This window comes from Schistocerca gregaria, chromosome 2 (genome assembly GCF_023897955.1).
Source record: "Schistocerca gregaria isolate iqSchGreg1 chromosome 2, iqSchGreg1.2, whole genome shotgun sequence".
In the NCBI taxonomy this organism is placed as follows: Eukaryota; Metazoa; Arthropoda; class Insecta; order Orthoptera; family Acrididae; genus Schistocerca; species Schistocerca gregaria.
Genome location: NC_064921.1, coordinates 793423106 through 793495194, shown reverse-complemented (window position 1 = coordinate 793495194; position 72089 = coordinate 793423106). Strand labels below are relative to the sequence as shown.

At 41.1% G+C, this 72089-nt stretch overlaps 1 protein-coding gene and 1 pseudogene across 1 annotated transcript; both read right to left on the bottom strand.

The window, feature by feature from the left end:
- Positions 1-26710: 26710 nt before the first annotated feature.
- On the bottom strand, positions 26711-27349 carry LOC126335982 (protein DEK-like; annotated as a pseudogene).
- A 10579-nt stretch (positions 27350-37928) lies between these two features.
- LOC126335061 (uncharacterized) lies at positions 37929-66367 on the bottom strand. Its single transcript, XM_049997945.1, has 3 exons — positions 65678-66367; positions 65432-65567; positions 37929-38728 (listed from the first exon to the last, which is right to left on the bottom strand). The coding sequence occupies exons 1-3, from the start codon at positions 65698-65700 to the stop codon at positions 38420-38422; spliced, it is 468 nt and encodes a 155-aa protein (XP_049853902.1). The 5' UTR covers positions 65701-66367; the 3' UTR covers positions 37929-38419.
- Positions 66368-72089: the final 5722 nt, after the last annotated feature.

Sequence of the window (72089 nt, the reverse complement as noted above, 5' to 3'; positions counted from 1 at the left end):
TGGGAACCGGAGTGTTGTAAAACTTTTTTGATGTGCGTATTATAAAGTGTTAACACAACTTAAATCATATACTACAGAAGTTACTGTATCTAAATTATAAGTGTAATAACTGAATATTCAAATCTGTATGAAGACCAAATCTAATATAGTCCAAATTTTCCAGATATGCAAATCATTAATTTAAGCTTAATGATGTAGAGATTTAACACTGTAGTTTCACAACATTCATTATTGCAATTGTACATAATGAGTGTGGTCGAAGCCACGTCTTTGAGTCAGTGCTGATCAGCTAAGAGTCAGTAAGTCTGTATATTATATCTTTTCTTCATAATGTAATAAAAGATTTTAGCAAAAGTGACTTGGGGGGGGGGGGGGGCATGATCATATCGTAGTTAGTGTGCTAACAAATTGTTTCGAGAACATCAGGCATAACAAAATGTATGAGTCACCATTTTACAGAAAAGCAGCACTCCTTTGTGAAACTGAAGATTTAAAAGATGAATATTGAAATTGTGCTGACAGTGACAGAAGGCACATAACAGAATAATAAATTTTGTGTTTATGAAGTGCATAGTTTTACGTTTATGAATATTGAATAGAAGTTGACAATCTTTGCACCATTTTGAAATCTTTTTAGTATTTGACTGGACATTTTTTAAATAGGTTACTTCATTATTGATATCTGCATCATTTGCAAAATGTCTTTGGTTGCTATTAGTACTGTTTGCCATGTCATTAATATACAACATGAACAACAATGGTTCCAATACATTTCTCTGGCTGATGCCCAAAGTTTCTACTTCTGTACATGACTCTCCATCCAAAAGAAACATGCTGTATAATTGCTATCAAGAAAGTCTCAATCCAGCCACAATGTTTGTTTGATACACCACTATGTTGTTGTCATTGTTGTTGTGGTCTTCAGTCCAAATATTGGTTCAATGCAGCTCTCCATGATAGTCTACCCTGTATGAGCCTCTTCATCTCTGAATAACTACTGCAACTTGCACCCATTAGAACCAGCTTACTGTGTTCGTACCTTGGTCTCCCTCTGCTACAATTTTTAGCCCCCACACTTCTCTCCAATACAAAGTTGTCAGTCATACTTTTTTTGATAAATGTTGGTGTGGTACCAAGTCAAATACTGTTCAGAAGTAAACAAATACTATATCCATCTGAGTGCCTTAATCCATGGCTGTAAGGATGACATGAGAGAAAACCGTTAGTTGGGTATAGCATGATTTATGTTTTTGGTCATTGTGTTCAAGATACCTCATTATGTTTGATGTCAGAATATGTTCTAGGATTCCACAACAGATGGACTTCAAAGTGATTGGACAGTAGTTTTGTGCTCACTTCTGCTACCCTTCTTAGAGTTGGGTGCAGCCTGTGCTTTCTTCCAATCACATGGCACAGTTTCTTGTTTAAGGGATGTACAGTATATTATGACTAAAATGGGGATGACTCGGCACCAAATTCAGTATGGAATCTGACAGGGATTCCATCATCAGGTCCTGGAGTCTTGTTTAATTTTAGGGATTTTAGTTATTGCTTAATGCCACTGACACCAATAACTACATCAATCATTTCTGCAGTGGTGTGAGAAATAAACTGGGGCAGTACTTCAGTGTCTTCCTCAGTAAAGGAACATTTGAAAATGCAGTTCAGCATTTCTGCTTTCTCTTTGCTGCCCGCAATTTCAGTTCTAGTGTCTCATATGAGTGTCTCTTATGGTGCCACTGACAGCCTTTACATAAGACCTAGACCAATGACCACAGAAGTCTGGCCCCTTAAAATTGAATAATCCATCCATCCATATGACCAGAATTCCATTTGGTTTAATGGGAGATCTTTTGATAAGATTTTGCTAGAGTACTCACACACATTCCAATCTTTACAGTCAAATGTTTCTTTAGCATGTCTCTATCTACAGTGCTGAGCTTTGTTTTTCACATATAATGTATATCTTTACAAGTTTCTTTAAACTGATTGTGTACCAAGAAGGGTTCCTTGCATCATAAACTGTTATATTAGGAACATGGTTAACTATTTCTTTGCAGCTGAGCCACAGTTGTTCTATGTGATCTTGCCCAGAGATAAATGTTTGGATTTTTCATTAAGATGTGTGCTTGCGCATGCCCCCCCCCTTCCCCCATACATATACTCTTCATAGAGGTATGTGGTGAGTAACTGGATTAAGGAGAGGAAAGACCTGCTGCAGTTTAATAACAAAAATCAGAAAATGCTGGGGAAACAGTGATTGTTGCACTCTTTATTCAAAGAAGAACATGGAAATGATGACAAACAAAAACATAGTACCAATTTGTGCATGTGTAAAAAGATCAATGCATGAGGTATACAGCAATTTCCACTGTACGTCGTTTGAGAAAGATCTTTTTGAGAACTGAAAAATTCTGGTTGTATGTAAAATCACTAAGCTTATCAAAGATTTCTATTCAGTCTGGTATGACAAAAGAACACAGCAAAAGGAAAACTGAGGTTCTAAATTTTGCATTTAAAACATCATTCATGCAGGAGAATTGTACAACCCTTATGGAGGACATAGAAACAGGCATCCCTGGCACTGAGAAGCAACTCAAGACTTCAAAACAAGTAAGCCAACGGGTGCGAATGGAGTCCTGATTCTGTTTCACAGAGAGTACTCTTCGGTATTGGGCCCTTATTGTGAATCTCTCAACCAGAGCAAAGTCCCAAGCAACTGTAAAAAGCACAGGTGGCTCCTGTATATAATAAAGACAAAAGAGTGGACCTGCAAAATTACAGATCCCTATCCTTAACATCGGCATACTGTAGAATTGTTGAACATATTCTAAGTCTGAATATCAAACAAAGGAAAATCCTGAATGGAATGTAACAATATTAGACCTTTTTGGCCGAAAGCTTATATTGTAACAGTCTTTTTGTTGTGCTTATCTGCGACTCAGCATCTCTGCTAAGTCTGAATATAATAGATTTCCTTCAGACAGATAATCTTCTGTCCATAAAACAGCATGTCATGTGGAACTCAGCTTGCACTTACTGCACAATATCCTGCAAATAATGGATGGAGGGCAACAGGCCGACTCCATATTCCTAGGTTTCCAGAAAGCATTTGACATGGTACGCAGTGCAGACTGTTAACAAAGCACCAAGATAAAGAATCTATCCACGGGTGAAGGAAAAGAACTGGTGAGGTTTAGGAAAAGTACCCCCGAACCCCAGGTCAGGGGAGACTTATCGGATGGGTAAGTCCCTTTTTCCTAAACCTCGCCAGTCCTTTTCCTTCATCCTTCTTCCTTTTCCTTCAACCCTTCTGCTAGAAGAAGGAGCCACTGGCTCCAAAAGTTTGCAAACTTTAATACCTTTTATATAAGTGTTCTCCTGTCACTTCTTGATGAATAGATTTTTTATCTATCCACTTACATTATATTTTCAAAAATTTATTGTTTTCATTGATAGAATAGGTTCTCAGACATGTGAGAGGCTTGAAGACTTGTTAAGTAATATAACCTAATATGTTGTCCCAGATGGCAAATGTTAATCAGAGAAAAGGGTATACATAAATGATCCAATGGATAAGTGCTGTTTGCCAATGCCACTGTAGTTTATTGGAAAGAGTTGTCATTGAGTGACTATAGGAGGATATAGGATGACTTAGACAGAATTTCTGTTTGGTGGGAAGAACAGCAGCTTGCCTCTAAATGTAGAAAAAATGCAAGTTAATGCAGATTAACTAGCCAAAACCTGTATTATTGGTATGCTAGTTGACAGTCACACCAACTAAATATCTAGGAGCTACACAGCAAAACAATATGAAATGGAATGGGCATTTAAGGTTGGTAGTAGGATAGATGAAAGGTTGACTTTGGTGTACTGGGAGAATTCTAGGAAAGTGTAGCTCATCTATAAAGGAGATCATGTGTAGAAAACTTAGTGACCCATCCATGGTACTGCTCAAGTGTTTGGCACCCCTACCAGGTCATATTAAATGAAGACATTGAAGCAATTCAGAGCTATGCTGCTAGATTTGTTAATAGTAGATTTGACCAATGTGTGAGTAAGATGGGAATGCTCCGTGAACTCAAATGGGAATCCCGAGGGAAGAAAATATTCTTTTTACGAAGCGCTATTGAGAAACTATAAGTGTGTCAGCATATGCAGCTGATTACAAAACAGTTTTGTAAACTCTCTTTGTCCCTCACCCCATGAGTGTAACAGGAAAGGAAATGACTAGTAGTGGGACAAGGTACCACATACCACACACTCTAGGGTGTCTTACAGTGTATATACATAGATGTAGATGTGTTCTGCAATTTAACTGTATATTTATCTTAAGTTAGAGCCCAAACAGCTTTACTCTGTTTTCTACATTATGATGACTTTGTTTGTGGCACACAACAATCTTATCATTACTGTCCATGTTCTTCGTAATAAGAGGTACTTTCTAAAATTACTATCAGTGCCTCCAACACAAACAAAGTCACATGCTTTAATGAAAGGCATGAGGTGGGTATCAGACACTGAGCACAGTTCCCACTAACTCAACCTTCACACAGTATCAAGTAAGCAAATGGCTAGAATGCTTCTGGGGAAATATTGAGCTCATATACACTCCTGGAAATGGAAAAAAGAACACATTGACACCGGTGTGTCAGACCCACCATACTTGCTCCGGACACTGCGAGAGGGCTGTACAAGCAATGGTCACACGCACGGCACAGCGGACACACCAGGAACCGCGGTGTTGGCCGTCGAATGGCGCTAGCTGCGCAGCATTTGTGCACCGCCGCCGTCAGTGTCAGCCAGTTTGCCGTGGCATGCCGAGCTCCATCGCAGTCTTTAACACTGGTAGCATGCCGCGACAGCGTGGACGTGAACCGTATGTGCAGTTGACGGACTTTGAGCGAGGGTGTGTAGTGGGCATGCGGGAGGCCGGGTGGACGTACCGCCGAATTGCTCAACACGTGGGGCGTGAGGTCTCCACAGTACATCGATGTTGTCGCCAGTGGTCGGCGGAAGGTGCACGTGCCCGTCGACCTGGGACCGGACCGCAGCGACGCACGGATGCACGCCAAAACCGTAGGATCCTACGCAGTGCCGTATGGGACCGCTTCGCCACTTCCCAGCAAATTAGGGACACTGTTGCTCCTGGGGTATCGGCGAGGACCATTCGCAACCGTCTCCATGAAGCTGGGCTACGGTCCCACACACCGTTAGGCCGTCTTCCGTTCACGCCCCAACATCGTGCAGCCCGCATCCAGTGGTGTCGCGACAGGCGTGAATGGAGGGACGAATGGAGACATGTCGTCTTCAGCGATGAGAGTCGCTTCTGCCTTGGTGCCAATGATGGTCTTATGCGTGTTTGGCGCTGTGCTGGTGAGCGCCACAATCAGGACTGCATACGACCGAGGCACACAGGGCCAACACCCGGCATCATGGTGTGGGGAGTGATCTCCTACACTGGCCTACACCTCTGATGATCGTCGAGGGGACACTGAATAGTGCACGGTACATCCAAACCGTCATCGAACCCATCGTTCTACCATTCCTAGACCGGCAAGGGAACTTGCTGTTCCAAAAGGACAATGCACGTCCGCATGTATCTCGTACCACCCAACGTGCTCTAGAAGGTGTAAGTCAACTACCCTGGCCAGCAAGATCTCCGGATCTGTCCCCCATTGAGCATGTTTGGGACTGGATGAAGCGTCGTCTCACGCGGTCTGCACGTCCAGCACGAACGCTGGTCCAACTGACGCGCCAGGTGGAAATGGCATGGCAAGCCGTTCCACAGGACTACATCCAGCATCTCTACGATCGTCTCCATGGGAGAATGGCAGCCTGCATTGCTGCAAAATGTGGATATACACTGTACTAGTGCCGACATTGTGCATGCTCTGTTGTCTGTGTCTATGTGCCTGTGGTTCTGTCAGTGTGATCATGTGATGTATCTGACCCCAGGAATGTGTCAATAAAGTTTCCCCTTCCTGGGACAATGAATTCACGGTGTTCTTATTTCAATTTCCAGGAGTGTATTTTGGTAGTTGCCACATATTTTCAAGCAAGGGCCCAGATGTGAAAGTGGTGTTCTTTCACGCTTAGCCAAGTGTATGCTATGCTGATCATTTGTGATAAGTCAAAACTGTGCGCCATACCAACACTCTGACAAGAGATCTGCCTTGCCTGAGCAGTGCCTCTTTAACTGAACCACATGAACACACCTTTTACAGACCAGCTCAAGAGTTGCAACTTGTCACTTGTTCCTTTCTATTTTCTGCCAACTCTGTAGATTCCCACATGATACCACTGGATCAGCATCCCAAGGAGAGTGAATTAACACAGAAAGACTCCACCACAGACTCTTAATGAGAGTGAAATTATTTTACTCTTCACAGATTATGTTCTAGCCTAGTCTGGCAGCTTTGTGCTGAATAAGAATCAAACTTCATCCATATTCCATCTGAAGAATGAAATAGACCAACTGATAATACTTCTGAAAGGTGGAAATGAAGTTGATACACTATATTTCTCTGAATATCATATTAGAAATAGATTTCACATTTTAAATATTAGCTGCTTATTATTGTCAAGCAACTTGGACAAGGTGGAATTGCAATTTTTGTTAGAAATAATGTAACATATAAAGTTCTTGGTTTAAGAAAATACTGTGCTGAACAGCACTTTGTGGTTTGTAGCATTGTGATAACATCAGATAGTATAACAGTTATTGCACTATAATTTTAAAGGGCACCTACAGGGAATTTTAAAGTTTTTCTGAGTCACACTGAATCACTCTTGTCACACAGGTCTATAAAAACTAACTCATTCATTGAATGGGTGACTTTAATCTGAGTTTCTTAACATATAAGAACTGGTGTGAGTCTTACAGCTTAGTACCAATGTTAGACTCCCCCACTAGATATTATTAAGGTCAGTCCCAGCAACTGGAGATGACACTGGCCACGAGTGTGTGAGCTGTGCATATAGATTAGATTAGATTATTTTTCGTTCCATAGATCCGTGTTGAGGAGATCCTCATGGATGTGGAACATGTCACCATTTTTGGAACCACAACACCCCAATTCAGTAGTTAACCTTTCCTCCAAACCCATCTCCCAATCCGAAACCTCTGTCCTATCCAAAGGCCTCACCTTCAGCCCCACTCCCAGGTTCAACCAAACTGCCCTTGTCAAGGATTTACTGTCCTACACTCGTAGTCTCTGCTGGAAATATCACTTTGCCACGAAGAAAAACAATCCTGATCCCACTCCTAATGATCCAACTCCCCAAGACACTATCCAAATTGAACCCTGCCTGCAACAGTTCCGTCCTCCATCACAGCGGGACCCACGTCCTCTTCCTCAAAATCACCCTCTCCAAACCTTCCAGGAATTTCTCACTTCCAGCCTTGCCTCTCAATCTTTCTTGAAAAACCTTAATCCTACTCCCAACATCACCACAGCCGAATCCCAGGCTATCCGTGATCTGAAGGCTGACCGATCCATCATCATTCTTCCGGCTGACAAGGGTTCCACGACCGTGGTACTTGATCGTCGGGAGTATGTGGCTGAGGGACTGCGTCAGCTTTCAGACAACTCTACATACAAAGTTTCCCGAGGTAATCCCATTCCTGATGTCCAGGCGGAGCTTCAAGGAATCCTCAGAACCTTAGGCCCCCTACAAAACCTTTCACCTGACTCCATCAAACTCCTCACCCCACCGACACCTCGCACTCCTACCTTCTACCTACTTCCTAAAATTCACAAATCCAAACATCCTGGCCGCCCCATTGTAGCTGGTTACCAAGCCCCCACAGAACGTATCTCTGCCTACGTAGATCAACACCTTCAACCCATTACATGCAGTCTCCCATCCTTCATCAAAGACACCAACCACTTTCTCGAACGCCTGGAATCCGTACCCAGTCTGTTACCCCCGGAAACCATCCTTTTAACCATTGATGCCACTTCCCTATACACAAATATCCCGCACGTCCAGGGCCTCGCTGCAAGGGAGCACTTCCTTTCACGCCGATCACCTGCCACCCTACCTAAAACCTCTTTCCTCGTCACCTTAGCCAGCTTCATCCTGACCCACAACTTCTTCACTTTTGAAGGCCAGACATACCAACAATTAAAGGGAACAGCCATGGGTACCAGGATGGCCCCCTCGTATGCCAACCTATTTATGGGTCGCTTAGAGGAAGCCTTCTTGGTTACCCAAGCCTACCAACCCAAAGTTTGGTACAGATTTATTGATGACATCTTCATGATCTGGACTCACAGTGAAGAACAACTCCAGAATTTCCTCTCCAACCTCAACTCCTTTGGTTCCATCAGATTCACCTGGTCCTACTCCAAATCCCATGCCACTTTCCTAGACGTTGACCTCCATCTGTCCAATGGCCAGCTGCACACATCCGTCCACATCAAACCCACCAACAAGCAACAGTACCTCCATTATGACAGCTGCCACCCATTCCATATCAAACGGTCCCTTCCCTACAACCTAGGCCTTCGTGGCAAACGAATCTGCTCCAGTCCTGAATCCCTCGACCATTACACCAACAACCTGAAAACAGCTTTCGCATCCCGCAACTACCCTCCCAAACTGGTACAGAAGCAGATAACCAGAGCCACTTCCTCATCCCCTCAAACCCAGAACCTCTCACAGAAGAACCCCAAAAGTGCCCCACTTGTAACAGAATACTTCCCGGGACTGGATCAGACCTTGAATGTGGCTCTCCAGCAGGGATACGACTTCCTAAAATCCTGCCCCGAAATGAGATCCATCCTTCATGAAATCCTCCCCACTCCACCAAGAGTGTCTTTCAGCCGTCCACCTAACCTTCGTAACCTCTTGGTTCATTCCTATGAAATCCCCAAACCACCTCCCCTACCCTCTGGCTCCTACCCTTGCAACCGCCCCCGGTGTAAAACCTGTCCTATGCACCCTCCCACCACCACCTACTCCAGTCCTGTAACCCGGAAGGTGTACACGATCAAAGGGAGAGCCACATGTGAAAGCACCCACGTGATTTACCAACTGACCTGCCTGCACTGTGATGCTTTCTATGTGGGAATGACCAGCAACAAACTGTCCATTCGCATGAATGGACACAGGCAGACAGTGTTTGTTGGTAATGAGGATCACCCTGTGGCTAAACATGCCTTGATGCACGGCCAGCACATCTTGGCACAGTGTTACACCGTCAGAGTTATCTGGATACTTCCCACCAACACCAACCTATCCGAACTCCGGAGATGGGAACTCGCCCTTCAGTATATACTCTCTTCTCGATATCCGCCATGCCTCAACCTCCGCTAATTTCAAGTTGCCGCCACTCATACCTCACCTGTCTTTCAACAACTTCTTTGCCTCTGTACTTCCGCCTCGACTGACATCTCTGCCCTTACTCTTTGCCTTTAAATATGTCTGCTTGTGTCTGTGTATGTGCGGATGGATATGTGTGTGTGTGTGCGAGTGTACACCTGTCCTTTTTTTCCCCTAAGGGAAGTCTTTCCGCTCCCGGGATTGGAATGACTCCTTACCCTCTCCCTTAAAACCCACATCCTTTCATTTTTCCCTCTCCTTCCTTCCTTCCTGACGAAGCAACTGCCAGTTGCGAAAGCTCGTAATTCTGTGTGTGTGTTTGTGTGTTTTGTTCATGTGCCTGTCTGCCGGCGCTTTCCCGCTTGGTAAGTCTTGGAATCTTTGTTTTTAATATATTTTTCCCATGTGGAAGTTTCTTTCAGTTTTATTTACATCATTATATATATATATATATATATATATATATATATATATATATATATATATATATATATAAGCTGAAATAACAATACTAATAGTATAAATATATACAACACATCATTTGTTTCTATTAAAAATTCGTCAATGGAGTAGAAGGAGTTGGCCACTAGTAAGTCTTTCAGGCTCCTTTTAAAGTGATCTCTATTTGTAGCAAAATTTTTTATGTTTGCTGGCAAATTATTGAAGATGAGTGTTCCTGAGTAGTGGACCCCTTTTTGAACTAAAGTAAGTGCTTTTAAGTCCTTGTGCAGATCATTTTTGTTCATGGTATTGTATGTATGAACTGAGCTGTTTGTTGGAAAAAGAGATATATTACACTCCTGGAAATTGAAATAAGAACACCGTGAATTCATTGTCCCAGGAAGGGGAAACTTTATTGACACATTCCTGGGGTCTGATACATCACATGATCACACTGACAGAACCACAGGCACGTAGACACAGGCAACAGAGCATGCACAATGTCGGCACTAGTACAGTGTATATCCACCTTTCTCACCAATGCAGGCTGCTATTCTCCCATGGAGACGATCGTACAGATGCTGGATGTAGTCCTGTGGAACGGCTTGCCATGCCATTTCCACCTGGCGCCTCAGTTGGACCAGCGTTCGTGCTGGACGTGCAGACCGCGTGAGACGGCGCTTCATCCAGTCCCAAACATGCTCAATGGGGGACAGATCCGGAGATCTTGCTGGCCAGGGTAGTTGACTTACACCTTCTAGAGCACGTTGGGTGGCACGGGATACATGCGGACGTGCATTGTCCTGTTGGAACAGCAAGTTCCCTTGCCGGTCTAGGAATGGTAGAACGATGGGTTTGATGACGGTTTGGATGTACCGTGCACTATTCAGTGTCCCCTCGACGATCACCAGAGGTGTACGGCCAGTGTAGGAGATCGCTCCCCACACCATGATGCCGGGTGTTGGCCCTGTGTGCCTCGGTCGTATGCAGTCCTGATTGTGGTGCTCACCTGCACGGCGCCAAACACGCATACGACCATCATTGGCACCAAGGCAGAAGCGACTCTCATCGCTGAAGACGACACGTCTCCATTCGTCCCTCCATTCACGCCTGTCGCGACACCACTGGAGGCGGGCTGCACGATGTTGCGGCGTGAGCGGAAGACGGCCTAACGGTGTGCGGGACCGTAGCCCAGCTTCATGGAAACGGTTGCGAATGGTCCTCGCCGATACCCCAGGAGCAACAGTGTCCCTAATTTGCTGGGAAGTGGCGGTGCGGTCCCCTACGGCACTGTGTAGGATCCTACGGTCTTGGCGTGCATCCGTGCGTCGCTGCGGTCCGGTCCCAGGTCGACGGGATTCGTTCACCTTCCGCCGACCACTGGCGACAACATCGATGTACTGTGCAGACCTCACGCCCCACGTGTTGAGCAATTCGGCGGTACGTCCACCCGGCCTCCCGCATGCCCACTATACGCCCTCGCTCAAAGTCCGTCAACTGCACACACGGTTCACGTCCACGCTGTCGCGGCATGCTACCAGTGTTAAAGACTGCGATGGAGCTCCGTATGCCACGGCAAACTGGCTGACACTGACGGCGGCGGTGCACAAATGCTGCGCAGCTAGCGCCATTCGACGGCCAACACCGCGGTTTCTGGTGTGTCCGCTGTGCCGTGCGTGTGATCATTGCTTGTACAGCCCTCTCGCAGTGTCCGGAGCAAGTATGGTGGGTCTGACACACCGGTATCAATGTGTTCTTTTTTCCATTTCCAGGAGTGTATTTAGGACAAATTTCATTAAGGAGTAAATATACTGAGAGGCAGTAGTTAGTATACCCAGTTCTTTGAAGAGGTTTCTACAAGACATCCGTGAGTTTACTCCACAAATAATATGTATTACACGCTTTTGGACTCTGAAAACTTTTGTTTGACTTGAAGAGTTACCCCAAAATATTATACCATATGACATTATGGAATGAAAGTATGCAAGCTTTTTCACTTTTATGTCGCCTATGTCTGCTAACACTCGAATTGCAAATACAGATTTGTTAAGGCGTTTCTGCAGTTCTGTGGTATGCTCCTCCCAACTGAATTTATTATCAAGTTGTAATCCCAGGAATTTAAGACTGTCAACCTCTTCTATCTGCTCTTCTTCATACTTTATGCATATGCTGGGTGGAAACCTCTTACAGGTTCTGAATTGCACATAGTTAGTCTTTTCGAAGTTTAATGTCAGTGAGTTGGCTTTAAACCATTTATTAATATCCATGAAAATATCATTAGCAGATCTTTCTAGAACTACATTCGATATGCTATTTATTGCAATACTTGTGTCATCTGCAAACAAAACGAACTCTGCTTCTGGCAGTGTAACTGATGAGAGATCATTAATGTACACAAGAAAAAGCAATGGCCCTAAGATGGATCCTTGTGGGACACCACATGTAATTTCTTCCCATTCTGATGATGACTGATGACTTAATTCACTAGTCCCTTGCACTGACACCCTTTGTTTCCTGTTAGCGAGGTATAACTTGAACCATTTTGCAGCACTGCCCTTGACACCATAGAATTCTAATTTATTTAAAAGGATGTTGTGGTTTACACAATCGAATGTCTTTGACAACTCACAGAAAATACCTGCTGCTTGTAACTTGTTATTTAATGAATTAAGTACATTTTCACTGTAGGTGTAAATAGCCTTTTCGATATCAGAACCCTTCAGAAATCCAAACTGTGTTCTTGATAATATGTTATTTGTGCTCAGATGGTTGAGAAGCTACCTGTAGATTACTTTTTCTAAAATTTTTGAGAATGCTGACAAAAGTGAAATCGGTCTGTAGTTTGATGGCATCTCTTTATCCCCTTTCTTGAATAGAGGCTTAACATTTGCATATTTCAGCCAGTCAGGAAATGTTCCAGTTATAATTGACTGGTTAGACACGTAACTTAGAATTGTACTAAACTTACAAGAACACGCCTTAATTAACTTTGTTGATATTTCATCGTAACCACTAGAATGCTTTCTACATCTACACATCTACATCTACATGACTACTCTGCAATTCACATTTAAGTGCTTGGCAGAGGGTTCATCGAACCACAATCATACTATCTCTCTACTATTCCACTCCCGAACAGCGAGCAGGAAAAACGAACACCTAAACCTTTCTGTTCGAGCTCTGATTTCTCTTATTTTATTTTGATGATCATTCCTACCTATGTAGGTTGGGCTCAACAAAATATTTTCGCATTCGGAAGAGAAAGTTGGTGACTGAAATTTCGTAAAAAGGTCTCGCCGCAACGAAAAACTTCTATGCTGTAATGACTTCCATCCCAACTCGTGTATCATATCTGCCACAGTCTCTCCCCTATAACGTGATAATACAAAACGAGCTGCCCTTTTTTGCACCCTTTCGATGTCCTCCGTCAATCCCACCTGGTAAGGATCCCACACCGCACAGCAATATTCTAACAGAGGACGAACGAGTGTAGTGTAAGCTGTCTCTTTAGTGGACTTGTTGCATCTTCTAAGTGTCCTGCCAATGAAACGCAACCTTTGGCTCACCTTCCCGACAATATTATCTATGTGGTCCTTCCAACAGAAGTTTTTCGTAATTTTAACACCCAGGTACTTAGTTGAATTGACAGCCTTGAGAATTGTACTATTTATCTAGTAATCGAATTCCAATGGATTTCTTTTGGAACTCATGTGGATCATCTCACACTTTTCGTTATTTAGCGTCAACTGCCACCTGACACACCATACAGCAATCTTTTCTAAATCGCTTTGCAACTGATACTGGTCTTCGGATGACCTTACTAGATGGTAAAATACAGCATCATCTGCGGACAACCTAAGAGAACTGCTCAGATTGTCACCCAGGTCATTTATATAGATCAGGAACAGTAGAGGTCCCAGGACGCTTCCCTGGGGAACACCTGATATCACTTCAGTTTTACTCGATGATTTGCCGTCTATTACTACGAACTGCGACCTTCCTGACAGGAAATCACGAATCCAGTCGCACAACTGAGACGATACCCCATAGCTCCGCAGCTTGATTAGAAGTCGCTTGTGAGGAACGGTGTCAAAAGCTTTCCGGAAATCTAGAAATACGGAATCAACTTGAGATCCCCTGTCGATAGCGGCCATTACTTCGTGCGAATAAAGAGCTAGCTGCGTTGCACAAGAGCGATGTTTTCTGAAGCCATGCTGATTACGTGTCAATAGATCGTTCCCTTCGAGGTGATTCATAATGTTTGAATACAGTATATGCTCCAAAACCCTACTGCAAACCGACGTCAATGATATAGGTCTGTAGTTAAATGGATTACTCCTACTACCCTTCTTGAACACTGGTGCGACCTGCGCAATTTTCCAATCTGTAGGTACAGATCTATCGGTGAGCGAGCGGTTGTATATGAGTGCTAAGTAGGGAGCTATAGTATCAGCGTAATCTGAAAGGAACCTAATCGGTATACAATCTGGACCTGAAGACTTGCCCGTATCAAGCGATTTGAGTTGCTTCGCAACCCCTAAGGTATCTACTTCTAAGAAACTCATGCTAGCAGATGTTCGTGTTTCAAATTCTGGAATATTCCATTTGTCTTCCCTGGTGAAGGAATTTCGGAAAACTGCGTTCAATAACTCTGCTTTAGCGGCACAGTCATCGATAACAGTACCATCGGCACTGCGCAGCGAAGGTATTGACTGCGTCTTGCCGCTTGTGTACTTTACATACGACCAGAATTTCTTCGGATTTTCTACCAAATTTCGAGACTATGTTTCGTTGTGGAACCTATTAAAGGCATTGTTTTTAAAGATTTTATTATGGAAGTTATTTCTTTTGGTGATGTGAGTGACATATTCATGTACCTGAAGCTACTTGTAAAGGCTAGTTTCAGATATTCAAGGGCATTATTTACTGATCCTGACAATCCCATTCTATCAGTAATTGATATAAAGTACTTGTTAAATAGATTTGCTACACTATGCCCATCGGTTACTAATGTGTCATCTACCCTTAGTGGTATTTGATCCTGTTCCTTTGTGGTTATACCAGTCTCCTCTTTCACTATATCCCATATTGTTTTTATTTTGTTCCCTGACATTCCTATCTTCTTCTCGTAGTGTATTTGTTTAGATGTCTGAATTACTTTTTTTAATATTTTACAGTGTTCCTTGTATTTAGCTAAATCATCAGCATTGGAGCTATTCTTGGTCGACAGATACATTTTCCTTTTTGTCTTACAGGAAATCTTTATTCCTTGTGTGATCCATGGTTTTATTATAGACTTCTGTTTAATTTGAGTAACTTTTAGAGGAAAACAGTTTTCAAACATGGTACTGGCATTGTTCATGAATGTGTTACATTTTTCATCCATGTCATGAGCACTATAAACATCTTTCCAGTTCATATCTTTGAGCAGTTTTCTAAAACACTCAATTTTTGGTTGATTGAATACTCTCCTGTACTCAGATTTAGCAGTCTTGATAATCTGCTTAGACTTAACATCTAAAACAAGGAGCTGCATGTCATGATCTGATAGTCCATTTATTACAGGTTTTATAACATGATTTTGTTCCTTTGATTTGTCTATAAAAATGTTATCAATGGCTGCCCTTGAGGATTTAGTGATCCTAGTTGGAAAGTTTACAGTGTGAGTTAGATTAAAAGACAACATTACTAACTGCAGTAAATGTTTACTGGAAGATTGTGACAGGACTGGAATAGGAAGTGCTCAGTGTGCGGATTGGGCATGTCTTGCTGCTGGCTCTTTCACAGGGATATTATCCCTGTGCAAGGGGGATTCGCGTGGGACAACCCAGCATGGCAGTGGGAGGTGGCGTAGAAGCTATGTTACTGAAAGGCCCTCAATTTTATGGATTTTGGTGAGGCACCATTAAAAGACACCCACACAAAGCTTTCAGCCACAGCCTTCATCAGAAAAAGAGAAACGCATGTCATTTATTCACACAAGCAAGCACACCTCACACACACATACATGATCACCAACTGTGGCAGCTCAGCCAGAATCCCATACATTCTGGCTGGAGTTGGTGGTCATGAGTGTGTGAGGTGTGCTTGCTTGTGTGAATGAATGGTGCGTTGTTTCTCTTTTGTGATGAAGGCTATGGCTGACAGCTTTGTGTAAGTGCAACTTAATGTGTCATCTTTATAGTAAGTAGCAATTAGTAAGTAGCAATCTGTAATTTCCTACATTGATAAAGTTTGTAAAAATGTCTAAATGTTATTTAACAGAGAAGATAAAACTCTTTCACTTTTAATTTATGTCAGTGTGTTCTTTTTAGTAGCTAGTCTTTTCACTTTTTAGTGTTGGTGATTTTGTGTTGTCATTTCTTTTTCAGTGCCCATTGTAACCTTTGTGTGTGAAAGTGGAATTTTATTTACAGTTGTCATTCTTCCGGCATTGATTTCCCTACGCTTCACTAATCCTATACATGTGTGCTTGGTCTCTGAAAAGTGAAAAGACTAGCTACTAAAAAGAACACACTGACATAAATTAAAAGTGAAAGAGTTTTATCTTCTCTGTTAAATAACATTTAGACATTTTTACAAACTTTATCAATGTAAGAAATTACAGATTGCTACTTACTAATTGCTACTTACATCTGGGCCCTTGCTTGAAAATATGTGGCAACTACCAAAATATATTAGCTCAATATTTCCCCAGAAGCATTCTAGCCATTTGCTTACTTGATACTGTGTGAAGGTTGAGTTAGTAGGAACTGTGCTCAGTGTCTGATACCCACCTCATGCCTTTCATTAAAGCATGTGACTTTGTTTGTGTTGGAGGCACTGATAGTAATTTTAGAAAGTACCTCTTATTACTAAGAACATGGACAGTAATGATAAGATTGTTGTGTGCCACAAACAAAGTCATCATAATGTAGAAAACAGAGTAAAGCTGTTTGGGCTCTAACTTAAGATAAATATACAGTTAAATTGCAGAACACATCTACATCTATGTATATACACTGTAAGACACCCTAGAGTGTGTGGTATGTGGTACCTTGTACCACTACTAGTCATTTCCTTTCCTGTTGTGTTGTGGCAATGTGTAAGGGCACCAAGATGCACCGACTCAGTAAATGGATCATAATGTGGTTCACTGTGATGTGTACCGAACAAGAGGAGTTTGCCTTCCATCTGCAGTTTTGGGGTTTGAAAGGCAGGGGGGGGGGGGGGATGCAGAAGCCCGAGCATAGTTCTCAGCAAAGTGCTCGGCAATTGCATTTGTGTTGCTAGATAACACTCCATTGATGGAAATGCCAGGGACACCTGTTGGGGTCTGGTACCCAAAGACATGCCTCATCTTTGTCCAGACTTGCGAAGGCAATGTATGTCACCCAATGGTTAGATGTACCTCTCTCAACACTCCTGTTTCTGACTTTTTGTGAGTGGGTGAAACAGGCCCAGAGCTGTTTAAAAGCTACAGGTGCTTCACTTATGTCACTTACATTTTTTAATGGCCTCGCTGATTTCCAGTGACCACCAAGGCACTGCCTATCATTGGGGGGGGGGGGGGGGGGGAGGAAGGGGGAGGGGGGGGGGGACAAGGGATCGCATTTTCTGCAGCAGAAACGATTGTTCTGGTTACTCTCTCGACCACCACATCAGTGTTACTGTGTGAGGGGGATTGAACAGTGATGGAAGAGGTGAAAGCTTCCAAGTCTGCCTTGTTTAAGGCCCATCTGGTAGTGATAAATCAATGGCCAGTACGTATCATGAGCCACACTGACATGTATGGAGACTCCAGCATTTAAAAGGCAGAGACTGAGCTCAGACAGGAAATTCCAGATATCTCTACCTAAGTCAGTAATCATGGTGCCACTCCACAAGGGGTTAAGCCCGGTCCACACGCAACGATCTGTCTGCACAGACATCGGCGCAGATGTCTGTACATGCAAAAGATCGCTGCAAATGTGGTGTGTTCACACGACACAAACCCCAATCTACCACTCGCCCGCCATCTGTCGGTGTGGAAAAGAAATCAGTAGCAAGTGACTACGCTCCCCGTAAACGTCAAAAATTTAATTCAGTTATTTTGAAATATAGAAATGGAGGAGATTCTGTTGTGGTCTGTGTTCGCAACTTGTGTTACAACGCTCCCCGTAAACGTCAAAAATTTAATTCAGTTATTTTGAAATATAGAAATGGAGGAAGTTCTGTTGTGGTCTGTGTTCGCAACTTGTGTTGCAAAAAACATTCAGACCAACCACAGGAAACAGAGAAAGCGGTCAAAATGATGTAGACAGTGGCTGCTAAAGCGAAAGCAGTTTTCTCACGTAAATTTACTGCGAGAGTTGCAGGGCGAACCTAACGACTGGCGAAATTATTTGCGGATGGATGTCGATACATTATTATCTCTTAAAGCTTGTAACCCCTCATATTATGAGAAAAAATACTTGTATAGAGAAGGGCAATTTCTCCTCATGAACGGCTGGCGGTGACATTAAGATTTCTAGCAACAGGAAGGAGCTACAAGGATTTGGAATTTTCAACTGCAATATCGAAACAAGAGTTGAGTGAAATAATACCCGCAATTTTTCAATTAGAGCATTGTATGCTGCTGTCTCTTTGTCTCAGTCACTATATTCTTTACTTTAATCTGCCACAAACATGGGTGGTTTCTATATAGTTCAATGAATTCACTTACAGACTCTCGAGAACACTGACGAGTATCAGCCATTTTAATGCCTGTGCGCACAAATACAAACACTAGACTGAACAAACAGCTGTTTCGCGCCAGATTTGCAGCGATCTCCTGTTCACACGCTCCAAATTGTCTGCGCAGATGTGGTTTGAACCCACAGATTTAAGAGGTTTCGCTCAAACCTCCAACTCCCAGGTTTGCGCATACCTCAGGTTGGTGCAAATCTTCTGTCCACACACAACGATCTGTCTGCGCAGATGTGATGTGCGCAGACATTTGCACAGACAGAACGTTGCGTGTGGATGGGCCATTATGGGCATTAAAATCACCCAAAAGATGGAAAGGTTTGTGAGTTGATTAAGCAGTGCAACCAATATGTTCAGGGGTACTGCATCATCTGGAGGAAGATATACATTGCAGACAGTTATTTCCTGTGTTGTCCTTAGCCTGACAGCCAGAAGTAGGAAAGGTTCAGAGAGCTGATCAATCAGAACAGCTACTTCATTCAGGGGAACTGCACTATCTGGAGGAAGATATACATTGCAGACAGTTATTTCCTGCGTTGTCCTTATTCTGACAGCCACAGCTTCAAGAGAGGTTTGAAGGGGCACGTGTTCACTACAGACCGAGTTTAGGACATAAACACAAACTCCACCTGACACTCAATTATACTTGCTGTGGTTCCTGTAATATCCCTTATAGCCGCGGAGGGCAGGGGTCCACATTGCTGGGAACCAGGTTTCCTGGAGGGCAATGCAGATAGCAGGTGTAAAGCTTAACAGTTGCTATACCTCATCCAGGTGGTGGAAAAAACCGCCGCAATTCCACTGGAGGATGACATCGTGAGACTGGGTAGGCATGGAACATTCAATTAGGCAGTTTACACCTCAGAGTCACCTACTGCCACTGATTTATTGCCTGAGCAATCTATATCCATTGTCTCTGAGGGCCTGGCGAGACCTAGATCCTCAGCGGATGCCAAAATCTCTACCCCATCCTCAGCCGCAGAGCTTGTAGGTAGCGGTGGTGTGGATGCTACTGCAATTTCCTTGGTCTTTGGGGTTTTCTTTTTGGATTTCTCTGGCTGGGAGGACTTCACTGGCTCAGTCTCCGAGACTGAGGATGAGTGTGAAGCCCTACAACCAGCTGCTGTTGGGCTCTTCAGCCACTGGTGGGTGTCATCTTTCCCACTAGAAGAAACATGGGAAGGGAGTGATACAAGGGACCCCTTCCTAGTGAGAGAAGTCAAAGAAGACTTGCGCTTCTCCGGCTTAAAAGTGGGGATGGACGTCCCTGATGGTTGAGGCGGGGGAGAGGGGGGGGGGGGGGAGGGGCTGCTCCTGATGTGGATGGTGCAGGGGCAACAGGGAGGGAAATGCCCCCACCATCAAGGGGGCAGTGTAGTTATGCAGCTCTGAGAGGTGACCTGGGTTGGCAGTGCTGATGGTACCAGGACTGTTGTAGCGGCAGTGTAAGATGATGTCATCTGCACAGGATACAGGCGTTCAAATTTTCTCTTAGCCTCAGTGTAGGACAGTCAGTCCAGGGTCTTGTACTCCATGATTTTCATTTCTTTCTGGAGAATCCTGCAGTCAGGTGAGCAAGGCGAATGGTGTTCTCCACAGTTGATACAGATGGGAGGCGGGGCACATAGAGTGTTGGGATGTGATGGGCGTCTGCAATCTCGGCATGTGACGCTGGAAGTACAGTGGGAAGACATATGGCTGAACTTCCAGCACTTAAAGCACCGCATTGGGGGAGGGATATAGGGCTTTACATCACACTGATAGACCATCACCTTGACCTTCTTGGTCAATGTATCTCCCTCAAAGGCCAAGATGAAGGCACTGGTGGCAACCTGATTATCATTCGGACCCCGGTGGACACGCTGGACGAAATGTACACGTCACCACTCTAAACTGGTGCACAGCTCGTCGTTGACTGCAAAAGAAGGTCTCTGTGAAATATGATACCCTGCACCATATTTAAGCTCTTATGGGTCGTGATGGTTACAGAAACATCCCCCAGCTCGTCACAAGTGAGTAACTCCCGTGACTGGGTGGAGGACGCTGTTTTAATCAAGACTGACCCAGATCTCATTTTGGACAAGCACTCCACCTCCGCAAACTTGTCCTCTAAATGCTCAACAAAATACTGAGGTTTCGTTGTCATGAAAGATTTCCCACCAGCTCTCGAACATACAAGACACCGGGGCGAATAAGATCTGCTGCCATCCTTAGCCTGATGTTCCTCCAACGGTGTGGCCAAGGAGGGGAACGATTTGGGGTCCTACTTCTGTGCGTTGAATTGAGCTCGTGATTGCTTAGAGACTGCTGATGTTTCACCACCAGCAAGAGATGATGGACTATGCTTCATTGCACGTCATCCGCCATGATGCCACCCACTCTGACCAGGGGCCCTCCCCATGGGCGCCATCCAGCCGCAGCAAAGGCCGCCTGGCAAGATGGCCATTGCTGGGAGTCCCGATGCCCCAGGGGTATGGGCATCTACCCCTTGGCATACATGGTGAGTTAACGGCACAGGCATCAACAGAGCGATCCCTGTGTGGTCAGCGGGCCACAACCAACAGGGTACATGGTGACCCCACCACAATGGACTGGCTACCGTGCTGGATATCAGTTGCAAAGAAATCCATGGTCATCGTCAATGCGGAAATTGACACTGCATGGTGCATGGTGGAAAATTCACCCAGGAAGGTGTCCCCACCTAAGAGATGGAGAATGGGCAGGACTGCAATGCGATAATGAGAAAATGGGCTAAAGATCTCAACACACAATGGACACGATGCAGCTTGTAAGGGGCCCTTCCCCAATTGGCTTGCTCTTTGGGAATATTTTGAAGAATGTAGGTCAAACCGTACAGGGAACCATCACATGAAGGCTGAAACATGTGAAACTCCTTTTAGTCACCCTGTACGACAGGCAGGAATACCTCGGGCCTAATCTAGCTCCTGGACCTGCAGAGGGTGAAGGACAGGTATGTGGTCCAGTGATTGAAATGTACCATTCCCAGCATTCTTGCTTCCATTGTTTTATTAGGTAGCAGACCCAGGCAGGGGGCTGCTAAAAGGCAATGAGGTGCTCCATCGACAGGTGCCGCTTATGGCATTGGAGAGCCCGCCTATGATATGTAATGGCCTGTGCGATTTCTGATGACCACCAAGGTACTGTCTTCTGTCGGGGCTGTCCCGACAACAGGAGATCGCTAAATCAGCTGCCAAAAGAATAGCTGTAATTGTGTTCTGAACTGCCTAATCAATATCTCCATGTGGCAGGAAGCCAATGGCGACAGCAGAGGTGAAAGGACTCCAGTCAACACTGTTGGGAGCCATTTGGGCAGGCATCCAGGGAGTGATGCTCAGGGAGTGACAGGAAGTGGTCACTACCACAAAGGTCATTGCGGCATCTCCAGTGTATGGATGGGAGAAGACAAGGGCTGCAGATGGAAAGGTCAATGATCAAGAAAGTTCTGTGCAACACGCTGAAGCGTGTGGGGGCATCAGCATTCAAGAGACAGAGGTCAAGTTGTGCCAGAAAGTTTTTGAGGTCTTTACCATGGCCAGTGATTATTGTTCCACTCCACAGACAATTGTGGGCATTGAAATCACCCAAGATTAGGAAAGGTGGGGGAAGCTGTAAACCGCTGTACTCAATATGTTCGGAGACACTTCACCATTGGGAGGGAGGAAAACATTGCAGATTGTAATATCCTGAAGTGCCCTTACCCAAATAGCCACAGCCTCTAAAGCAGTATTAAGAGGCACAAGTTCGTTATGTAGTGTGTCCAGAACATATGGGCAAACACTGCTCGACATCCATCATAGGTAGAACAGTTCTTACAATATCCCCAGTATCCACGAATGGCCATGGTCCAGGGTGCCGTAAACCAAGTCTCCTGAAGGGCAATACAGAAGGCAAGGGAAGCTCAGCCGGGTTGTGGAAAACACTACAACAATACCACTGAAGAATAATGTTGTCAGTGCACTGTGAGACCATGAAAGGATCCAGGAGGCAGGCATGCCCTAGGGTCACTTGCTGACACTGATTGAGATGTTAGTGCACAACACATAGAGGTTCTGGGTTTTGTTGTGTGGTGCAACCTGGGGCCTCCGAGGCCATTGGACTCTCCGCCTCGGCCACAGGAATGGAACAGGCAGGATATGGTGGTATGGGGACCACTGGGCTCTCCTCCTTATTTTTCCTCTCCTTAGATGATTTGGATGTTTATGGTGGCTTCTCTGAATCAGCTTCAGGTAATGATGATGATTGTGAAGCCCTGCGACCAGCAGCCTGTGGCTCCTTCAGCCACTGGTTGGTGTACAGTTGGAGACTGGGTGATATCTTGCAAGGAAATGTCCCAAGAGACCCTTTCCTGGACAGAGAAGCCAGAGGAAGGTGATTTGTCTCTGGCTGGGAAACTGGGAATAATGTCCCCAATGGGTGGGAAACCAACGAACCTAAAGTAGATGTGGGGGAAGCAGCAAGAGGAGAGTCTGCAACCATCAGGGGGCAGCCATGGTTGAGCAGCCCTCGGAGCCCACTGTAAGAGGTATAACAGGTATGGGTACAATTGACAAAGGGGGCGATGTCTCATAGCTGTAGCAAATGACACTGTTATACATGATGTGTGCAACTTCTTGACCACTTAGTAAGATTTTTTTTTTTCTTTTTTAATCTAATTTTGTTCACTTTTGTTCATTGCATCTGCTCGGAGCGGACGTCGTAAGACGTCCTTTTAAGTTCGTTGTGGATCGATTAACTCAGTTTTTTTATTACAGAGGGCAGCTAACCCTCTGACCGAACATGCTGAACTACCAAGCCGGCTGTAAGTTAGTTTGTCCAGAGTCCTATATTCTTCTCTCTCTGGAAAATGGTGTAATCTGGCAAACAGGGGGGAATGGTTCTTTCCACAATTGATACAGACAGGGGGAAGGGGCATATGGAGCATTCACATGCAGCTGTTGTGCACAATACCAACAGATGGGGCTAGCAATGTAACATGTAGACATGTGCATGAATTTCAAACACTTGAAGCACCACGTGTTGGGGGGAAGGGAGGGTGATGTAGTTTCACACTGCATCGGTATACCATCACAGCTGCATTTTCAGGGATTGAATCACCCTGAAAGACCAAGATAAAGGTGCCGGTAGCAACCTTTTTTTTTTTTTTTTTTTTTTTTTTTTTTTTTTTTTTTTTTTTTTTTTTTTTGCCCCCCTGTGGACACAACAGACAAAGTGTACATCCCATTGCTTCAAGTTTGCAGTAGCTCGTCACCAGCTTGCAAGAGCAAGTTTCAGAATACTATGGGAAATGACAGTCACCAGTATGTTGCCCAGCTTGTTACAAGTGAGTGGCACCCATGACTGGGCGGGGAATGCTGTTACGATCAAGAATGACCCACTTTTCATTTTAGAGATGGCTGCCACTTCCCCAAACTTGTCTTCATGTTCTCCACAAAGAATAAGGACTTTGTGGCTGAGAAAGGATCCCCATCAGTCTTTGTGTAATCCAAGAACTGGGTGGGCGGGGGGGGGGGGGGGGGGGAGTATTTCTCTGCTTATTGCTTACCCCTATGTTCCTCCCACAGTGTACCCAGTAAAGAGAACATTTTAGGGTCGTATCTCTTTGCATTAAATGAGGACTTTCCATCCATAGAGATAACTTCATCTGCTTCATTGGTGGCTCATATGCCATGGTGCCACTCACTCCAAATAGGGGCTCTCTCCATGGGCTCCACCCAGTCTCAGCAATGGCAAATCAGCCAGTAATCCGTTGCTCAGAGTCCCCATGCCCCAGTCATGATGGGCACATATTCCCTGGCATACATGGAGAGCTATCAGCTCAGGCACCAACAGTGTGATTCCTTTGTGATCAGGGGCCTATGACCATGCCGGTACATGTGCGGCGTATGTCCATATAATGGATAACACCAAAGATAAAAAAAAAAAAAAAAAAAAAAAAAAAAAAAAAAAAAAAAAAAAAAAAAAAAAGGGGGAGGGGGGAGTGAAATTCTGCATTGTGCAGCAACTCATGTTTTATGACTGTAGGCAGCCACAAAATGCGGGGTAAATTCTGTGCTGCATCACTCCTTCTACAGTCCAAATGAATGCATATCACTCGTTGCAAAGGAAGGGTGGTAAAAATTAAGTACATACATGATTGGTAAAAGTGGACTGTATTTGTACACTACATCAAGAAATGCAATTACAGAAGTGTGCTTGCTGCTTGGCGGTCATGGCCCATCTCCCCTTGTCCTGGCCAGTTCGGCAATGCATTGTGTGGACAGGTGGGCAGAAAAAATCCTTACCTGGAGCGAGCATCCGGTCGCTGCTGCACCCTTGTGGCACGTTGCACCAAAAGAGAGCATTCCGCATATAAATTACACTAAATACAAATAGCCACATGCAGCAAAAACAAGGAAATAAAATGAAGAAATTGTCCACTGTAAACAAAAGAAACACTTCAGTTAGTAATTTGATATTGATGTGCACTAGAGTCTATGTTTCTTGTGGAACAACACAGATCTGCGACAGTGGTCGTTTATAGGTTCCCGTTGCTGTGTGCACTGAAACAACTCGTACCGTAAAATCAGGACCAGGGTGCACACCAACAATGACCCCAGACTGCCACACGAGGGGTGGCAAATTGTCTTCCTTCAGTAGAACCAATGTACCTGGCTGTAGATTGTCCTTTGTTGATCACGAGTCAGTTCTCTATTGAAGTTGTGATAGGTAATCCCTTGACCACCATTTCCAGATGTGCTGCTTGCACTGTTGGATGAGCTGCCACCTTGACAACCTGGATGATTTGACAACCTGGATGATGGCTCTGAAAGCAAGCCTGGCTCTGGGATAGTTGTTTAGGGTTCACCAATAAGAAAATGGCATGGAGTAAGGTACGAGAATTCATCTAGGTTGTCAGGAGGCTTGCTAACAGCAGCTGAGATTCTGTGTGCAACAAACGAAGATGCTCGCTCATGACTATTAGTTTAGTGACATGACGCTTGTGAAGAAGAATCATGGTGTGCTTCTGACTGTAAGAAACTTTTGATTGTTCCAATCTGTCTCCCACCCTTAACAACTGTTCCTCGTCCAGAAATGGATGAAGTGAGTTGCCTTTCTTGGGGATTGGTCGGCCATGTTGTAATTCTTCAGTTATCTTGTAATAATCTTGCTGTTGCACCATGCGAATGACTGCCTTCAATGCTGTGTGAAGTTCTCCTGCTGTTACGTTTCCACTATGCCTCTCAGTGGGTTGCCAACTGAGACTGTTTATACATCTCACATTAAGTATGGAATGTCAAGGTCTGAAGAAACTGATGAGATATAGCTTTTCTGGAATATTACATTAATAATAAGCTTCTAAAATTTGCCAGTAAAATGAAAAAGCTTCCACTAATAAAAGTAATTTAAAATTGTTCTTAAAAGTATACAGTTCTATTAATGTAGAATGTTGAAGCATTGAAACAAACATGCACACTTCAGTAGGCATCTGGACTCATTCCCATGGTATTTCCATTAAAGTTTTTTCATTTTATAACTGCAAGTCAAATAAAATTTTCTCAATGTGGTCATTTTTATTTAAAATTGCATAATATTCTGCAAGATATATATGAATTGCAAGTACAATAATCACTAGAACTTGCAGCAGCATATTCTTCATGTAGATATCAATGATTTTACTGTCACTTTAATGAATCCTTCTTGTGTGCCAAGTCAAAACATGGATAATGAGCATATACTTAGTTACAAACAGTCTTCATTGTTATTTCTTTGAGCTTAGCTCACTCCAAAAATTCTTTGACATACAACTTTATTTCTTCATCTGTAGGTGGTGCCTTTGTCTTTTTTGAGAGGGGTTCGTCTTCAGATGAACCCGACATCACTCTTAAGAGAGGATTTCTGTTTTTTAGCTGAATATTTCTTCTCTGATTTTTGTTTGGAGTCTTTTTAGCATTGGTCTTCTTGGATGACTTTTTTTAGATTGGCTTCTGCGACCTTCCTTTATTTTGACTTGGATTCTGAATTATCACTGCTAGATTCATCAGGTTCATCTTTCACATCTCCCTTTCCTTTTATTTGTCTGATGCTTTATTTTCTGATTTAGGAAGGTCCTTTTTTCTCAATCCATGTTGTCTTCGTCATCCGTTGAATCTCCCCTTAAGCTATTTCTATGCATTTTAGCCCTGAATATCCCCTTAAGCAATTTCTATGCACTTTAGCCCTCTTTAACGTGGTTTCATTTCTCTGTTTCATTTTCCGATTCTGAATATCTCTTGTTGTTGGCCTTTTGGACTGTAGAGCGCTTTGGTCTGCTGTCAGGAACAGGTGCTCCAGGACCTTTGGGCTCTAACAAAAATGTTAAAATTCTCTGTACAAGTTCATCACACTTTCCTTTTCTCTCAATGTCTAAACTACAACAAATTCTTTTCAAGACACTCACATCCATTTTGCTCAGAATGTGTTTCTTCTTTTCATACTGGTCTGACCATTTGTCAAAGTCAAACCAATAGAATTTCTGTATGTTGTTTCCCACAAGAGTGACCTTCCCAACTCTGTTGAACAGAATTCTGTGAAGCTGCTTTAGAGCATCAGCCTTGAATTTCTTGAAAAATGCACCAATTCTTGGTATTTCACCCAGGGGAGTTCCTTTGCCTTTTGGTATTTCAATTGCCTCCGTTTCTTTAAGCACATTGAATTCTTCTGTAAATCTTTCCGCTTTTTCTCTCTCTCTTGCACCTGATATTTCCACAGTTTGTTACAGCAATGGAACTGTTTCATCCCCCGACTTGCGGTTTTCTCCGTCAAAATCCTCGTCATCCTCACCACCGTCCTCTTCTTCACTTTCTTCTTTGTTGTGCACAGAAATAGACTTCATTTTTTCTTGCTGCCACAACCTTTCAACCTGAATGTTAAGGCTGGTATCACGTACAAGGCACGACAGTACTCTTCAAGCATTGGACTTAACTGAATGAGGAGGTATCTTTCGTGACACAATCCAACCAAATGATGTTTCCTGTAAGGTTGGGCGGTTATCTCTTTTCTGTTGACCAGGCTGCAGTGCATCAAAAAAGATCAATGCTCTAAGCAGAAGAGCAATCTCAACAGGTTTGTTAAATGATGGGTCTGCTAACCTTACATGCTTAGGAAGCTGCCAGGAGATGGTTTCAAGAGATGTTGTTGGTAGTGGCCCTGTTATATGCGGCAGTAATGTACAGACAGCATGTGTGCCATAGTCAGCAACTCTTGAGAAAATGTACACACTGAAAATGTGCGACGATTCTGCCATTTGAACGTCGCTGATGCCACTTATTGGTATCGAATGCCGACTGAGCTTTAGTCCCATCCAATCTGCTAAGCTCCTAGACATAAAGTTCATTAGTGAGGCACTGTCAAGAAGTGCCCTGCATTTGTACAACTTCCCATTTTTGTCGACAATGTTTACATGTGCAGTAGATAATAATACTTCTGCATGTTGTTGGTCTCCTATCACTGTGCAGTACGTCTGCTGCTGTTGCACATCCGTTTCTTGGTTTCTACTGTCACTACTACTGGCTTGTTTCTTGTGCAATAATGTGTTGTAGTGCTTGTTACAAATCCGGCAGTTGCCAGCACAGCATTCCTTCAGCCTATGCTTCATGGCCAGACAGTTGAAACACAGTTTTTGTCTGTTCACAAACTCTATTCTGCTAGCAGTGTTACTCTCTTTGAACTTAGGACACCTACTTAGCTTATGTGTTGAGTTGTAGAACGTACAGTTGGGAGCAGTCGCGAGAAATGGGATGTCAAGAACTGTTCCCTTTTGCCTTAGTATGCTTCGCTGCTAGCTGCTGGGACTGGAGCAGCATTTTGTCTGGATGAATGAGCTATAACGTCTGACAGCTGGTATCTAGAAACGCCACCAGATCTTTCAGACACGGAAACGTGGTGTCAGCTGTTTTACATTCCCACTGTTTCCTCAGAGTCACACTAATATGATCCAACAAAATGTGCGAGCGCAGTATTTCATGCAATGGAATGCCGACCTGCATTATGTCAATCGCGTTCAGATTTCTCATTATCTGATTAATTAACGTCCGTAAGTCCTTAGCAAATTCAACTTTGATGGTAGGCAGATTCATAAGTTCTTTTACTTGTAAATCAACAATTAACTTGAGATTGTTATACCTTTGAATGATCAAATCCCATGCAATCTTAAAGTTACCTTTTGTAACTGGCAAGTTTTCAACCAGCTTACAAGGTTCACCAGACATACATGACAATAAATAATAATATCGTTGGAAATCAGTTAACGCTTCGATGCTAATAATTAATGCCTTAAAAGTATCGAAGAAGTGCATAAATTCTGCTATGTTACCATTGAATTATGCTAATGAAACTGCTGGGAGCTTTATTTCACGTTCACTGCATAAACTTGCAGACTTAGGTGGTAACACAACATTTGACTGGAGCAGTGTTGCTATCCTTGATTCTATATCTAAGCACAAGTCTTCAAACGACTGTCTGTCTGCATCATGAGATTCTTCTACATCGTTAATCTCTAGCTGAGTTTGGATGTTGTTGCATTCATCCTTGCTTGTATTTAGCAGTGACTGCCTTACTCTGATGTTGTTGAGATTGGATCCTTCTTGAAAACTATTAATAAATGTGGAGAGTCTAGTTACTCGTGACTTGATAATTGCTCTTTTCTTAACTAAATTTCGTTTCTCGACAGGATCCATGCTTCAGGAAATTAGCACAAAGGATAATAGATTAAGGAAATAGAGCCAGGCTGCTCACAGGGCAGGACAACTGTACCTGTAGGGTGCTTACTGGTCTGCAGCTGCTGGCGGAGATAGCGACGGACAGCGCTTACTGATGCACTGGTGTTGTGTTGTCGGAACTGCTTTACTGTTTTACGACGTCTGATGGCTTGAGGTGCACTTCACAACACGATTCTCATGGAATTTGTACCGTGGAGAGCTCTAGCACACATGTTTATCATTGCTGATGCTTGAGACACATGCGGAGCGTATGGTAATCTCGAAGAATCACACAAAAAGCCACGATAACTGGATACTTGTAATTCGTGGGATGTGCAAATCAAAACACGTAGCTTTTGTACTGGAAAATGTTCAACTAGTTATATCCGGCCCAGAGGACCAAAATGTAGGCACCTGTAAAACGCGCGGTAAATTCTGTGCTGCCTTGCTCCTTCCACTGTCCAAATGAATGTATATCACTCGTTGCAAAGGAAAGGTGGTAAAAATCAAGTACATACATGATTGGTAAAAGTGAACTGTATTTGTAGACTACATTGAGAAACACAGTTACAGAAGCGTGCGCACTGCTTGGCGGTCATGTCCTGTCTCCCCTTGTCCCAGCCAGTTTGGCCGTGCATTGTGTGGATGGGCGAGCAGAAAAAATCCTTAGCTGCAGCGAGTGTCTGGTTGCTACTGCACCCTTGTGGCACGTTGCACCAATAAGAACAATGACACACTCATATCCTCCTGTCAGAATGTACCACAGCTTAGTGGTACCTACCAGTTCCGGCAATCAGTTTCCATGCTCAGCTCATTCCAATGGCGGTGTTTTTGTTCCCATGCTAACAGCTGTGTCCTGTGATATGTGGTAGCAAAGTACACACATGGGCCAGTGGCTTCTATAATATTTGGTGAGGTGGTGATTCTTAGTGGCATGTTTGCTCACCAGTTCTTGTTACCCAGCATTGAACAGACATGTAAATGTGACACAATGCAAACTGGCAGGTGCCTATGACAACTGATACAACCTCTATCATCAGCATGTGGCCACGGCAGCTGATTCTCAAAGGAAGCTTTTCTTCTCAGTCATTCTAATCACAGTACACCCTTACTTAGATGCACATGGAAAGGCCAGTGCCTAAAGGACCTTGGAGATGGCATCGCCAATGCATTGGGCACCAGCAGCCTGTCTATAATCAAATGTGTTACTATTATGAATATGAAACTTCCTGGCAGATTAAAACTGTGTTCCACATTGGAAAGAAAACATGTAACCTTTCCCCGGCAAACATCTGCCAGGAAGTTTCAAAGCTCTCTCTCTCTAGTTCCATAGCTATCTCTAATTCAGTTGTTCAGGAGTGTATAGTCAAACAGGTATCACATCATCAGATAGTGTGACATTTCCTCTACTGAGCAGTTTCGTTGATTTTAAATACCACATTTATTTAACTCTTTCCATAATTTCAGCATGTGTGTGACAATTCAAAGGAAGAACTATAGTGAAACTGCAGTGCTCATATACATATGGCTCTACTTCCAATGAGAATTGGACTAGGAGGTTTTGACATCAAGGGAACAAGGCATAAGTAGTTATAAGCTGGTAGAGACTTGGAGATATTTGTGAAGAATGAAATATTGGGCTCGAAGTCAGCAAAAAATTGGGAACAGTTGAGTTTGATGGTAGCCTTGCCATCTTTGTGTGTAATACAGGCGTCAAGAAAATTGGCAGAGATCTGAAGGCGGTAATCAACACCTAAGTTATTTGTGTATTTTTTTGCATTGTTTCCACGCCTTGAATCCTTGCTCCTCCCATGTGCGTCAACACAGAAAAGTTTCCTTATCCCAAGCCAGAACCCAGTCTCCCGTACTGTTCCTGCAATGTTGTTTGGCTCATGGAGTCCCCCCAAATGGCCTTATGATCAAATTACCCATCTTTGGCTGCCATCCTTCCTTCCACAATGACCTCCATCTGTTCCTTTTGCCCCACTCCCAAATCCAATCATGCAGGACTTGTTAAAGATCTTCTATTCTTCTCCAGGCCCCTACAACTGGAACAATTTTTCATCACCAAAGCTACCAATCAGACTCAACCAAAGACCAATATTGAACCCTGTCTGATTCAGTTCACTCCTCCATCTAACAGTGATCAACCCCCCACCACCCCCAAATCACACCGTTAACTTTGCAAAATTTCTTAATCTTGAACCTTGCCTCCTCATCATTCCCTAATTCCCTAGACATGCAAACTAATGTTACATTTGCAGAAAGAACCACAATCCATCACCTAAAAACTGCTCCTGACCTTATAATTCTACCTGTTGACAAAGGCTCCACCTCTGTTGTATTGAATCACAAAGATTATCTGGCAGAAGGACTCCACCAGCTATCAGATTCATCCACCTACAAACCCTACCATGATGACCCCATTCCAGAAATCTAGCGGGACCTTCTGTCTCTCCTCAAATCCTTAGGCCCATCCCAGAACCTCTCCCTAGAGACCATCTCTCTCCTCATCCCTACCACTCCCCACACTTTACTTTCTACATGCTTCCTAAAGTCCACACACCCAACCACCCAGGATGCCCCATAGTGGCTGGTTACTGTGCCCCAGAGAGAGAATCTCTGCTCTCATATAGCAACACTTTTAGCCTATTACCCGAAATCTATCCTTCTATATAATAGATACCGACCATTTCCTCCACTGACCCTCCACAGTTCCTGTTCCCTTACCAAACGGTGCCCTGCTCGATACTATTGATGCCACTGCCCTTTACACAAACATCCGTAATACCTATGGCCTTACTGCAATTGAACAATACCTTTCCCAACACCCAATGGATTCCAAACCTAGAACCTCTTCCTAGCCACCATGACCAACTATACCTTTGAAGGCATTACCTACAAACAAATCTGAGGTGTTGCTATGGGCACCCACATGGCACCATCCTATGTCAACCTACTCATGGGCAATCTAGGGGAATCTTTCTTAAACACACTGAATTCCAAACCCCTCACCTGGTTCAGATTAATTGACAACATCTTTGTGATCTGGATCAAGGGTGAGGACACACTATCCACATTTCTCCAGAACCTCAACACCTCCTCCCGCATTTGCTTCACCCGCTCTTACTCAATCCAGCAACCCCCCCCCCCCCCCCCAGATGTTGATTTCCATCTCATCAGTACCTCCATCCATATCAAACCTACCGACATCAGCAATACCTCCACTTCGATGGCTGCTATCCATTCCATGCCAAGAAGGTCCTCCCATACAGTCTAGACACCCAGTGACAAGAAGTCCCTCTTGAAATATACCAAGGGTCTCACTGAGGTCTTTACATACTGTAATTACTAACTCAACCTTGTACAAAAATAAATCTCCAGTGCCTTATCTTTCCCTCACTCACCACCTCCCAAAGCCCCACTGTCCGGCCACAGAGGAGCGTTTTCCTCGTTATTCACTACCATCAAGGATTGGAGCAACTGAATTACATTCTCCGCCAGTGTTCTGACTACCTCTCGTCGTGCCCTAAAATGAGAAATGCCCTACCCACTATCCTCCCCACCTCTCCCGCAGGAGTAGTCCGCCACCCACCAAAACTACAAAATATCCTCATCCATCCTACACAACTCCTGCTCCCAACCCCTTGCCTCATGGTTCATATCCCCATCATAGACCTGTCCCATACATCTTCCCATCACCACCTCCTCCAGTCCGGTCCAACCATCACCTCTCCCATCAAAAGCAGGGCTACATGTGAAACCAGTCATGTGTTTTACAAGCTAAGCTGCAACCACTGCGCTGCTATTTATGTGAGCACAACAACCAACAAGCTGTCTGGCCATATGAATGGCCAACAAACTATGGCCTAGAGCTAATTGAACTACCCTGCCCTGTTGCTGAGGATGCCACCCACCATGGTGTTCTTAATTTCAATGAATGCTTCACAGCCTGTGCCATTTGGATCCTTCCTACCAACACCAGTTATTCTGAACTGCACAGGTGGAAACTCTCCCTGCAATACATCCTACGTTCCCATAAGACTCCCAGTTCCAACATTTGTTACTCATTCACCTTACCCACCTAGCCCCTTCCCTGTTCTCATTCTAGCACTACACAGCCCTGTACCCCACCAATACACCCAATCTTTTTACTTCTATCCTTTTCTGCTACCCGTCTCTCTTCCACCCTTCATCTAACCTACCGACTGCACCTACTGCCTTACCCTCTCTCCACATCACCCCAAAACACTCCCAGTATCAGCACTTTACCGTCCCCTACCACTATGCAGCTATCCCTCCCCCTCCCCGCCCCAGCCTCCTTGTTACACCCCACTTGGTTGCCTCTCCCATCATGTGCTGTTGCTGATAGTCTGGCTTCAGTTACCACAGACTGTAGTGTGTGTGTGTGTGTGTGTGTGTGTGTGTGTGTGTGTGTGTGTGTTCAACAAAAGCATTGTTTCTAGAATGAAATTTTCACTCTACAGCAAAGTGTGCACTGATATGAAACTTCCTGGCAGATTAGAACCATGTGCCGGACCGAGACTCAAACTCAGTCTCAGTCCGGCACACAGTTTTAATCTGCCAGGAAATTTCAAAAGTGTTGTTGGCCAAAAACTCATTTTGTGACAGTATTTTGTTTTGCCTATTTGTGATGCAGAATCTCCACTATATGGTGAGTAGGAACTATCCTTTTCATAATATTGTTACATTCCATTCAGAATTTTCCATTGTGATTGCACCTTATTTATGTTCATATAGCTACCCACCGTTGCTTCTAGTATTTTTACCATTTGCACTTAATTCCGCTTCCTGGGAATGCTTGTCTTTTTTACTCCTTTGTTGGATTTTGGATGTGACATGCCTCTGTCACATTTTCTTTGATCAGTGGTTGACACTCAGCAGTAAAAGGGAACTATGTTGCATCTATGTGCAAACTGGTTAACTATGTGAATGCACTGACAAAAAAGGCGACAAGCCATTTTTACAGTTAACAGGAGACAAGAACATTAATACCATCATCAGTAAAGTCAATTAGTAGTGGTCTGTATGTTGTTCCAAGAACACAAAAATATTTCTTCTTTTTATGACAGTCAAGTATTTTAATTTGTCTGATAAGACGAAAATTTACACTGACATATTACATACAAAAAATAACAACTATTTTGTAACTTATTACTGACTACTTCAACATCTCATATGAAATGCCAACACTCACAATTAAAAAATATAATTGCTAGAATTATTATTATTCTTAGAGTTATGGTTATGGCTATTAAGGTTATGGCTTTTTAACTCTTTTCAAAATATTAACTTCCTGTTGTTGCACTTGATGAACTTTTGCCTATTTGTTACTTTTTTGGTATATTTTTATTGTGCCATGTAAAAACCTCCCACTACCAATATAATTTCATTTATGTGGTACACAACAATAGCACAACACATTTGTTTGGAGCAGTGCTTCCTTAGTTATCATTTCTGACAGCATTTCTTTGCTTTTCTGGTTTACATCTGCCAATTAAAATCAGCAGTAAAGTTGCTTGGAAAGATATGGATGAGAAATTTGACAACAGCTACAAAATGCCCATCCCAACATACCAGAAGCGATATAGGACATGAATGAGATTCTGTGCAAATCACCTTTGAAAAGAGATACTGTTGGTAGATTTCTGGCTTGTAAGACAACCTCAAGGAGTGAGCCGACCATGTAAAGAAGACATCACATCACAAGAATTAGTGGAACTCTGGGAAAAGCTGAGCTTCCCTTTTATTTCAATAAAGAAAATTTATACAAAGGTTCACAAATTCACAAAAGTGTTAAAAATTATAGAAAGTGGAGGAATGAAGTGTTTGAAAAAATCTTACTCATATTTTTGATATTACAAAAATTGAGTGGAAACTGGCTTTGCAGTGAAAACAGAGAACTTTACAGAAAACAAATTGAAACAGGAGGCCTAGTAGGATACACTACTGACAAAGTCGCTACGACAATCCATCCTTCAAAATGCTAAAGAAATTCTTCAGATCAGTCAACATGAGAACTATAGGAGTTCAATAATAATAGTAGTGAAGCAGACAAGGGTAGTGGCAGCAGAACTGATAGTGACATTATGAAAACTCTCCTACTATGAAATGAAAGTAACAACCTACAAAATCTGCAGCCAAGTTTGTGTCAGAAGCAACCCTGTCAACAAGAAAAGCATCAAAAGTTCTTCAAAACCTGGCTGAAAATGAAGTAGATGAACTTACACCTTTGCAATCCGGGCTTTGGTGTCAAATGATCCACAATGCAGAAAAAGTCAAGAACTGCCTCAGAGAACTTACGGGTGAAGAGGAATTCCCCTTACATTTTGATGGGAAGAGAATTAACAACAGGGAATACCAGATGGTCTGTCTGAGGAATTCTGCAAGAGCTCTGCATTTCAGATCAGCTGATGATATCTTTATCAGGTTGCAGGCTCTCTTGAATGATAACAATGCATGGAGGATTATCAAAACGATTGTTTCAGATGCCACAGCAGTCAAAAGGGGCAAAAAAGTGATGTAGTTACTAGAATCCACAATCAGTTTGGACTAAAACATTTAGAAGAGCCTCAGTTTACAGGTTGTCGACATCATAGTCCCGATCTGGTTCTGTGGCACTTGAGTGGAAACTGGCTTTGCAGTGAAGACAGAGAACTTTACAGAAAACAAACTGAAACAGGAGGCCTAGTGGGATATACTACTGACATCATAGTCCTTGTTGTCCACAAAATCTAGTTCACCACCGTCAAGTAACTATTCAATGAAGACGTTTTGGCAGGATATGAAGACTTACAAAAATGCTATTCTGGTTCAGAAAAGGCACCAACACATGAAAGCCTAGAATGGAGATATGACATCAGATTTCTTTTTCAGCTCTGTGAAGTATTTACCTATCATGAGGAGAAAAATAGGCCTCTGATCAAATGACAGAAGCTACCTGAAGCTACCTCCCCTTCATTGTGCCAAGTGGAATTGAAGGGCAATATTTACACTAGTTGCTTAGTTTTATCCTTCTGAAAAGGAGAGATCAGCTCAAAGTTACTTGTGACTTCACTGTAACTGCATGGGAAATGGAATAGTTTTCAAATCAGCACTATTTAGAGGACACATACAGTGAACTTCATGCTGCTGGATCCAAACTGAAGTGCTCTAAGGCTCATAAACCTTTTTCCATTCACTGGAAAAATTAATGATCCGTGCCTGATGTGATTAATGATCCGTGCCTGATGTGCTTCACTCAAATATGGTGACCGAGTGAGCTGTAAAGCTAATGGAAAAGCTTCACACCACAGCAGAAGTGACAAATACCTTAGCAACAAGTTCATATACAGTAATTCATAAATTTCAAACTTTCTGGTAATTTATTGTATACCATACTCCACTTACAAATGGAAATTGTTTAAATTTGTTTTAGATACTCCCATGTAATGCTATGTTTTGTTTAGTGTAGGATGGTTTTTTTTCACAATTTAACAAAATGGATGACATTTTTGAGAGTTTTAGGCAGAAATTCATTATGTGCAATCATAGAATTTTAAATTTAAAAGTCATAGCTCTAATGTTTTTGCTACATCCTCACTGTTCACAAACTGCCATGATTGCCTAGAAGTGATGGAAAATATCCACTGGGCCGTGAAAGTTAACTTCAAGGGCACTCTAGGTGTGTCACTGTTCACTGGGCTCCTCACTGTTATGATGTCTCTCAAATTAGGCACCTTACATAGTGAGTAATGTTCGTTGTGTACTTCAGTAATAGATTACAAGTGTAAAGTGTGAACTGAGAGAGGATTTTAGAAAGACTTTAATAATTGCCTCAAAAACAGCTGTTGATAGAGCATGTACACGTTCAGCATTCAAAGATTGCAGCCCATAATGCTACAAATCCGTATGACTGCAGTTAGACGATGCAGAGAACATGGTTACTTTTTTCTGCAGACCATCAAGACAGACCATCAAGATACACCACCCACTTGAGAGCCATGTGAACTGCTCTTGCATAAACTGTCATGGATAGAAGCAAGACTGCAGCACAAGCACACTCCAACATTCATGCAACAAATGCATTCATGAAAGAAACAGGTACTGTATATAAGAAAACTGTAATCGTGCAGTGGATAAATGTATGTTTTGTTTGAGAAATGTCAACAAATTACAGTTCCATATGCCAAAAAAAAAATTCACTGTACATTCAACAAAGGTGGGTAACTGAAAATACTTTCAACTTTGTTAAAAAAATAATCTTTAAAAATTATTTTAGCTGCAATATATGGAATTAAATAAAGAAATTTTCCACAAACAGATTACAGCTTATGGATAATCAGGAAACATGCTCATATATAAGCATATTCCCTAACGTTTACATGCTATATGATCACCCATTATCTGTTTAATCACACTCCAGACATATATGTAGCCTCATTTTTCTGGCTTCTAAGACAGGAGTGAAGTATTTCCATTACTTTTTCCAATTAACCACCCACTTCTTCAATTTTATACAATACAGTGCCCATCAGTGTTCCTCTGTGCTTGTGTAATTCAGTTCATTCACTATCAGGCCCTGGACACCAATGAGACAAGTGAAGCAATTTTTACCAACAAATTCCTCATATTTCACTTAGTGTGGTACTTTGCATTGGGATAATACAATTAAGAACACATGGATATATAGACATTGATAAAAAATGAGCCATCTGGGTGCTGCATGTGTTTCACACAAAAAATATGACTAGACTTTATTTGAAAATGACATTGTGCTCTCCGTATTTTACATCAAGGGCTAACATTGGTTTGGACAAAGACACGACATTAACAATAGACTTTTCAAAAACTAGTGCACAAACATACGTTAATACATATATTATACATTGTGAATGACACAACATCTCATTTCTTCATACCATTTGGCAGTATTAAACAAGTTAGAGGGATAATGAATACACCAACATTTTCTAAGGGTCTTCTAAATATTTCTGTATTTTTGTGAGATTCATAGTTAAAACTTTGCTCTATGTTATAATTTAATAAAAATGCATAAGGTCAAATTTGTCAGTGGGTGCTTAAATGTATTGTCCAGTATGAGACAGAAGCTGAAAAAATTGTTACTTACATATTCACGTGAAAACTATTTAAGAACTACAAAATTTGTTCCTGCTGCAGCAACATCTAGTTTGTGAACACTAGCATTAATAAAGTGGGATTCCACCTCTCTGTAACCGTTCCATGTACAGAGCAAACAAAAGTTTATTGTTTTCATAATAGTACGGATTATCAGTAGCGGTGAGAGATGGTGCATACTGGCTGAGTACGTGCTCAGACATCCATGGGTATTCCTGGCTTGTGGCACAATTGTTTTCTATGAAGTTGCCATCAACACTGTGAAAATTAGTGCCACTATTCTTGTCTGTGGAACATGTGGGACCCAGTGAATGTGATGACTGCAGCCGTTCATCTTTCATACTTTGCAAACCATTCCACTCTTCCACTGTTCCATCCTGAAATGTAAATATACAGTTAACAAGCACCACACAAAAGTGATGGTAACAGATAAAGGGGAAAAAAAGTTATGTATAGACATTTATTTTCATGACAAGCTCACAAGGCCAAATACTAGTCACAATGACACAATGGCAGAAAGGAACTGTCATATTTGGACATGTCCACAACCATAGTGTGAATGAAGAGCTGCTTGAATTGCTAAGAGTATCAATGTGGACTGGTCTAAGTGGCTACATGGGTTGGTGAAGCACTTGCGGCAAATAATCTACACTCCTGGAAATGGAAAAAAGAACACATTGACACCGGTGTGTCAGATCCACCATACTTGCTCCGGACACTGCGAGAGGGCTGTACAAGCAATGATCACACGCACAGCACAGCGGACACAGCAGGAACCGCGGTGTTGGCCGTCGAATGGCGCTAGCTGCGCAGCATTTGTGCACCGCCGCCGTCAGTGTCAGCCAGTTTGCCGTGGCATACGGAGCTCCATCGCAGTCTTTAACACTGGTAGCATGCCGCGACAGCGTGGAAGTGAACCGTATGTGCAGTTGACGGACTTTGAGCGAGGGTGTATAGTGGGCATGCGGGAGGCCGGATGGACGTACCGCCGAATTGCTCAACACGTGGGGCGTGAGGTCTCCACAGTACATCGATGTTGTCGCCAGTGGTCGGCGGAAGGTGCACGTGCCCGTCAACCTGGGACCGGACCGCAGCGACGCACGGATGCACGCCAAGACCGTAGGATCCTACACAGTGCCGTAGGGGACCGCTTCGCCACTTCCCAGCAAATTAGGGACACTGTTGCTCCTGGGGTATCGGCGAGGACCATTCGCAACCATCTCCATGAAGCTGGGCTACGGTCCCGCACACCGTTAGGCCGTCTTCCGCTCACGCCCCAACATCGTGCAGCCCGCCTCCAGTGGTGTCGCGACAGGCCTGAATGGAGGGACATGTCGTCTTCAGCGATGAGAGTCGCTTCTGCCTTGGTGCCAATGATTGTCGTATGCTTGTTTGGTGCCGTGCAGGTGAGCGCCACAATCAGGACTGCATACGACCGAGGCACAAAGGGCCAACACCCGGCATCATGGTGTGGGGAGTGATCTCCTACACTGGCCATACACCTCTGGTGCTCGTCGAGGGAACACTGAATAGTGCACGGTACATCCAAACCGTCATCGAACCCATCGTTCTACCATTCCTAGACCGGCAAGGGAACTTGCTGTTCCAACAGGACAATGCACGTCCGCATGTATCCCGTGCCACCCAACGTGCTCTAGAAGGTGTAAGTCAACTACCCTGGCCAGCAAGATCTCCGGATCTGTCCCCCATTGAGCATGTTTGGGACTGGATGAAGCGTCGTCTCACGCGGTCTGCACGTCCAGCACGAACGCTGGTCCAACTGAAGCGCCAGGTGGAAATGGCATGGCAAGCCGTTCCACAGGACTACATCCAGCATCTCTACGATGGTCTCCATGGGAGAATAGCAGCCTGCATTGCTGCGAAAGGTGGATGTACACTGTACTAGTGCCGACATTGTGTATGCTCTGTTGCCTGTGTCTATGTGCCTGTGGTTCTGTCAGTGTGATCATGTGATGTATCTGACCCCAGGAATGTACCCATAAAGTTTCCCCTTCCTGGGACAATGAATTCACGGTGTTCTTATTTCAATTTCCAGGAGTGTATACCACTATACAGGATTAGTAAGCAGAAACGGTAGATGCTTTGAGAAGTAATAGTATTTGAGATTCTGAACAAGACACTCCAAATGGACATATGACCTATTCCGAATGGTTTCCTAGATAGGACACGTTCAATGTATGTTGTTATTTATATTCTGTATTAATCAGTACATTGTCATTGTTCACAAAATACCACAGTTGTGAAAAGGTATTTGAGAGGAACAATGTGGTACAGGGAACTTGTGGTCTATAATGTCAGGAAACTACTTTGAATTGGCCTACAAAAATTATCTGCGCTACAGTGCATGCGTGCCGAGTGAGATTTTCAGCATTCCCTTTGTGCAAACTACTCATCCTGGAGAAGAAAATGAATAGGACCTTTTTTGCAGGAAATCTAGTATGGTTTCACTTTGTACTGAGAGATGTTTTCACTAGAGGCTGTAGTTTTCGAGTCATTCAAGAAAAATGTACAAAACTAACATTGAACGTTTTCTATCTTGGAAACCACTGAGATAAGGCATACATCCATATGAAGTTTTTTGTTCAGAAACACCGATACTATCACCCTTCCCTTCACAGCACGTACCTTTCCTCTTGACTCTTCCTGTATGAAGACAAGAAGCTGTTTGTCATTTTACAAAAAAATCTTGATTTTTACACAATATGCTGATAAACAACCAGGCATATGTAGGCTATATTCGCTTTTAAACAATGAACACGTGTTCTGTTAAAACCAACTGCAAGAGAGAGAATGTTGTGCTGTGCTGTGAAAATGTGTGGTTTAGTTTTCTTTCTAGCAGTGAGTTTTACCTACTATAGTAGGGCATTTAAACCACTAGACAAATTGTTTCTCCCATATACATACCTTCTACTTGTATATAATTGTACACAAAAATTGTATACACACCAATGCACTCTTTTGTTTTCTTCCTCGCAGTCGATTTTAAGAGAAAAATGAAAGTTGTATTCATGGTTTATCGGTTTACGATTGGAAGACTATTTAGGAATCTGAATTGTTCTTAACTCTGTAATCCTACCTGCTCACAGATGAAAACTACACGAGACATGGTCATTGGAGCTACCAGCCTCACAGGTTCCTTTCATACCTCATATACAAACAATTCAAACTCATTTACCCACTCATTTTAAGTGACTTCATTCGCCAATCAAGGTTTTGTTTGCAATAACAATAAACAAGGCTCAAGGTCGCAGGGGGGAAGGGGCAAGAGAAGATGGACAGAGAAGGGAGGAGGATATGGACACAGAGAGGATGAAGGAGGAGGTGGGCAGAGAGAGAGAGAGAGAGAGAGAGAGAGAGAGAGAGAGAGAGAGAGAGAGAGAGACGAGGACAACAAAGTGGACAGAGAGAGAGAGAGAGCAGGAGGAGGAGATTAGGGTGTACATACAGGGGCAGACAAAATAAGGTGGTGAACAGTGGTAGTAATTGGAAGGTTGTGTTTGACGGCCAACAATGCAGGTAAGCCACGTGTCACTCTGGACTGTGTGTGTTCAGTATGGATTAAGCATCAGTGCAGTTGTTTACAAGTAGTGCACACTTCGTATTTTCATTCAGAGGCCAAGACTGACATGTAATGAAAGACCTAACAGAGTTCCAAAGAGGGCAGATTGTGGGGGCCTGATTAGCTGGAGCATCAACCCAAGACAGCCAACTGTTTCAACAGTTATGAAAGCCTACACAAAACATGAAAAGACATCATCATGTAAACATAATTGTGAGCACAAAGCAAAAGTAAATAACAGAATCGTCGTACGCTAACACGAATTGTGTCAAAACAACACAAAATCATGGCAGCCAAAGTGATGCAGAGCTCATCAGCCATCTTTGAGACCCCATATCTATCAACACTCTGCGCCTAGAACTCCATAAAGTGAATATTCATGGACAAGCTACTATATCAAAACCATTAGTGACAACAAACAACACAAAGGAGCATAACACATGGTGTTATGCTTCCTGAATGGCTGATTAGTGGGAACATGTCACATGGTCCGAAGAGTCAACATTTTCATTATTTCCAACATCAGGCCACATTTACACCTGGACAATGCCCCAAAAGAAGCCAACAATCCTGAATGCTTGATTCCAACGGTTAAGCATGGAGGTGGATGTGATGGTGTGGGCAGGCATATCATGGTATTCTGCTGGTCCTATCATTACTCTCAAAGGCTGTGTTACAGAAAAGAATTGTGTGAACATTTTAGGTGATCAGGTGCACCCCACGATTCAAATGTTGTTCCCAACAATGATGTCATATTTCAGGACAATAATGCACCTATTCACACAGCCAGGACAATACAATTGTGGTATGAGGGGCATGCAACTGAACTGTACAGTCTTCCCTAGCCAGTGCAGCCCCTGGAGTTGGACATTATCGAACCCTTGTGGGCAGTATTGGAGCACAGACTCCAGAGCAGATTTCCACCTCTCTCGTGACTACAGGAGTTAGAATAAGTTCTGATCGAAGAGTGACATAACATTCCACTGGGGACTATACAATCATTACATGCCAGTATTCCAAGAAGAATTGCAGCTGTATTATGGGCAAATGGGGGTCCGACCCGTTATTAATAAACTATTCCCAAGTAAGTACAGGTGTACACATTATTTTTCCTATCCCATGTACAATTCCAATACATATTCAGCAATTATAAATCACTGTGGACTTTGCTAGTGCAGTATAAGATGAGTGACCATAAGAAGATCCTAACCTACAGAGATCTGAGATAAATGTCACACCTTACCAATGACAATCAGTTTCACACCAGACAGGAATTCCTGCCATCAGTGAATGGAGGTCATCTCAAGCAGTTTCTGAGCAAATACGGCAAAGAGGAACTGTGTGTGACTGACATTTGGAGTCTGGTACCTCACAAGGAGCCATTACTCACAGCACCAGATAAAGATGCACATCTTCAATAGGCCAATCAAACAGAAACTGCACAGCACCTGTCTGGAAGCGCACACTGTGGTGCAAAAAATCACTCTCTAGCCTCTTTTAAAATGATGGAAAGCACCAAGTGGTCCGATGGCCCAATGTCATCGTTTACAACATACCACAACCGTGAAAAAGAATTCGAGAGAAACAATGTGGTACAGGGAACTTGTGGTCTATCAAGTCAGTAAACTACCTTGAATTGGCCTGCAAAAATTAACTGTGCTACAGTGCATGCACACCGAGCGAGATAGGTGTAGTTCCAGCCAGAGGTGCATCTATGACATTTTGGTGGTGACATCATGACTGCGGCCCACCTGTACAGGTTCTCTGTGAACACAAACCAAGATGTTTATTCCAATACTCTTGGTGGCCATGTACTATCCTCTCTTTTACATTTTCATCATGACCACTTAAGTAATCTCATCTTCTAAGATGACAACAGCCAATTCATAGTGTTACACACACATGTTCCTAGCTCGATGAACACTTACGCACAGACTGCTCCTCCACTTGCCCACTAAATCACCCGATATAAATTACGCAGAAAATGTCTGGGACTATTTGGAACAGCAGATGGAACATAGCACTCAACATCATCATTTTTGATCAATGAGTGGCTTCAGCTCAATATGGCATACAACTTCATCAAATTGTGACTACTATCAAGGCCAGAGATGGTGTTAAATGGTATATATGGCTGAAGTTTAAAGGAATAGTTGACCACGCACTGGATAGATTTGTACCAGTAGAATAGTTGATAGTGGATGGGAACATCATAGTATAGTCACTGTAAGACAATTATAAAGAAGCAGAGATTACGGCATAAAAGAAAGTGTAGGACTATAGATAGATAGATAGATAGATAGATAGATAGATAGATAGACAGATAGATAGACACTAAATGAAATATGTTTGGCTGTCAAGAGAATGCATGATTACTGTAGCAGAATACTGTCAAATGATATTTCACAAAACCCAAAGAAATTCTGGTCATATGTAAAGGCTGTTACAGGCACCAAAGTTAGCGTCCAGTCCCTAGAGAATGAGTCAGGAACCGAAATTGAGGGTAGTAAAGCAAAAGCAGTGTTCAAATGTTCCTTTACAAAGGAAAACCCCAACAAATGCCCTAATTTACTCCTTAAACCACTGAAAAGATGAGTGAAATAAACATTAGTGTCAGTGGTGTTGGCAAACAGGTGAAATAAAAAAGCCGAAGAAAGCTCCTTGGCCCAATGGAGTCCCTATCACAGTCTATACTAAATTTGTGGCTGAGAGAGCCCCTCTTATAACTATAATCTATCATAGATCTCTTGAACAGAAAACCACGTCCTGTTCTTGGAAAAAAGCACAGGTCACACCCACTTGTAACATGGGTAGGAAAAGTGATCCGCAAAACTACTATCCAATATCCTCGACATCAATTCATTGTAGAATTTTATAACATATTTTGAGCTCAAACATAATGAGGTATCTTGAACAGAATGGCCAAAAACATCAATCATGTGAAACCCAACTAACACTTATCTCACATGACGTACTGAAAGCTTCGGATGAAGGCAGTCAGGTAACTGCGGTATTTCTTAATTTCCGCAAAGCATTTGACTCAGTACCACACCCATGCATATTGTCAAAAGTACGACCCTATGGATATGATCTATCAAGTGAAATTTGTGAACAGATTGGGGACTTTTAGGTAGGAAGAACATGGCATGTTTTTATCTTAGATGGAGAGTCATCGTCAAATGTAGAAGTAACTTTGGATGTGCGCCAGGAGGTGTGTTGGGATCCTTGGTGTTCATGTCATATATTAACGACCTTACAGACAATATTAATAGTAATCTTAGAGTTTCTAGAGATGATGCAGTTATCTATAATGAAGTACTGTCTGAAAGAAGCTGCATAAATATTCTGCCAGGTCTTGAAAAGGTTTCAAATTGGCACAAAGGCTGGCAACACTTTAAATCTTCAAAAATATAAAACTGTGCACATCACAAACCAAAAAAATATCAACGAGTCACTGTTGGAATCAGCCAACTCATACAAATACGTGGGTGTAACCCTTTCTAGGGATATGAAATGGAATGATCACAAAGGCTCAGTCACAGGTAAGACAGATGGCAGTCGTCGGTTTCTTGATAGAATACTGGGGAAGTGCAATCAGTCTACAAAGGAGATCGCTTAAAAATTACTCAATCGCTCATGTACATATTCTTAAATATTCTTTGCTCATATGCTTGCAAATCACTCCATTATCATTTAAAATGACTAAACTAAAGGTATCTTCAAGAGATGCCAGAACAGAGGAAACAGGTACTATATAACTACACCAGTTGTGGATGGTAGTGAAATAATGCAAAATAATAGTTGTATTGGTGAGAAGACTGTTGATATTCCTTCCAGCACATCAACAAAAACAAAACAATAAATAAATAAATAAAAATAAAAAATCTGCTAGCTCACTGTGTATGAGATATATTGTCTACCTATGAAGGAAATGGAGTAAATATAATTACAGATTCAAATATTTTAACATCATTGTTGAAGAGACTGTAGCATGCAAGTCATGTGTCGAAGATATAGTGCTTACTGAAGCTGTAACTGTCAAAAATGGATTAGTCTCTAAACTTAAAACTATATGCACACATTGTGGTATTGATCATTTCTAACTTTTGTCAAATGCTCTATTAATGAACTATGTGAAGTCAATGTGAGGTTATTTATGGACTTAGGTGCATTGGGAAATGTAGCAGTGATGGTATACTACTTTGTGCTCTCCTGGATCTACCGACCTCACCCACAGAATATGAGACGTATACTGAAATTATTGGCAACTGCATAGGCTCCAGTGCAACAGAATCCAAGAAAACTGCAGAAGCAGTCAGCGAGAATGGTGGAGTAACAGATATTAATGCAGCATTTGATTGGTCATGGCAAAAAAGGATTCACACTTCCATAAATGGATTTGCTACTGCAACAAGTATTGATACTAGTAAGGTGCGAGACTTTGAAGTTCTCACTAAATATTACCAAGGATGCAACTTAGTAGGTGATAATGAAGAGAAAAAGAGTGCTCACAGGCCCTCGTGTATAAAGAACTATGAGGGATCAAGAGGCAGTATGGAGGTAGCAGCAGCTATGGCTACTTTTCATCACTCACAATCAGATGGAGGAGTTTGATATATGAAATATAAGGGAGATGGAGACCGTACATCCTTCAACACTGTTTTAAAAAGCAAACCCTACATTGAACCTATTACAAATCTTGAGTGTGCAAGCCATGTAATGGAAAGGATGAGAGCCCACCTTCATTAGGTGAAAAAGAAACTTGGCAACACCAAATTATCAGATGGAAACAGTATCAAATATGCCGGAAGGCTTACTGATGAAGTTATTGATCAATTTCAGGAATACTGTGGCAAAGTCACTAGAGAGAGGGGGAAAAAAAAGACATGATTTGGAATGCACGAAAAGAGCAGTGTGCGCAACATATTTTCACAGGCTGTCCACAGATACTAACCATGTACGTAACTTGTGCCCACCTGCACCAGACACATGGTGCACATATAGAAAACCAGAGGCAGTAGGCAAACTAGATGAATTCAAAAATAAACATTCAGTACCTGAAGCAGTAATGAAGGCCATTAAGCCTACATTGAGAATGTTAGCAAATCCTGACTTGTTAAGGAAATGGCTCCATGGTCAGACACAGAATGTTAATGAGGCATTTAACAATACTGTGTGGACCCGGATTCCAAAAAAACATCTTTGCAGGCATAAAACATTTAAGATAAGGTGTATGTGGTGCAGTTATCTCATTCTCGGGGGTTTGTGCCACTCCAGTACCACACATTTTGCTTATTGACGGAGCCAGACAAATGAAAATGTGCCTCATCGCTGAAGAACACTAAGGCATCATGAGACAGCTCATCCTCACCCTCTCGATGTTTTTACGTATTATGGTGGTTCTTGAAGGTCCTGCTTTCTTTTTCTGCACACTTCCAGTATCTATAGAGGTGTCTACCCATATAACAATAGATTTCCCATCAGGAACATGCCTGCAGGCACGATGTTGAACTGTTTCCCGAATACGTGCTGAATTCTAATGACCGAACGTCTATTCGAAAAGTAAGCCGCAACAGCGAACACGTGCTCCTCTCTTGCCCACTGCACAATCACTACTAAACTAAACTGAAGGCAAAGAAAAGGTTACAGTCTCGCACTTTTGACTGCACTGAAACCCACACAACAATGAGTAACAGCCACTGTGTGCTGTGCATTTCAAATAAGGAAGTTCCCATGCTGCGCCCTGTATATCAGTGAACTAAATACATTCAGATGCTCAATTGATAAAAATTTGGTAGCGATATCTTCAATGGTTTGAGCAATAATGGGTTAAATGTTGGCAGAAACTTGCATTGTCAATATAGGGCGTCTGATCTCACCTTAGCGACTTCAATTGCCAATCAAGATTTTATTTGCAGTAATAATAAACAAGGCTCATGGTCAGACACATTGGCAGGGGGTGGGGTGGGGGTGGGGGGGGGGGGTGGAGGATATGGACATAGAGAGGGGGAAGGAGATTGGTAGAGAGAGAGAGAAGGGGGTGGAGGAGGAGATTATGACTTATATACAATTCCAATACATATTCAGCAACTGTAAAGCATCGCGGGCTTTGCTAGTGCAGTATAAGAATAGTGACCATAAATAGATTCTAACCTACGGTGATCCAACATAGGTTTCACACCTTGCCAACGAAAATCCGTTTCAGACCAGACAGGAATTCCTGCCATCAGTGAATTTAGGTCATCTCAAGCAGTTTCCAAGCAAATACTTTGAAGGGAAACTGCTTGTGACTGACATTTGGAACCTGGTATCTCACAAAGGGCCAGTACTCACAGCAGCACAAAGATACAGGCCTTACATAGGCCAATCAACACAGAAACTGAAAAGAAGCTTTCTGGGGGCACATACTGTCGTGCACAGCAAATCACACTCTCGCCTCTTTTCAAATGATGCAAAGCACTGAGTGCACCGATGGCCCACTGAGGGACTTAACTCACAGTGCTAGGAAGGTGTAGTACAGGCCAAGGTGCTTCTATGATGTTTTCAATGTCATGACTGGGACTCACTTGCACAGGTTTTTTGTGAACATGAACCAACATGTTTATTCCATTATTTTCGGTGGTCAGGTACTACCCTCTTTCTACAGTTTTATGGTGAGTACACTGTGGATAATCTCATCTTCGAAGATGACAACAGCCACATTCACAGGGTTGTACACACAAGTTCCTAGCTTGATAAACACTCCAACACAGACTGCTCCTCCATTTGGCCATTAAATCACCCAATATAGTTCACACAGAAATTGTCTGGGACTATGTGGGAGCTCTGTCAATGAGTGGCTTCAGTTAGGTACGAAGTGCCTTAAGAAACTTCCGGATTCTCTTTTCCACCAAATTGTGACTGTTATCAAGGCTAGAGGCAGTGTTACACGCTATTTAGAGTGATGTCTCCTAACATTTTGACTAGTGTGTTTATTTCACATATATTACAAATGTTTAATGTAAATTCTCCAAAATAATAAAGCATATGTCTTTATGAAGCAATATCCCATAACACATGGCAAAAGAAACAAAGCACTCTTACATCACCGAACTCATTTAACCTTTAACTACACGGGTGGGGTATCAGCAGACCCCATGCTACATTTTTGGTTTATAGGTATTCTTAGTGTGCCACTGATGCTTGCAATAGGTGGACGTGCACTGTGTTCTCGCAACAGTAAGTGCCTGTTTTTCATTGTTGGGGTACCTGTAGACCCCACGCATGCTTTTACGTAGTATTTATTACGCATGCTTTTACGTAGTATTTATTTACAATATGCTAATACAGTAATTTCTTCTTATTTTAGTATACTTACAACAATGACTCGCTTTCTTCGTGATGATGATATTGCACGATTGTTGGTAGAAGGCACTGACTCAGAAGTTGAAGACACAGAACTAAATGATCCAGATGAAGATGTTGATGACATCAGTGATCATGATTACGATGCACAGTGAACACCTTTCTGGTTCAGAGATGGAGCTAAGTGAAGGCTCTTCTTCTAGTGAAGAAGACGAAGAAAGGTCAGTGAACTATTTTTACGGTAAGAACAGATTCAAATGGAGTAAATCTGCCCCACATTCATCTCGTGTACAACAGCACAATATTGTACAAGAACACGCGGGACTGAAAGGACCTGCTGCTTGTAAACGTGAAATGACGCCTGTAGAGAGTTAACTATTATTTACCGATGATGTGATTGAGACTATCGTGCACTGTACCAACAAAAAACTTGAGGACATATATTCACCTCCATTATTACGGCTGTATTATGCCAACAACATTGATTGCTGTGAGTTACAAGCTTATGTTGGATTACTTCTGTTTACGTTGATATTCAAGTCAAATAATGAAAATGTTAGATCGCAATGGGTGATTTATTTTACTGGAAGACACATTTTTTGAGGTGTAATGGGGATAAACAGATTTTCATTCATTCATTTCAATGTAACCTTTGATGACATTAGCACAAGAGAAGAAAGAAAATCTACAGATAAACTGGCTTTGATACAAGGAATATTTGAAAAGTTTATTAGCAATTGTAGTGTGAACTATTCTTGTTCAGAATATTTATGTGTTGATGAAATGTTGGTAAAATTTCAAGGAAGGTGCTCATTCAGAATGTTTATCAAAAGTAAACCTGGAAAATATGGCCTGAAAATGCAGTATATTTGCGATGTGAAAACTCATTACTTATGTAATGCATTTATATACTCTGGAAAACCACTTATCCAAAGAAATATCCCTTTCACAGTGCCAACACAGGACATGCTAAGACTTGCAGAGTCATTTTATGGAACTAATATGAATATCATTGGAGACAGTTGGTTTACGTCTGTTGAGTTAGTAGACGAATTATTGAAACAAGGACTAACATACGTGGGTACTGTACGAAAAAACAAATTAGAAATTCCTCATCAGTTTTTGCCTGATAAAAGAAGACCAACTGAACCATCATTATTTGGATTTGTTCGGGACAAGACCTTGGCATCATTCATTCCAAAGAAGTATAAAAGTGTAGTTTTACCATCTTCCATGCATCAAGAAGTGTCTGTAAATCAACAATCGAAGAAACCTGCAATTATATACTTTTACAATGTGACTAAGGGAGGAAGTGATGCTCTGGATTTGAAATGGTCAAATTACTCTTGCTCACATAGAACAAGAAGATGGCCGAACACAACCTTTGCTACAATGCTGAATATTTCTCTTGCTAACGGATATGTCCTTTGCGTTGGTTCTAATCCAAATAAAAAAGCCCAGAAGAGAATACATAAAGTCCACTGCAATGAGTCTTCTAAAGCCATATGTTTGGAGGAGATTAGAAAACAACCCAAAGATGTACGCGAAATTATGTGCAAATTGGTTGGCAGAGAACAAATGTTTCCAACGCCTAATGAAGATGAGCCTGGTCCTAGTGCTTCTAAAAAGCGAAGGTATTATATTTGCCCAAGATCGAAAGATAAAAAGAGCTCTCTAACATGTAACACTTGCAAACAATTTATTTGTAAGCCTCATTCAAAGGCAATCAATTTTTTTGTCCTGTGAAGCCAAAGGAAAAGAATGATTTTGTAGGCACATAACGTGGTGTCATTTTTTTGTCTTGTTAGTTTTTTCTGTTTTATTCTTTTCATTTGATTTGATGCTCCAATTATGTACAAAATAAAAAAAGTTAAGTTAGAAGTTAGGATTTGTTGAATTTTATGCCATTTTAACTGAGCTATACAAACAGAAAACCAAAATGACATGTTTTTGTAAATTGTTTAAAGTTTCTGATAAGACTGGTTAATATAAGCACAATAAATGACTGAAATAATAAATATGTTGCCTTTTATTATGCAAATATAAAAATATCCAAGTTATTTCCAGTAATTACTTGCAAGCACACCTAAACACTGTTGGGGTACTTCTAGACCCCACACATGACTGTACATTACCAGGAACAGCGCGTGTACTTGAAGGTTAAATCTTTCTATGATCTATCAATCCTCTGCAGGGAAATGTATCTTAGCTTATTGTGAAACAATCAAAATTTGAGGACAAAAACAAAACAAAAATGATAACCTACACTCATCTACAGTGACTCTTAACAATTTGAGTGGTTTTTCAGGCTGAAGGGATGGCTCGGGAGGAAGAGCATCACACTGAGGGATGGCAAGATGTGCAGGCAGGGAGCAGGTGATGAGGTAATGTGAGGCAATAGAAGAGACCTCAATAGCAGTGTAAAATGAGGACGGAATAAACTAAGAACCACTAAAATGGACAGAGGACAGCTCAAGAAGGGGATTCGTGGAGATATTTCCATATTTGCAAGAATGAAGGATATGCTGTAGAGACAGCCCCCCCCCCCCCCCCACACACAGTTGAAAGCAGCCGTGTGCAAGAGCAAGCATTGAGAAATGATGCAGGTGCTGAAGCACCTGTCTCTCATCAGCATCATTGTGTGCAGTATGTTTTGCAATTAGTAAGCTGAGTGTGAAGTTGGCTACAGTTTGGCAGTGGCCATTCACATGGGTAGAAAGATAGTTACTTGTCACACCTTTGCAGAACTCACAGAGTAATTGCAACACACTGCAATCACATGACTCTACTTTCAAATGGATAGGAAATGCTTGTTATTGAACAGCAGTAGGCTGTTTTGGATGATTTTATGGTGCAGGCTGTTTTGGATGATTTTATGGTGCAGACTTTGCACTATAAACTGACCACAAAACAAAGGAATGACCTGTCAGATGGAATTATTGGGGACTAGGGTGGCATAAGAAAAGACTAGGATAACACATAGGTTGTGTATGTAACAAAATACTGCTTTACGTGACTGATTTGTTCGCTGTAGGGGGATTAAGGAATGGGGATATTAGGTCATCAGTCGCTCCTTCATGAAACAAGTCCATGGAGTCCAGTGTTGCTAACTAAAAGTAAAAGCCATTTAAGAGTGCTGGAAAACATTAGGATAGAGATGTCATGGACACAAACTCTACTAAGAGTTAAAAGCAATTTTATGAAATGTAAAAAGAGGTACTAAACCAAGTTAGTGAATTAGGTTATAGGCAACTGGGAGGCTTATCTGTGGTGATAGTAAGTCCACTCCCCCTCCTCCCCCACTCATGTACAACCCCCCAATTGGCATGAATAGAACAATGATCTAATCATTAATACGTTTCTAAACTGATTCTGGATTATGGTGGTAGAATTTTTGGTAGGATAACTCTCATGTCACAGCATTTTGGAAAGTAGACGGATCTATGGTGAACAGTGTAGTTGAGTTTTTCAAGGTCAGCATGATGAGAGGGGTACACTTGGCGGCTGCTTCACAGTGTAAATAAATTTGGTGTCACAAGAAAAAATGGTGTGAGAAATATATTCTACAGTTTCTAGGCAGGAGATTGTTCATAAAGGCAAGATTATCAGTACATTTGTATAACTCCTGCTTTCCACTACACATGTGGCACCTATGGGTACCTGGGGGCTTTATGAGCTAATGGGTGAAAGCAGTCAAACTGGTTGGCACAACTGGTATGGATGGATGTTTCTTGGAGTCTTCTCATAGGTTGATATCAACATTTAGTAAGGATGATGTGAAGTGAGTTTAGGAGTAAGGAGTAGCTACTGCAATTGTGAAGAGAGGAGCAGAGTCAGTCCTTCCAAATTTCACAGAAGCTCTCCTGTGAAACTCACAAGACTAGCACTCCTGGAAGAAGGAAGGACATGAGGTAATGGCAGAAGTACAGCTGTGAGGATGGCTTGTGAGTCATGCTTGGGTAGCTCAGTTGTTAGAGAACTTGCCTGCGAAAGGCAAAAGTCCCAACTTTGACTCTCGGTCCGACACACTTTTAATCTGCGAGGAAGAGTGAAAATCTCATTCTCATGGAGGTGCTTTAAAAAAGTCACCCAAATCACAAGACATGGCACCAGAATTATCCTTCTGTCTTTTTATCTCAAGGAGGAGAATTAATTACAATATTAATAATTTACGGTGATAGACAGAAGTCTGACTGCTAAGGTAAATGACTTCAGGATGTTGTCCGGCTGCTGCTCTTTGTTTATTGATAAGTTCTTTTAATTTTTACATTTCAGTGTAAAATGATTTAAAGAAATAAAATACCACAAAAATTCCAGCCTATTTGACCAGCCATTGGAGACAACCAAGAAAGAGTGCTGCGAAAACTCAACGAAAGGGATCCTTTGCTCACGTTCCTACTTGCAGTCACCAGATTGAAGTCCCTGTAAAGTGAACTGGTCAGCCATCCCCTCTGTTCACTCCACATGCCCCATTCAAAATCCTGACATGTTCCATCCTCTGGAGAAACACCCGATACCTTAACATTTTGTTAACAATGAAGATTTTCTGAGAGATTAAATCTGTATGACATATTGGGACTCGAAATGAGAACCTTCCCTGTTTTGCACAAATCTCTTAATGAAGGAGTCATGACATGTGATCCATCTCACAGCCTCACTTTTCCAGTACTTATAAAATACAGTAAGAATCTAGAGGTGTTTTTGAAGGACATATTAGTTCCCCAAAATAGAGCTGTAAGGCAGTAAAGATACAACCAAATGTCACTTTACATGAGTGGGAAGCTGATTGAGATCTGTTTAAATCCATGTCTTTCTCATAATACATAAGTAGTTTATCCTCCAAGATCTTTTGCCATATACTACTCATGGTTTCACTTCTTAGTTCTGCAAAAAATGGTCTCATGCTCCATCAACAGGTGTTTATACAATTTCTTCCAAGAGTGGTGCATCATACATTGGGCAGACAGCGTTAACATGTGCTGGACCAAAATGATACACCAACTCCTTACAGACAGATAAACTGGATGCAGTATAAAGACTGCACTGAACTGGCCATTCTATGGTCTATAACAGTACCAATACCATCACATCAACTTCAGGTCCACCTCTTTAGCTGAGAAGTCAGCATGTCTGACTGTCATGATTCCTGGCTGTGTCAGAGATTTTCTCTGCTCGGGGAATGGGTTTTGTGTTTTCCTCATCAAACAATCATCACCAAGATGCAAGTCAATCAATGTGGCGTCAACTGAAAAGACTTGCAACTTGGTGGTCAAACTTCCCAGGTGGTGACTCCTGGCCATCAATACAATACGATCTTTTCATCAACATCATAATTTTTACTGCTAAAAAAACAGTGGAATTTTGTCTGTAAAAGGGACTAAATGAATCAAGTCACGGCTTTCTGTCTGCACATATTTGGAGTAAAGTCCTCATTCATATTAGAACTAGCACAGGTTGCTGCAACACTTTTTTTTATCCAAGTTTTGATTTACAGACCTACAAATGTTTTGGAGTTTCTGACCATGGGATCCGTAACCTGGCCAGTCAGGAAAGCTATGCATGCTGAACTCCACTGGCACCCAGAAAATATCTGTAGAATATATTAATATTTCAAAAGTGGGTGCTAGTGCTGTATAATCAGTCTGTTAACTCACCCAACAAATGGGCAGAAAATGCACATCAGTAACTGAACTCTCAACAGAGACAGTCTGCTTTCCTTCCTAATTAAGTACGTAAGTGTAGACTAGATACAGCTTAAATTCAAAGAAATAGTATTGATGGCAATTGAGAGTTTCATACCAAGTAAATCATCAAGACACAGAACAGGTCACGACACTGTTGCAGAAGCAATGAAAGAATCATCCCAGATTTAAATGAATGCAAAATCTCCAAGGTTGGTCACGTTTAACAGGAGCTCGAAATTTAGTGCATACTCCAAAGCTCGGCGCTTTTAATACTTTCCACAAGAAAACTATGTCTCAAAATTGGCACAAAATCCAAAGACATAGTCCTATGTAAAGTACACCAGCAGCAAGACAATATCAATACCTTCACTGTATGATAGAAATGGTAATGTTACTAATAATAGTTCTACTAAAGTGGGGTTACTAAACACAATTTTTCAAAATTCCCTCACCAAAGAAGATGCAGAAAATGTTCCAGAATTCATATCAAGAACAGCTGGCATCATGAGTAACTTAGAAGAAGATACCCCACTGTAGCAAAGCCACTTAAATCATTTAATAAAGGCCAATCTTTTGCTGGAGAATTTATACCAATTATAAGGAACAGTCAAATGCAAATGAGACAGGTGGATAAAAGTAAGTAAACTGTTTATTACTTCAAAAGAACCACAGTAACTGTTAATGCATTAACCACACTGTGAGACAAGACAGTCAATGTCTTCAGTGAAAAATGTTTGCAGCTGTCTATGGGACCATCATTGTTTCCAGGGATGCACATCTACGTCTAAAGCAAGTTGATGGCCATGAATATCTTTTTTCAGGGCTCCAAAAACATGGAAATCACATGGGGAGAGATGACCACAAGGTTGTTTCAACTATGCTGCAGACATTTTGCTAGATAGCCCTTACACAACATCCGTACAGTCCTGATTTCTCCGCATCGCGATTTCTATGTCTCTTGTGCCCTGAAGAAATACAGTCACAGCCATCGAATTGCTTTTGGATGAAGGGTTGCACGCCAGCGTACAATCATGGGTCCACAGGTAACCACAAACATTTGTCTACCAAGGCACTGACAAGATCTTGCATCACAGTGGGATAAATGTATTAACAGTTACAGCGATTACTTTTGAAATAATAAACATTTTACTTATCTTTTTCCATGTGTTTTGTTTTCATAGCTCATAGCAAGTGACGAAAAGTCACTGAGTGAAATAGAAGCAATATGTGGTGTTATCCAAGAAAGTGTTATAGCCTCTCTGCTGTTCCCAATCTATATAAACAATTTAGGAGACAATGTGAGCAGCCCTCTTAGATTGTTTGTACATAATGCTGCTATTTACCATCCGAAAAACCCTTCAGAACATCAAAGCCAATTCCAAAATGATGTCTGTACTGCACGAAAAGTGGCAATTGATTCTTAAATAAAGAGAAGTGTGAGGTCATCCCCATGACAAATAAAAGGATAGGTTACTTTCAGTTACATCATAAATCACACGTATCTACAGGTCATAGTTTCAACTAAATACCTAGGGATTACAATTAAGAACAATTTTAATTGGAAGCATCACACAGAAAATTTTGTGGATAAGACAAACCAAAGATGGCATTTTATTGGTAAAACACTTATAATGTGCAACAAATCTACCAAATAAATTGCCTACAGTACACCTGTCTGTCCTCTTTTGGATTATCAGTGTGAGGTATGGGATCCTTACCAGATAGGACTGATAGAGGAGATCAAAAAAGTTCAATGATGGGCAGTTGATTTTTAATTATCATGAAACAGAAAACAAAAGTATCACTGATGTGATAGGTGAACTGGGGTGGCAAATATTAACAAAGAGGTGTTTTACATTGTGGTGAGAGAGATCTTTCCAAGAAATTTCAATCACCAACAGTCTTCTCTGAATGAGAAAATATCTTGTTGCCTCTCCCCTACATAGGGAGACATGACAATTTTAATAAAATTTGTCATGAAAACTGATAAATTACTTTCTAGCTTCTGTTACACAAGGTCAATCTTGGAAATTTTGTGTTCTTTTGAATCTGGGTTGATTATTTCATTGTTTCTACAACAGTGTCATCACCTGTTTGTGTATCATGGAGGATCTGTTCTGTTTCTTATTGATTTATGTGGTATGAACCACATATTCTGCATTGGGGGTGTGGCAGGTTTGAAAATTTAAAATGGAAACGGGTAGACTGAAGTTAGATATATTGGGTATTAACAAAGTTTGGTGGCAAGAGCAACAGGACTTCTGGTCAGGTGAATATAGGACTATAAATACACAACCAAATACATCATGCAGAAGTATATCTAAAAAATAATAAGAAAATAGGATTGTGGGTAAACTACTATGAACAGCATAGTGAATCCATTACCATAGTCAAGAAGGACATGAAGCCCACACCCAGCATGGTAGTACAGTTTAAATATCAATAGTTCTACAGATGACAAAGAGATTGAAGAAATGTATGATGAGACAAAAGAAATTATTGAGATAGTTATGAGAGATGAAAAATAAATTGTGATGGGGGACTGGAATTCGATAATAGGAATGGGAAGAGACGGAAAATAGTAGGTGAATATGCAATGGTGGAAAGGAATCAAAGAGGAAGCCACCTATTAAAATTTTGCTCAGAGCATAATTTAATCATTGTTAACTCTTGGTTTAACAACAATGAAAGAAGGCTGTATATGTGGAAGAGACCAGGAGACACAAGAAGATCTCAGACTGATTACATATTGGTGAGACAGATTTTGGCACTAGATTTCAAACTGAAAGGCATTTCTTGGGGGCAGATGTGAACTCTGATCACAATTTATTGGTTATGAACTGTAGATTAAAACTGATGGCTGGAAAGCTGCCACAAGTCACACCAATACCCAAGAAAGGAAAATGGAATAATCCACTGAATTACAGACCCATATTGCTAACGTTGATTTGCATTCAGATTTTGGAACAATAACTTTGTTCAAACACTACAAATTACTTTGAACAAAACATTTTTTACTGACAAACAGCCAACATGGATTCTGAAAACATAGTTCATGTAAAACACAAATAACTCTGTATTCACATGAAGTAATGAGTGCTATTGACAGGGGATGTCAAACTGATTATGTGTTTTTAGATTTCCAAAAGGCTTTTGACACCATTACTCACAAGTGACTTATAATAAAATTGCATGCCTAAGGAGTATCATCTCAATTGTGTGACTGGATTTGTGATTTCCTGACAGAAAAGTCACAGTTCATAGTAACTAACAGGAAGTCATTGACTAAAACCAAACTAATATCTGGCATTCCACTGTTCCTGGTCCACAAAAATGATTTAGGAGAAGATCTGAACAGGTCTCATATGATTGTTTGCAGATGATACTGTCATTTAACATCTTGTGAAGTCATCAGATAATCAAAACCAATTACAGACTTATTTAGACAAGATATCTGTATGGTGCAAAAATTAGCAACTGACTCTACACAATGAGGAGTGTTAAGTCATCCACATGAGTACTAAAAGGAATCCACAAATTTCAGTTACACAATAAATCACACAAATTGACTGTAAATTCAACTAAATACTTACAGATTCAATTACAAATAACTTAAATCGGAATGATCACATAGATAATGCTGTGGTGAAAGCAAATCAAAGACTGCAATTTATTGGCATAACACTTAGAAAATGCAACAGGTCTACTAAAGAGACTGCCCTCTTCTGCAGTACTGTTGTGTAGGGTGTGATCTGCATCAGATAGAACTGCCACAGGACATAGCAAAAGTTAAAAGAAAGGCAATTCATTTCGTATTCCTGTGAACTGGGTGGGTGGGTGGGTGGGTGGGTGGGGGGGGGGGGGGGGGTGGAGACAGTGCCGCAAATGCAATGTTCAAACTTGCGTGGAAATCATAAAAAAGGGCATTTTTCAGTGCTGCAAGATGGTCTCAAGAAATTTAAATCACCAACTTTCTTCTCAAATTGTGAAAATATTTTGTTGACATCCACCTACAAAGGGAGAAAAGATCATCATCACAAAATAAAAGAATCAGAGCTCACATGGGAATATTTCAGTGTTTGTTTTTCCTGTGTGCTGTTAAAGATTGGAATGATAAAGAAATAGCTTGAAGGTGGTTCGATGAATCCTCTGCCAGGCATTTAACTGTGAATTGCAGAATAACCATGGAAACATAGATGTAGACAAAATTGCAAAAAGGTATGGTATTGCAGAGATGGGATCTGAATAATTTCAGAGTTTCCAAGGGAGCATTAGGCAACAACTGACAAACGGGGGAAAGGAATACAATAGAAGAGCAGTGTGTAGCTTTGAGATATGAAATAGTGAAGGCAGCAGAGGATCAAATATAAAAAGACAAGACCAAGTAGAAATCCATGGACATGACAGGTGATACTGAATATAATTGAAGAAAGGAGAAAATATAAAACTTCAGCAAATAAAGTGGGCAAAAGGCAGTACAGATGCCTAAAAAATGAGACTGGCAGAAAGTACAAAACAGCTAAGCAGGAATGGCTCAAGGACAAATGCACAGCTAACAAGGGAAACACATTTAACAAGGGAAAGTAGATATCATCTATAGGAAAATTGAAGGGACCTTTGGAGAAAAGGGAAGAAACTGTATGAACACCAAGAGCTCAGATGGAAGCAGAGCAGAGAAAGCTGAAAGGTTGAAGGGGTATATAAAGGGGCTACATATGGGGAATGATCTTGAAGGCAAAATTATAAAAAGAGAAAAGGACTCACAAGATGACGAGATGGGAGAGAAGATACTGTGAGAAAAATATGACAGAGCACTGGACAATCTACATGCCAAAACAAGGTCCTTACGTGTAAGATGTACAAGACATGTGAAATACCCTCATACTTCAAGAAGAATGTGATAAACCCAATTCCAGTACTCAAAAAAGCAGGTGTTGACAGCAGTGAATATTATCAGACGAACAGTTTGATACCATCTATAAAAAGACAAGAACTAGTAGAAATCCATTGATATGACATGTGATACTGAATATAATTGAAGAAAGAAGAAAATATAAAACTTCAGCAAATAAAGTGGGCAAAAGGGAGTACAGATGCCTAAAAAATGAGACTGGCAGAAAGTACAAAACAGCTAAGTAGGAATGGCTCAAGAACAAATGCAAGGCTATAGAAGCATATTTAACAAGGGAAAGTAGATAACATCTGTAGGAAGATGTACAAGACATGTGAAATACCCTCAGACTTCAAGAAGAATGTTATAACCCCAATTCATGTTCTCAAAAAAGCAGGTGTTGACAGCAGTGAATATTACCAAACTTCAGGGAAGATCCAGAGAAATGCAAGAATGGACGAGGCAATACTGACCCTACAACTTCTCTTAAATATAGGTTAAGGAAAAGCAAACTTGTATTTATAGCATTTGCAGACTTAACAGCAAGCATTTGACAATGTTGTTTACAACTTGTGCAGATATCAGATGGCAGTTATAAGAGTTGAAAAGCATGAAAGGGAAGCAATTGTTGAGAATGGAGTGAGACAGGATTGCAGCCCATCCCCAATGTTATTCAATCTGTACACGGAGCAAGCTCTGAAGGAAAGCAAGGAGAAATTTGGAAAGGGAATTCAAGTCAAGTTCAGGGAGAAGAGATAAAAAGTTTGTGATTTATCACTTACATTGTATTTCTGTCAGAGACAGGAAAGGACTTGGATTAGCAGTTGAAAGAAATAGATAGTGTCTTGAAAGGAGGATATAAGATGAAAATCAACAAAAGCAAAACAAGGGTATTGTAATGTAGCCGAATTGAATCAGATGATGCTGAGGGAATTATACTTGGAAATAAGATGTTAAAAGTAGTAGATGAATTTTGCTATCTGGACAGTAAAATAACCGATAATAGCTTAAACACAGAAGATATAAAATGTAGATTGACAGAACGGTGTTTCTGAAGGAACTAATCTGGAGTGAGAAGTGGATGATAAATTGTTCAGACAACAAGAGAATGGAAGTTTTTGAAATGTGGTGCTATAAAAGAGAGCTGAAGATTAAGTGGATATGTCGCATAACTAATGTGGAGATACTGAATAGAACCAAGGAAAAAAGAAATTTATATCATAAACTGACAAAAAGAAGGGATCGGTTGACAGGTCTCATTTTGAGACATCAAGGGAATGTCAATTTAATACTGGAGGGAAGCGTAGGAGGAAATATTGTAGAGGAAGACCAAGAGAAAAATACAGTAAGCAGATTAAAATGCATGTATGTTGCAGTAATAATTCTGAGACAACAGGGATTGCACACGATAGAGTAGCATGGATATCTGTATCAAACCAGAACCAGTCTTCGGACTGAAGACCACAACATCAACAATAATAAAAATAAGAGATTTAAGAGTTAATTTTTTCCTACTCGCTATCTGAAAGTGGAACAACAGAGAAATAAAATGAACGCCAAGCAGAGTTCTCATGTAGCTCCTAAGTTACGATAAGTGTGTGCTAAAAACTTTATAGATCAATACTAAGTACAGCCTTGGTATCTATAAAAATGTGGGCAAATTTTTGGCACTCATATGGCGAGTGCTTCCTGAATCTATGTAAACCTAAGGTTTTGGTGTCTTGTGAGGCACCAAATTGAAGGTTTATACTGCATATAGTGAAAGAGGGAAAGCATCATCTGCTAAGTCACAACACAGACGAGTGTATATGTTCAGTGATCATGACAGACGGTTATTGAAGAGGGCTGCAACAAAAAAAATATGGCAACAGCTGCAAAAATCACTGCTGAATTGAATGTTGCACTCATGAACGCTGTCCGTACCAAAAGAACATGAAGGGAGCACCATTAGCAGGTACTTGCAGGGTGAGCTGGAATTCAAAATCACTTGTCAGTGATGCAAATGCCAGTAACAGGAAAACCTGATGCTGAAGACATAAAACCTGAACTATTGAGCAATAGAAGGAAGTCAATTGGTTGGATGAGTCTTCTTGCACACTATTTCCAATTTTTGGTCAAGTGGTTACAGTGTACTTAAGTGTGTCGGCAGCTGTTCACCTACATGCTGATGTTGTCATAGTCAACCAGGTAATTGGATAAAGTAGCCAATGAAAATTGCTGAATGACTTGTTTCTGTGCGAGCTATGAATTGACTGCTCCTGTTTCTGTTGTAAATAGTGTGAGAATGGCGATTACTGATCTGGCTATTATGTTACTGGTTTACGTATGTATTCTTAGTAATCGTTGTTTATTGGAGAATGACAGAATTTCTTGGGATATTGTTTCATGCTCCAATGTTATGATTTGATCGTGAGTTGGTGAACCCACCGAATGTGACAGAAAAACTGACTGTGGTAGTGGGTTGATCAGTATCATAGGCCAATGATTGTTTTGAGAACTTTGTGGGGATATTCGAAATGTCATTTCCTAGATTATAGTTATGCAGGAGCCTAGGAGTACAGTTTTTTTTATCAATGCAGTTACATTATACTATAAAAAATTGACTGTTTATGCTGTATTCTGTTTTATATGACAACAGACTGCAATATATATTATACTGTGCTGCCATGAGTTTCATACAGTCCAGCTTATGGAACACTATTTTCATTGGTTCCACCAACTTGTCTAATCTGATGGATAAGCCTGACATCGTAAGTGCACTTTCAAGTGACAAATTTATGTTACAAGAGCAAAACATGATGGGGTTCAGTGACAATCTGGGCAGCCATATTGAGATATCCCATGAGACCCATTGTTACTCCAGAGGGTAGTGTTACTCCCAAGGATTATGTAACCACTTCGGCTGATCAGATCCACCCCCATGGTTTGTTGCCCAATGGTGACAATGTGTGCACAGATGAGACGGCCCATGTTCACACAGCTTCCGTCATCCAGCACTGATTCAGTGAGAACATGGATGAATTGTCACATCTCTCCTGACCACCACAGTCACCAGATCTCAATATTACTGAGTCTTTGTCACAACACACTCTACAAGACACTATTGGGGACTCATACAAACAGGGACAATTAAATGAACTAACAAACCACATCTCCAAGGTGTAACACACCTTCTGTAAACAAATAAGATCTTACAAGCACCATAGCAGATGTGAAAGAGATGAGTGGGTTAGTCCCGATGAGCACTCCAGTGCTACACACTTCTCCAACATCAACACCGAGGGCATAACACACAAATATAGGCGAAGTACTGGTACTAAATTGTTCTCATTGACCCTGTGCACATAGTCATGTTGTACAAATGGAGAAGATGTCTTAATTATTGACAACGCCTTTGGCACAATTGTTTTATTAATCTCCATTGCATAATGTAATTTTAGATTTTTTACTTCTGATGAAGGTATATTTATATATACCGAAACCTTGGTCAAGAACTTTAATAAATTTTTATCCTGCAACTATTTTGGCTGTCATCCTTTATCGTGAAGAATTTCAACAGTTGCTGTTGCAGCCATGTTTAAAATCTTGAAATATAGAAACATTCAACATAGGTCAAACAAGAGAGAGATATTATCATAAAATCATGGCTGGTTATTGTACCAGGCACTGTTGCTATAATAATGCAGATGTTTTTAAAACATGGCATACATTAAATAAGAGTTAACACATGATAAAACAAAAGAAGAGATGCAGTACACTGCATACACGACACTTTCAATAGTAATCATTGATCATCAATATAGAAAAAGATAGATTGCTACTTACCATAATGATAAAATGCAGACAGGCACAATTAAAGGATACTTACACACAAACTTTCAGCCACATCCTTTGACGGAAAAAGAGAAACGCATGCCACTGATTCACACAAGCAAGCACACTTCACGCACACCACTGCCACCTTTGGCATTCTGGCCCAACTTGCCAGAGTTTGCAGTCATGTGTGTGTGTAAATGAATGGCGTGTTTTTCTCGTTTTCCGATGAAGGCTGTGGCCGAAGGCTTATGTGCAAGTGGCTTTTAGTTGTGCCTTTCAGCAACTTAGCATGTTATCTTTACTGAAAGTAGCATTCATACACAGCTGATATTCCTACCTAGAGTTTCCATTGATTGCAATCATATATCACTTAGTACACAGACACGATGTAGAATGCATAACATAGTGTAGCTGGTTATTTACCAGTCACCATGGAAACCCTGTGAAACACTAACCTATTTACTTAAGTAGACTATCATATCAACATACCTCAGATATTAACTTTGGGAGGCACTGCACATGGATGTCAGGCTCGAGGTCATATTCTGAGACCTATTGCCTGGGTATGCAGGTGAAAGGACCTCTACTACTCAATATGTCCTATCCTCTTTTATCACTCTTCTTAAATAATTTTTTTTATTTTCTTTTATAATATCCTATGTCCAATATGATGCACAACAGTTTTATAAGTATAATACCACCATCATTTACAGAAAGAAAGACAAAAGATCTCCATGGGGCACCACTCCCATGAGGTGCTATATGGGCAATGGAGCCTGCGGCCTCGGCTGTATAGAATGTAAGGTGTCCATTGGGAACAGTCGATTCTGACTAAGTGTACTCAGTGGAGCACAATGGACTACACAAAATTTATTAAAAAGAAATGATCCATCTGCAGCCTAGAAAAGAAAAAAAAGTCTATTTTGGAGCTATGGATGCAGGATAGCTGAATATATACACTTCCACCATTTCTGACTCAACTTGCAACTATTATGCAGGAAGTATAATATAAGATTCCCTTGTCAACCGTACAGAACCTGCATTTGTACATTTTGAGACAGCTGGAAGCTGTTCTGAAGGTTAATGGTTTCCTATACTGTGCAAAGCATAGTACTGTGTTGTGCTTTTGGCGTTCCCATATTTTTCTCCACCCCTGTAATTTCAACTTACCTAAGTGGACATGACAAGCACTAGAAATCACTCCTATAGATGGAAATATGAGTGCAATACAAGCGAAGTTGAGCAACACTTCTGTACAAGTCAATGACAAAAACACAGAGTTCTGACTGGAAATTACTAGTTTCTTGAAGTGCTTTGTCAATCACAGAATTGAAAATATTTTTTTTTTCTTGTCTTGCCATGTGTGATATTACATTGGCAAATATAGTGCCATACAAAATTCTGCCTTTTATTTATATCTGCTGCACATGTCAGTAATTCAGAGAACTAAGTTACCTGCTGAACATGTTATGCAATGTTAACAGAACTACACAAAGACGCTGACCTGCCTCCAATGCACTACACATACCACAGCTAGGCTGGGTACCATATCATTTGCTTCCTAATCCATTGTCCACAATAAGTCTGCTAAAAACAGCAAGCAAAATGATAACCACCTCTACTGCTTAGTTTCTTTCTCTGTTCTCGGCTAATATGAATAACCAAACAATGATATCGTATTCACTACATAGATAATACATGCAAGTCATTAAAATAAACAGGACCTAGCAGCAATCACAGAAATTTGAGTTTAATGGATTAGCACCTGCTTAAAAATGGCATGTTCAGGATGTTGTTCGCAAGTGCTGTAAATAGTCCCATTGATGTGCAAGTTGTTAATTCTTTTAGATAATGGCATAAAATCACAGCATTCCTCTTCACAGTTATTTCGACCACGTTTCCTGTAATGAAAACTCTTGCAATACAAAATAAGCCCAAAAGAATAAGAAACACATATTATATGATCACATTATAAGAAAACTATTAATAATGTTATTAATGATAAACTTACCTGCTGCTAAGATCTTGTGACATTGTGAGTGACGACGACAACAAAAACAAAAATATATCAAACACGTAACTAACCTATCCAGCTGTCATAACAAACAAATGTTTGATCATTCCCCTATGCTACCAAAGTTCTTGCACTGACTAAGTCCAAAGATATTAATGAGTACTTTATGGGACATTGTAGCCGGTTGTGGCAGTGATACACTTTTGTACTTGGTTGTCGTACAGTCTACAACAACAGTCGCGACACTCCTCGTTTTTGTTAGCCATAGTTACCACAGCGCGCCAAGCGGCCAGGTCTTGCGAAAGCGGCAGCGAATCGTAGTTGTTTATATTGGTATGTAGAACGTTTTTTACAAATGGAAGCGTCTGTAGCTCAATAAATGTGAGCAACAACAGGAATAAGATACCACATTTGGCCTTTTTTTTAGGTTTCATAACGACCTTATGAGGTGTGAAGCGCTACATTACACAATTTAAGTACGATTTTCTTGTAACCTCCTGGAGAATGTCGTGTTCTTAAAAAAAAAAAAAAATAGCTAGCGAACGGCCAAAGACCTGACCTTTTGCAGAAAGGCGTCGTATATCTCCTCAAAAACGTGAAGTTTTCTTCGCTACACTTCTAGTCAAATCAGTGAATGTGGAACAAGACAACGTGTACGGAGTGCAATACCTGCGTTATTTAACACTGCAGACAAGCTTACCAGACCTGTAACTGTATAAAAAACCACACAGATAAAAGATCGAAAGTAATAAAACTGTTTCCCAACACAGAAGAATCGAATTTCACAATTATTGCTGAATCTGAGCCATAAACGGCACGAATCTACAAAAGTAATTACATTTACAAAAGTATCGTGTATTAGAAAATCGAGTGAAGAGTAAGACTGTGTGAAATGTAAGGCCTCATAAAAAGTTGTTAACTGTTAAGGAAAGTGTCAGTCATAAGAACAGACAACAAAAGAAATATATTCTTCTCATGCATGAAATATGTTTTTATATTCTCTTGTGTTCAGTGGAGAAAGCAGCAATTACATAAAATTATTCGAAATTATTTCTTCATCGTTCACTTGTAACTTACGCCACTGAATCAAGGAGATGCGGGTGTTTTTACATGTATTTCATGATCAAAGTTTGGAATGCAAAAATTTAATAATTATTTTGATAATTAAATAGAAAAATGAAAAAACTATAATTTTACTGCTGCTTTCTCGTCGCTTGGGGCGTTAGTGTCGCACCAACTGCCAGATGCTAATGATGTTCACAACAGTGAATGTCGCGATTGTATATGTTAGATTGTGGTTGTCATGAAAATGTCTTTTCCGTAATAATTCAAGTTCAGTGCATTAACATATACTTTCTTTTATCGAGCGTTCTAGTATGCATTTGTGAAGTAGAAAACGTTAGTTATGTACGTTCTAAAGCAATGCACAGTTATTTACATGGATAACCTAAGAGACCACAAAGTTGTGGTTGAAGTGTTCAGTCCACAGACCTGTTCACAGGCAATGATCTGTCTACATAAGTGTCTGTGCACACAACGTCTGCATAGACAGATTACAGTGTGTGGACAGAACATTTGTGCAGATATATGTGCCCAAACCTGGAATTTGTGGTTGGAGGCTTGAGCAAAACGGCTCAAATCTGTAGGCACCAGTTACATCTGTGCAGATAAGTTATTGCATGTGAATGGATCACTGCAAAACTGGCACATTAAACGTGTTTATGTCAGCAGTCTAGTTTTTCTCGTCTGCATGTGAGCAGTAATATTTAAAATTCCAGATTCACATTAGTGGTCTAGAGCAGTATTTCACAACCTTTTATTACACACAGTACATCAAATTGTTTGACTCCTGTAATAATAAAGAAAGAATAAATTAATTAGTAAGTATTACTAAATATAATTGACTATTCATATGAAGACACATTTTTGTAGGGCATAATACGATTGCATTATTAAAATTTTCTGTGCTTATCTGTATCTTCTGGCCATCGAACTTTGCTTACGTTTTAATTGTAGCTGCAGGTCTCGGGCTCCGAAACCACTGTCCTTGTTGTAATGAAGAAAATCATCATTGTATGTTCTTCACTTACTTCAATAAACAAAAAATATACTTGAAACTGTTGTTCAGTATAATATTATTCACCCACGCATATAATGCATATAGCTCGCAATACTTCATATCTAAAATCGCACATCTTCATCATCCTGCTATATACAAGAGAGTGCAGGAGTAAAACAACAAAAAAACACTGTGCAAAATTTGAATTTTTTTCTTTCACTTGTCTGCACCTTACCGCGTATTCGTAATTAACCTCTCTGCCAACTCTCTGGTCGCTCACTGTTCATCTTTTTTCGTTGTTTTAATAAATCTTAATTTTAGGGCATCCTGTGGGCCTTTCATGATGTACCTATACACTGTACGTTGACATGATGGGAGACGTGGAGCGGTTTTTTGTTTGTTTGTTTGTTTGTATTTACATTTGCCAATAGGAGTCGATGTCCTTTATTCACAGCTTCCTCTTTTATTTAATGGAATGGATATGTCATCTTATCCTATTTGTGTTAGGATTCTACAAGGAATTAAAAGATTATATGCATAATATGACAGACCATTACATATTCAATTTAGCGCACATAATATGCGGTTCATTTCATTCTCGCTACTGGGTTTGGCGCTGGCGCACTGGTCGATTTGGCAGATAAAAGCTAGATGCGAACAGTCAACATGCTAGACGCTACTGTCACATGTGCGTGCACTCGCTATCATAGTGTTGATTTCACGTTGAGTATCACACCTTCACCTGAGTGTCATATATTGAAGAATTGCTATCGCATTTGTCTTCATTCTTGGTGCAGTGGATGTGTGTTTATTGTTCAAAACCTGATGCTGTGGCAGTAGATCTCCATTTTTCTGGCCCAGGCGTCATTATTACCCATCGTACACGCATTTTCAGCGGAGAGATCCTTGACCAGTAGCATCCATCGATGAGGTAAATACTGGCTCAAACAACTATAGTTCAGTTGTCAAGGTGTCAAGCATTGTGAGCTAAGATACTCAGAATTTATTTTGTTGCACATGCATGTTCATGTCACCACACTTGACCGTCCACTTGTTGAAAAAGAAATAGTTCAACAGGACATAACACACATCCATACCCAAGGCAGGAATCGAACCTGCCACCACAGCGGTCGCGCGTTCCAGACTGTAGGACCTAGAACTGATCGGCCACACCGGAAGTCCACTTGTTGAAAGATTAATATAACTGTACAAAACATTGTATAAAATGCTTGCCTTTAAGGTTCATTTCTTCATATAGAGTTTGGTTTCCAATGAAACTTTATACAAGTATTAAGCTGCAACAATATACATTACATGACTGACATTACATCCATCACTTATATTATGAACATAAATTTCTTAATTTTTAAAACCTCATAAAATTTTCATTAAATGGTTTATGTTACTACAGTTTGTTTGTTAGTTTCAACTTCTCTTTGTTCACATCAAATGTACAAATTAATTACAAGTCACATTATTATGACACAATAGAGGCATATGATACATTTATGTTTCATTTTATAGATAGGCTTTAATCTCTTATGGGAGCTTATTTCATCCTTAGGTAGGAGAAGAAGAAAAACATTGGAAATAGGACTAAAACATTGGACATTGCCGCCTCCTTTGTTTGGGAGGGAAGAAGGGAAATACTCATCTACTCGTTCAAGGATTTATGAGGAAATGTTACTTGTGCAATGATGTACTAGTGTACCGACTAATCACCCAAGTAGTATCATATTGTTTCTTCATGTGTTAGAGTTATTTACTTCCGTTCAAGTGTAGCTTAGTGTGAAACATGACGTTTTAACCATCATAGACTTGTCTTTCTCAAATACCTGGAAATGTCAATATTCAAGCTTTCATGTGACACGATAAAAATTAACTGGTTTTTGTAAAATATCATGTGTAAATGTTAATGTGTACTCTGCAGCGAATAGGTACTGATAACTGTGACACACTGCGACAATGCATATTTCATTTTTCATTTGCCTTATGACCTTTGTATAAATATCCTTGTAACTAAATTATTTACTCGAGGTGCGACCCGTTTCTTCATTTGGTACCTGCTACTTTCGAGGTAATTCTCTTCTTCTGCACCATGACGATACACTGGTCGCTGGAAAAAAATCTTAAAATTAACTTAAAACTAATTGCATTTCGTAGTTCAGTGGCCACTGATACATTGGGTCATTGCATATGTATGCAGGTATTTCCATATTTTGTGTGAATTATAGACATTCGATTATTCTGTTACCCATTATAATTATTTAATCTGCAAAGAAAATTATTTGACATTTCTCATGATATTTTGTCATTAGCCCTTAGCTTACACATCTCGTATAGTTTTTCATAATCCTTCCTTTTGGTTGTAAATATGTTGTACATAGCTTAGTAATTAATTAAATCTCTGTGTACATATATCAATAGGTTCCTTAATTCTTAGATAGTAGTTGTGTTTGCGTAGTATTTCCGTTTACTTTGTATTTAAGTTACGTACATATTGCATTCCTATTTTGTCTGCACCTTCTGCCAGTCTGTTGCGCATGTGCCCAAGTAAATGTCTCCTCTCCTGCTACAGACGTTAGCATGTATTGTTGATCGTGGACAACTGAGCCATAAACTAATTTCGTTTATATTTTTGCTTTGCATGAAGTTGTGTGTTATTTGTCATTGCTGTTAATTTTTACACCTAAGTGTATAAACCAAAACAATTACTTATGCCTGTACACATTACTTTATCTTAAAATACGTTCCAGAAGAAAAATTACACTTAGAATTATGTATACTATGTACAATTATCTTGAGATAAAAATGTTACCACACTTCATCATCCTATAAAGGCTTTTTGAAACGTCCCTTTGCTGAATTATCAACACACATGCAAACACTAACAGGCCCTACTTCTCACATATTGTGCATATACTATGACCAACAGAAACATGTACACTGAAATGATTGCTTCCAAGTTACTTAATTTGCTGAACTCGTGTCCATTACAATTTTATAACATGAGAATACAATTACAAAGATACAGAAAACATAATTAAAACACAATAATACAGATGTCAATTGTAGAATTACAGGCTTTATAAAAGAATAGAAATAAACATGTACAGCAGTGTTACAAGAATTATGACATAAGTACATGCATAAAAGATCAGAATAACTTTTGAAACATCAACTTCACGCATGAGAATTAAAACAAAACAGAATAAATAATGTCTAAACATCTTGACAAAGTAAATAACATATTATAAGAAAAATTCTACAAGATAACTCTTATTAGCTAAACACATAAAGACAGGAAAAACACAAATACACAAGGGTACACAAACACATAGGGGGATAACACAAAAGGAAAGGACAGGGTTCGTTTTCAGTGTAACATTTGGTACTGCAGTATTTTGCAAACAAAACTTCCTTTACTTCTTGGAGATCTCCATTCATTCATCATTATTCCCAAAAAGTCCTATCTATGCCTACTTTCTGTATTCTATTCATATCTTCTTTCCGAATAATTATTCTTCGTTGTACAGTACCTTTTCTTTTTACAAACTTTATTTACTGTCTCTGATGCACACATGTCCATATCACCGCACTCAAAACCCCACCATTTCTCTTCCCACATCCACCACTGCTGGCGGCTCACCTCCAACTGTGCAATGCTACGCGCTGTTAACAGCCAACTGCCCAACACTACAATGGCAGACAACAATGCAAACTAGCCACAGACTGCACACAGCACAGCCAGTGATTTTCATACAGAGCGCTATGTGGTGTTACCAATAAGAAAACAGCCTACTTACATTTTATATTTTTGTGAGGATAGAGACCCTTGTCTCTTCCTGATTTCTCATAAACTATCCTGTACATCCCATTATATGGTATTCTGGAAATTTCATATGGTCCTGGATAGGGTATTTCCACTTCTTATTCAGTTTTTTCTAAATTTTGTCGATTCAGTGCGCATCCGTAAGATGACTCATTGCCCTTCAAAAAACTATGTAACACGTTTCAGTTACGTGTCTTAAATTTTCCTTCTATACTCGGCCCTGTTTTCTAGTGTATCTATGGCTTGTTTGATTTTGGCGTGTAGGGTCATTTCTGCAGTGGGTACCTTTGATGTGGGCGACTCACTCATTCGTTTGTTTTGTCCGAACACAAATTCATCACGTGTGAAACCTGTTGAAGAATGTGGTAGGTTATTGACCACTTCCACGAAACGAGTTACGTATTATACCCATCGAGTGTGTTTGTGAGTTGTGCATGTCCTAATAAACAGGTTAAATTCCTTAAAGACATTCTACTGGGCTTGTTTGTGGGTAAAAAAAGGCTTAGTAATATGTGGTT

Coding starts and splice junctions, on each gene's coding strand:
- LOC126335061 (XM_049997945.1), bottom strand. CDS start 65,700: ATGTCACAAGATCTTAGCAGCAG. Junction 65,568..65,677: donor TCACAAGATCTTAGCAGCAG/GTAAGTTTATCA, acceptor TTTTCATTACAG/GAAACGTGGTCGAAATAACT. Junction 38,729..65,431: donor AACATGCCATTTTTAAGCAG/GTGCTAATCCAT, acceptor TTTACATTTCAG/GATGGAACAGTGGAAGAGTG.